This window comes from Cyrtonyx montezumae, unplaced genomic scaffold (assembly GCF_038088225.1).
Source record: "Cyrtonyx montezumae isolate F1298 unplaced genomic scaffold, pur_monq_1.0 scaffold_14, whole genome shotgun sequence".
Lineage (NCBI taxonomy): Eukaryota > Metazoa > Chordata > Aves > Galliformes > Odontophoridae > Cyrtonyx > Cyrtonyx montezumae.
This window is the reverse complement of record NW_027071870.1, coordinates 1,732,939-1,797,710: the sequence shown is the minus strand read 5'-3', so window position 1 is coordinate 1,797,710 and position 64,772 is coordinate 1,732,939. Positions and strand designations below refer to the sequence as shown.

Here is a 64,772-nt window from a genome sequence, read left to right as displayed (position 1 = left end):
GCAAAAGAAGATCCTGGAACTGGTCGTGGAGTCTCCTTCTCTGGAGATGTTCAAGACCCACCTGGATGGTGGCACGGGGGTCGGACTCGAGGATCTCTGGAGGTCCCTTCCAACCCTACAGCTGTGATTCTCTGATTCTGTGATCCTGTAACCTGAGCACAGCAACATCCCAAAGGCTGGTGGGTGAGTCCAAAGGCTGCTCTGGGCAATGGAAGGAGGAATAAGGGCTAACTGTTTCTAAAGGGAATCCTCTATTCTCACAAGCAATTAATTGATTAATGGAAAAAAGGCATATAGGAAAAAACAGCCTGGCCTGCAGCTGCTGTGTGCTCTCTTCGCTCACCTTCTGATTTCTCCTGAGCTCTCTCTGATCTGTTTCATGGCATTTCCTTCCAGATGAAGAACGCTTCCATTCTACTTCTACCAGCCCTTTAGTAATACCCTTGGTCTGTGTCTTTGCACCTTTGTCACCAAAGTGGGCTCATTTAGAAATCAAACCAGAAGAAAAAAAAGCAGAAAAACTGGAGCCCAGAGCCCCCACCTTACAATGGGTATTAGCATCTGGGCAATACTCAGTTTGGGGTTTTGAACTTAACCAGAAATTACTGCACAGCAAGCATTTTTGTTGTGCTATGCACAGTGTTGCAGAGCTTCTTCCTTTTCCAAGGACTGTAGCTGAAAATAAGTGAGGTGAGCTGCACACAGTGCAGGGAGTCTGCAGTATGATACTGGCTCATTTCAGGAGTAGAAAATGTTGAATAAATTTTTGCTCGAGTTCGCTTACTTGTCTTTGGAAGTCATCTGCAGATTGCCTCTGGAGAATTTAATAACAAGTAGGTGTGCACCAGCACTAACACAACTGGACCATTAGCACAGATGAGCTAAAACTGCAGTGTTAAAGCCACTGCTGAACCCAGGGCCGGGCTGTGGTACAACTGTAAATGGCAATGTGGGAGGCCAGTGTTGGCCCCATCTGTTTCCTCCCTGCAATGCTGTGGGAGCAAACACCCACCTGCATGGTCAGGGACAGTTCCACCTAGCAGCTCTTCTCATGCAGCCTTCCCAGGACATGGCAGAGGCCGAGCTGTTCCTGTCAGTAACTTGGCTGAAGCCTGATGTCTCCAATGAAAAGCTACTTCACCGCATCCATGAAGGTTACTAAAAACTTAACAGAAGCCAGGCTCTCTGCAGCACTGCTTTTGTATGAATGTGGCATAAGTAGGTGAAAAATAGAGGTAGGGAGATGGAACGTGGTAAGTTCAACCTGTGCAGAGAGAAAAAAAAACAACAAAAAAAACCCTTTAAAACTTGGGAAGAGGTTATAGAAGGGAAAATTGTAACTGTCCAGTCTTCTTCACTGGGGAGAAAAATCATGACCCACCAAGAGTCACCTTAAAGATCTGTGTTTACCATTTTAAAACATGAACACTTTGCTCTGGGCTATGGATAGGCAAATTTCTTTTAATACAGGTGAATGATGAAACAACATTGATAGAATGGCACCGGTTGCAAGGGACCTTAAAGACCACGCAGTTCCAGTTGACAGATCTGTGTTTCCACGACACAGCTTTAAATTGTACCTTTTGTTGTGATTTCTGTTTGTTTTCTGTTCTGTTGTAGTGCTTGGAGGTTTCAGACAGGCTTTCCTAGAAGATGTTATTTGGAAACCCATTCAATCCAGTTTTACAGCATTAGAATCATGTATACTGCTTCCAAACAATGTGTGAGTAGCACATTCAAATCAAGCAGTTCTCAGGCACGCTATCAGATTATAATTCATCTCCTCACATGCCACCTTTGTTATCAGCTTTATAAAAAAGCATTATTTTTTCTACGTTGTTTCCATGCACGTATCAGTCTGAATGCACTCTGCAATGCATATGGAAATATCTTCCACAGAAATGATAATTGCTATACTCCTGGGCTGGAATCCATAGGTCCCTTCCTGGACATTAAGTGTTTGGGTGCAGGTGTTACATGAACAAAATTTCCTAACCACAATTCCAGGCATACAGTTCATCGTGAAATGATGGCTTTTGTTAACCCAAACTTAAGTATCCAAAGAAATACATTTGCCCATTTTGATAGCAAGATTTTGAAATATATGTAAATCACTACAGTAATTATTTCAGTGTAAAAAACACATCAGAAAGGTATAATTTTCTCTTTTTTTTTTTTTTTGATAAATCATTGTTTCTTTGGGTGAAATGAAACAGGTTTTCCTGAGCGCCATTTCTTAAGGCCGTGAGTGAAGTAGCAGAGCGATTCCACAAGAGCAGTGCACCACCTATTGACATAGGCAGCAATTACAGGCCGTTGAGGAGCGGCAGCATAGCTGTCACCTGCCGTGGCTCCTACCGAAATCTTCTCAGTTGTGAGTGGCCAAGAATATCCCACGGGGTATTTCTGCAAAATATCAGCACCACAACTCTCTCTCCAAATAAACCGGCTTGCCAGAAGAACAGTCATCCAACCCAGGAAAGATCGTGGCAGCAAAATGCAGCCTTGCACAGGGTAGAAAAAAATCAAGGTGAGAATGCTCTTGCCTTCTAGTTTTCAGTGACCATGAAACCAAAGCAGGAGAGGCAAATTCATCTGACTGATAGCTAGCTCCTCAGTGAACTGAATGCTCACTCAGTTCCCACGGGTGGAGTGGAAGTACTGTCAAAGGTAACAAGCCAGACCAAAGATCTCCACTGTTTTCATTTGCTACTCTTTTGCACCTAGATCAAGGCCTCCATTTTTCCCTAGCTGTTGGTTCAACTCTTCACCAGCAAAATAACCCCTTCCTTTTCCTCCCTCCCTCCCTCCTTCCCTCCCTCCCTCTCTTCCCTCCCTCCTTCCTTCCCTCCCTCTCTTCCCTCCCTCTCTTCCCTCCCTCTCTTCCCTCCCTCCCTCCCTCCCTCCCTCCCTCCCTCCCTCCCTCCCTCCCTCCCTCCCTCTCTTCCCTCCCTTCCCTCCCTTCCCTCCCTCCCTCCCTCCCTTCCCTCCCTCCCTCCCTCTCTTCCCTCCCTTCCCTCCCTTCCCTCCCTCCCTCCCTCCCTCCCTTCCCTCCCTTCCTTCCTTCCTTCCCTCCCTCCCTTCCTTCCCTCTCTTCCCTCCCTTCCCTCCCTCCTTCCCTCCCTCCCTCCCTCCCTCCCTCCCTCCCTTCTCTTCCTTCCTTCCCTCCCTCCCTTCAGTTTTTGCTCAGACAGAAGGGCTGAGTTAAGGAGCTGCTGAGGATACAGTCTTCAGTAGATTCAGTGCATCAGAATTTTTGGGGGTTCCAGGCTTTAGGGAAAGTCATATTCTGTTAGCGAAACATTTTGATACAAAAGTTTTCAAAGCATAAGCAAAGACATGGAATGAAAAAAAAGTTAGATCTGTCTATCTCTCATTGGGGCAATTATTGAAGTGCGTCATGCAGAGGACATTTGAAGCTACAAGCAAACAATAACAGCTGCCTTGCAGATTCCAGCTCACTGGGCTTTTATGCATATTTTATAGGAATGGCACAGCTACTCAGCTATCTGTTAATTCCCAGGTGACAAGTCTTTGCTAAGCCTGAGGTGTGCAGATAATCTTTCTGAGTGCATGTTTACATTTCAGCATCACAAAGTTACTTAGACCCACAAGAGCTCACAGCAACACAACAGAGCAGCGTAGAGGCAAAAAGACACAGCAGGACAATGCAAACCCAAAGGGACCACTCTGTAATATTCTGCTTAAATTAAATTATTTCTTTGCAATTTCATCTTTAAGTAACGACTCACGGGAATATTCTAGTCTGTTAATCCATTGCAAATGCTTGAACAGTGTTTTACTGAGCCTGAGGCTGAGATATTTTTTCCACTGTTACAATCATCCTAATAAAAAGCTATTTTCCTTCCTAACATACGATTGCCTTCCTAAAAACATTTATTCCAGTAGTACAGACCCCCTGCATTAGGTTCTATGAAATTATGAATATTGCATGATGAAAATTTTATATAGCATCTCAATCATTTCAGGTTACAATGTAAAAGTGTCAGTGTGAATTCCAACAAAAAAAATAGGATACAAAAGAATTAAGATTGTTCTTACAGGAGAAATCAGACTGGCTGACAGGTTGTTCCTCTTAGTGCTGAGATAAGAGCTCTCTTCCAAAGGCTTGAACCCCCTCTACCAAAATCAAAAGCTGTCATGCATATAATCCCACATGACCTCAGGCAAACATGCTCAGTTCCACCCAATTTCACTCATTTAAAGAAACCTGGGAACGTAGCCATTACTCTAAAGATGTAGAGTTACATCTGGTCCGGAGAGAAATGACTTTCTGGAGATATCCTTATAAAACTGACTCCTTCCGTTTCTAAACAAGAGAAAACACTAGTTTTCTAGAGAAGGCAGGGCTGACAAAACACAAAATAATTTCAAGGGTGTGTTTTTGCACTGGTGTTCAAAACAGACCATCACAATTTTCCATCTGAGGTAACACTTCTAGTACGTAGTTTTCCACCTTGGTCTTTGTCCCACAAGTAGCCCGTAGTCCTCATTTTCACATTTGCATTTAAGGTATAAAATCATGGCTGGATCCACAGTGAAATGTATGCCAGTTTCACAGCCACAGTTTCATTGTCTGAAGTACTGCCAGATAATCAACATCCACTGAGAACATGGAGGGCAGAGTGCTGGAAGAGGACAGCTTGAAAGATGCCCGGTGGACCTGGTACATTCTCCACGGCCATCTGAAGGGACGCTGTGAAACCACTCTCCAGCAATGTTAAACGACCTGGTCAAGGCTGAGCAACATGGGTATATTTAATATTTATCTTTAGAAGAGGTTCTGAAGTGCAGAACTGCACAGAAATAGTCTCAGTCACACAGCAGCGGAAAAGCTTGGTTATCTTCAGGGTCTTCCAAAATTCTTCATTCTTCCAGATTTCTCAGTAGGAGTTGTGGCTTCATTCCTCATTAACACTTCATTAAGTCCTTAATTTTTCTTTGACCAAACATCTTTTGTGACTTTGAAGTTTGCCTCTGTCCACTCTCAGGGACTATAGCTTCTATTTTTTCTTGTCTATCTCAGCATCTCTGGCTTTATTGCAAGCAGTAACAGCTGCTTGGCCTCTCTTTTCTAAAAGAAAAGCTTTGCATTCTAGTTCCAGCTTTTCACCTACGTTCAGTTTTCAGAATGTCATTCCTTCTCTACTGTTTTTGTGCTTGTGAGTATTGCTTCACTGGGAAATCTAGATAACATCATTATCTGAGCCTCTTCATTATGTTCTTTTGATCACTTTCCAGGTTTTTACTGTTTCCCTGTCTATCATACCCTTCTCTTTGATGTGCTTTGCCCTATATCGATTGCTGACCTCATTACAGACTCCAGGCCTCTAAAACTAAAGTGATTCTTTAAGAACGAAGATAATTAGGAGAACTGCTTTATAGAGATTTATCTCAAACTGCTTTATCTTTAACTACCATTCATATCACGTCCAGGACAATTTATTTCTTTCCAGATAACTTTTCCTCACTTTGGGCTATTTCTCAGTTTATTTCTTTCATACCATTTTTTATTACATTACTATATTTTATTATATTACTTTATTTCATTGCTATACTCCTTAGTTAACACATTCTGTAAAGTCCTTCCTGGAGCTGTCCTGCTTCTCAGCTTCACATCAAGGAAATCAGCACATGAAAATCCCCTCTCAGGCCTATAGGCACCTGTCCCTTTATCAGAGTACAGTGATCTAACATCCATGACAGCAGCATCTGCTGTAGTTGGATATATTATGACTGCACACCAAGCATGAGCTGCCAGAAACGGTGTTGAGGAACTTCTGGAACCCAAGGATAAGCTTTTTTTTTTTTTAATGGGCCAATATCACATAGAATAGTAATGTATCATACAGAATGTTAATGGCAATCAATATTAATGATTTTTATTGGAGATTACCCTGATAGAGGTGGAAATTATGTTCTCTGCTCTAAAGAGAACATAATTACAGGATGGCACCTGTATTTTTATCTACCATAAGAAAACGCTCTAATGCTCCTCAGGCATGACACAGCTTGGACAGCAGCTGCACTGGATTCCAAAGACTGCCCCATGGGTATACAGAATTTTCAATTTTAAAGGGGCACATCTGGGACCATAAGGGCAACCAGGAAAAAAACATGGAATATGGACAGAAAGAGAACAGTTTGGCTTGACAGTGAGCTGTCATTTTTTCTTATCTAAGAGTAAAAAATGAGTAAATAAGTAAAAGACAGAAAAACAGAAAAAAAAATGGCATCTACAAGTTAACTACCTACTGATAAAAACTGAAAGTTCTGAACCTGTTACATCGCTGTATGCAATGCTTTGAGGGTAAGAATCTAAGCAGCTGAAAGAAAAATCAATTTGCACTAATGAGCCGTGCAGAGTCCCCATCTGACCTCCAGCCTGCATGGCTGCGTGGTGATTATGTCCCATGGTGTAGAAAGGTGCATTCTCTTAATGGAAGAGAAGGGAGCACTTACACATTTGAAATTTGGCTACTTCCCATCCCTCCAGTCCTTCCAATCCCCTTCTGTTCCATCCCCACAGAAACATGAAACAAAAACAGTTAATCCTCATGTTATAGAACTGTGGATTCATTTGTCTCTTAGTGATAAAGCTAAATATATCCTTTGTTAATGTGATTTTTCAAAACTGCTTTATTTCATATCAGCTTCCTTTTTGTGCAGACTATTGAGGAATATTGTAGCTCCTGCAAAATTAGAGATCTGTCAAAGCAGTAATTGTGATAGAACTTTCCAGATCTCAGGAGCCTGGTGGTGTATCACTTTCAGGAGCTGAGACAATAATTGGGGTGCCCTGCTTGACAGAACAAACCTTGTTGTTTTTGAAACTCTCGCTTCATTAACATAATTAAATATTTGCAGGGAGACATGATGCTTACAGAAGGACTGGTTGCCATTGTGAGGCTGAACACTCAGCAATTGAAATGTTTGATGTTGTTTGGTGACTAGCAGAGCTCCTGAAGGAAAACCTGCACAACATACAGTCTTGTTCTCCCCAGTAATCTGTTAGAAATACTGCTTTGTTTCTGGAATTACAATACCTGGGGAGCAAACTGATAATGATGCACAAATTAAATCAAGATCTGTTACGGTTCGGGGTATGGCAGATCCCACTTACTGATCATTCAGCACTTGATCTATCAAATAACACAGAGGATCATTCAGTCAGTATATGGCAAACAGTTTGTCCCTAGAATACCACAGGAAATGTACATTTTAAATGTATGTTGGAGTTTTTCTTTCAGCTTTGGTGTCTATATTCCTCACTAAATCAATGTATGCAAAATTAATTCCACTCCTAGAAGCGTGTAAAAACTCTGAGGGAAAATTACCACATGGAAAAGCCCTGACTGAGAACACACATATACAACCTCTCAATAACAGATTGTCACTGTCTCTGTCAGGTTCTCGGGCTTGCCCCGCGACTTTGACTGAGGACAGCAGCTCTCTAAAAGCTACACCTGGTTGTAATACTGAAATCAGCAGAATCAGAGAATGAGATCTCCTGGGACCTGAGCTCATCAGCAGACTCATATGTGCATGCCCATTTCAACTTGCAGCACAGCATTCTCCTCCCATTAACAGCAAGCCTAACAAGGAAAACAGGAAGCAGTAAAATAAGGATTATCTCAATTTAATTACATCTGTGTAAATGACATCTGTCCAGTTCAGTTATCTAAATTCAACACAGGACTGCCACACCTAACAGTGAGTGTATCGACTGTATTCTCATCTATGAGTAAGCCTTTCTTCCACCAGTCAGATAATGAATTCAAAATAAATCCACTTCCTGTTGCAAGTGGCTGGAGCTAAGTTCAATGAACCCAATTTCTCCTGACCATTTCATTATTCAGACACACTGGGGAATAAGTGTGGTCGAAAGCCACCGTGAGATCTTCAGCTGTTGTCAGTGACCATACACAGCACCACAGTATCTTCTCAAAATAATGAAGTTAAGCCAGGGCTATCTCCATAGAAAGCAGAAATGGGAAATCTCTCCTGTGGCTGTTGACTCTTCACAGCCATTACCCTTACCATTATGAGGCACTATCACACTTCCTCCAGCCTCAGATCAAATACTTGTTGGTGTGCTGAGTGTTTTCTCCATGACTGCTCCAGGTCTTCCCCTCCCACTGACAGTGCTGGATGCTTCCACCAGCGCAAGCTGATCCCAATGCCAAGCTGAGCATTTGGAAAACAAAAGCTGAGGTATAACTGCAAAAGAGCTAGCATACTTCTGGTTTACTTCCAGCATATTAAATTTATCAGCAGGCAGGAACATAAGTTAGATATTTAATGGAAGTTGCAAAGCTTCTAGATAATTCATGTCTGGTGTCTGTTTCATGGGTGATCTCTAATTACCCTCTTGTATCAGGCCTTTCATGTGTAGTATTGGTGGTGTGAATTATTCAGGTGTAGGCAATGACATCAAATTCCGTTTTCTAGTAACAAGCAAGGGGGTACCCATGAGAAACTGCATGTGTGCAAACCTAGCTCATAGCACTGCAGCCAAGAGCTTCTGAATGCAATGAGGAACATCTCTCGTCAGGCACCTGCACAACCTCTCCAAAGGAGCAATGTAGCAAAAGCAGAAGTTCTGCTTATGTCCACTTCAGTATTAAATATACACAAGTGGCTGGACTTTATAAAGTCTTTAAGTTCCAGAAGCTGTTAAAAAAAGAAAAAAAAATATTAAAGTGCAAAGTGCTTGCATCTACCATGTAAACATCTGCAATATAATGATGATGAACACTAATAGGAATATTTTAACAAATAATAAGGTTTATTCACAGTAAGAAAGCTTTGAAAACGCTTGAATTTTTTAAGGTGGTGTAACTGTGAAAATAACACACGAACAGGAGCTTCATTTGTGGAGCAAAGGAATCCATATGACCAGCAGCTTTTGGTTTGATTGAGTAGAATCTGGAAAACCATAGACTGGATGCTAGCAGGTAGTGCAGGCTTTGTTGGGTGAGTACGTACCAATTAAAAGAACACTTAAAACTCAAATCCTGTACGTTTGCACGGTGCCTGAGGTTCTCCAGGCGAGATCCGAATACAGAATTTGCAGTGTGTAGGCTTCCTGGCTTTGTTTTGCCTATTTCATCTCAGTTTCCATCACGCTCCCTTTTTCATTTCTAACGCGTTCTCAGCTACGAACAGTCAGACGCAACGAGTCGCAGGTCTTTGGGAAGATCACTTTCTTTGGCTCACAGAAAAACGGGAGGGAGCTGAAACGACAAGCACAGCTTTCGGTGTTCCACATTCTGGCGTTTCAAGAAGAGCTCCCAGCCGGGAGCCCTGGGAGGAGGAGAGCAAGGAGGGGGGGAGGAGGAGGAGGAGGAGGAGGAAGAGGAAGAGGGAGGCGGCAGCTCCGCCCCAGCTGCGGGGGGTCGGGCTGCTCTCCGCCGCGCCGGTGTGGACGGTGTGAGCCGGCGGCGGGGGCTGCCTGTGCCGCCCGCGGGGACCCGGTGCCGCCCCGCCGCGCCCGCTCCGCCGCGCACTGTTGTCATGGAGGAGCCAAGATGGCGGGCCTGGCCTACTCTGTGGGCAAGCGGGAGATCAACTACTACTTCAGCGTGAGGAGCGCCAAGGCGCTGGCGCTGGGCGCCGTCCTGCTGCTCGCCGCCTGCCACGCCGCCTCCCGCCGCTACCGAGGTGAGCGGGGCCGCGGGAGGCGGAGCTGAGGGAGAGCGCGGGCGGGCTGGCGGCGGCCCTCGGGCCGGGGAGCAGTGTGTGCCGGGCCGGGGCCGCCCCGGACAGCCGGTGCTGCTCGGGCCGGGACGCTGCGAAGGCCGCGTTCGCTGTCCCAGTGTGCGAGCGGGGTTGGCAGCCGGTACCGGGCGGTCAGCGCCATTACGAGCTGAACTGGCACAAGGTTTGATGGACTTGTCTGGTTTCTTTGGGTTTCTTTGAGCTGCCTTAGGTTGAGGAGGATTTCTCATTGACTAATAATTGTACGAGAGAGGGGAAGTAGGAAATGAGCACCGAGCTGTTCAGCTTGGTCTCCTTTGAGCAGGTAGCATTCAGAGCACGCAAGTGGTCTAGAAAAGGAAGATGGGGAGCATTTGTAGCAGATAACAAAAGTTTTGGGAATAGGCAGAAGCAGACATTGCCGAGAGAGTGTTTCGCAGCTTTCTGTGATCTTCAACATCTGGTGTTCAGCAAACTAAGGAAAAACAGAAGATACTACTGTGATGTGCACAGTTGAAGCTGACTGATGTCTTGCTTGATGCTGGTGACCCCCTCTTGGAAACTGTATGGAAGATCTCGAAAATGTATACAGAAGGGCAACACTATCAGAACAATGAAACAGGGAATGGAATAGAATAAAGAATGGTAGCCTGGACAGAAGATAAGTAACCTGATTATGATTCAGAATATTCTGAATTATAGGGGGAAGGTGAATTTATTCATTGACTTGTTATTGTAACACAAAAAGTACCAATTGAAAAATGAAATGAGAACAATTAAAACCACCAGAAAGGAACGTCTTTTCCTCGCAATACGAAATTATGTTTTGAAGCACGCTGACAAGATCTTCATACCATAAAATCCCCATGGAAAGGTTGTAGGGACAGGGGCATGGATTGGGTGTGGTCTGCATGCCTACTGTCATTGATACAAGTCAGTTTCTTGTGGTCCAAAGCAGCTGGAGGTGAGAAGAATGGGGCGGTGCCAGGAGAGGGAGCCCTCTGTTGTGCCTTTTCAGGCTGTTTTCAGGCAACTGTCATTGGCTGCTGCAAGGAAGAGGGGAGCAGGAAAGGCAAACTTTCATTTGAACGACAAAGTAGCCATTCGTGGATACTGTTTTTCCTCTCTAGACGCCCAGGAGAGCTGCATATAAATAAAAAGTATATAAGTAAAAACACTGTGGAAGGTCGGTGGGTTGTTTTTTACCCCAAGATCTGTCTCTTTCCATTCTCAGTTTCTTCCAGATGTTAAAGCTTTCATTGGTTTATACTTCTGTGCAACAGTGCTGAGCTGCAGTTAGGGTAGGTTAAGTTCATATTTAGGGATCACCTAATTTTCTTGCAAAACTTTGACTGCGTTAAGTTAAACTGTCTCTAGCTTGCATACAGCTTCTTCAAGGATTTAATTGGGCTACATATCTCTATAATATCCAGTCAAACCAGTAAAAAGTAATCAACGCATTTCAGTTATTAACATATGTCAAAGACTCAGTCTTGGAGCTCATTGGAAATAAGTTTCTATTTAATTTTGTTTGCGTTCTTAGAGTAGTGATCAATTTTAGATCTAGATTTTAGTTTGATTAGTAGTAAATGGTTGGATTTCCATTTCTTTGAAGTTCTCATTGCTGATCTCCTTAATGGTTAAGAAGATGCATTTCCAGAGGCACCATCTTGTATGTAACCTCCAGTTTACTGTCTTAGCTTCTGTTTCCATCCATTTTTCGCTCCTCCCTCATCATCCTTCCTCCAAACTTCTACTATTTCTTTAAAGAAAGACTCGGGTGTTTCTAATAATGGATTTTAGGAGCTTTTTGTGTCTCTTATGGAAGTAGTCAGAAAATCAGTAACTGGAGCTAGGAGAGAAAGCATATCTCCATTCCCTAAAGTATTATCTGTGGTTGAAATCAATTCAGTTAATGTTTGGAATGCAGTTTCAATAAATGCCATGTAGGATGGAGGCTTTCATCATTTGTAAGCAATTCTGAGGGAGTGCCATGAAGTGCAGAACTTGAAGGCTGTGGTTGTGAGCTCAAGGCATGGAACGTGCTCTGCTCTGCAGGGGTCGTAAGCAAGGATCATAGATTCATAGATACATTAGGTTGGAAAGGACCTACAAGATCATCTAGTCCAACCATCTTCCTGTCACCGTCCCTACAAAGTCTTGAAAACAAATGTAGACCACTTTCAGTCCTTTATAAAACAGGTTGTGATAAACACAAGTAGGATCTGTGCCTGTACAAGTGTTAGGAAGACTAAATAAAGCTGCTAGGAACTGTATGTGAAGTAAAGGCAGGCAGTTCTCCAAGCAGCAGCTGCCGATGTGGAGGACACATGCAGAAAGGTGCTATGAGGGGTAAAAAATTGAAGAGATTACATGATACAGTGAGAGAGAAATTTGTTGAAAGTTCTGTAAAATATGAAGAAACAATGTCCAGCACAGGAAGTCCCTGAACTTGGGAAAATATTGGGCAGGAGTTGCCTGGTCTGATCACCAGTAACCATCTTGGTCTTCTGCATGTTTCTCAGCATTTAATGTGTTTCAGAAGGAGCGTAGTGGTGCATTTTCCTTTACATACTTCACTCTTCTCTGATGTTTTGTTGTTGTTTTGTTGTTGTTGTTGTTTTTTATCAGTTTCATTTTATAGCAACTTACTAGAAGTGATGTGGTTTAAGTAGAGAATTAAGGAAATTACAGTACTTGAAAGCCAGTGTACAGAAACATTTGACATGATTAAGAAAAACTGAAACTATGGTTGTCTTGAGTTTTTGGTTTCTATTAAAGGTATCTGAGCTGTGCCAACACAGTTAGAAAGTAGGTAAGGATCTAGCTTTGTGTGTCTTCTGCTGTGTTCTGAGCTACTGATGCAGCAGTGGGATGATTAATAGACACTTTGTGATGACACAAGTAGGAGTTTATCACTGTTTGTATGTTTTATTTAAATTTGAAACGCATCTTTTTTCTGTGCATCAGAATCTGTCCAACCCAGAGCTTACCATGAGTGATAGAAGAGTCATGTGTGTTGCTCGTGGAAAAGCAGCCTTAACCAGAGCTGTGACTCAGAGATGTTTATCCAAGCTCTTTTCAGGACTGTTGCCACTCCTCAGGTTGTTCCAGCTTTTATTTTAGTAGTCATGATGCAATAGCAGTGCTAAGTAGTTGACGTTCCAGGAAAGGAAAGAAGCCTGGTTATTAGGACTGCTTTTTGAAGTGAAGGAATGGGGAGCCTAAGCTGCAAATGATAATACTAGATTCTGTTGCTGTTGCTGTTTTTGGTTGAATAAATAAACCAAGGGGTAACAGGTGGGATACAGCCTGTTCTACGTTCCTTTTTCTGATTTTCATGGAAATGAGTAGGAGGAGTTTCTGGGAGGAAGGGAAGGACAGATAATGTCTTCAGCTGCCAGTTCTTCCTTCCCCAAGCTAATTTTATGTTCTGCTCCACGAAACATGAGCTGCATTGTCTGCACATCTGACAATTGTGAATCCTAAGTAAGAGAGAGCCGGAGCTCTGGGGTAAGAGTTAATTCATGGCTTTGGCTGTCAACTGTGCTTTAAACATGTGTTTTATTTTTAGATTTTTAATTATATTTTCCCAGTTTCGTAGATAAAACCTTTATTATTTTCCTGGCTGGACTCTGGAGGAGTGAGCAGCTTGGAATCAGCTCACAAATGATGGTTACCAATGTTAATGGAAGAGTTTTCTGGAGAGATCTGCAGTCCTGGTGCTGCATAGTAGGATATACTGATATGTTTCCATCATCCCTGTGTTCATTAATGCTGATTTGCCCTGTCGTGGTAAGAGATTTATGTTGGCTGGCTATGAAGTACCTTACTGGACACTTAGATTGTAAGAGGGAATTACCTTCTAACTTCACCAACTATGAGATAAAGGACAATAATACTATTGAAGGAAGAATGCTGAGAAGCCAAGCCTGCGGCACTGCCTCCTTCACGTTGGATTTACTCCTGCAGGAGCACTGGGAGTGTCTCCATTGCCATCTTCCACATTTCCATGCTCCTCAGCGCACCTGTGAAGAGAACAGCTCACAAGTCCATGGGCAGTTAGTCCAGCAAAATACATACTAATAATTACTACTAATAACTACGTACATTATTTTCACCAAGAAGCAAGAGTGAGTTTGTGCCTTGTGCAGTACTTCTTGCATGTTGTAGAAAATAATTCAGTTCAAAACTTCAGGGATTGAGATACAGAGCTGTCACTCTGAGGATGGTGTGCTGGAGCAGGGTCAGTAGCACTGCGCCAGTTCCCATTCCAGCTGGCCTCAGACATCACCCTGCTGAGTGCTCTCTGTTGTCCTGCCTGATCCACAGTTTGAGATAAAGCTTTAGATTGCCTCTGAGTAATTGAAATGTAACACCTGCCAGTCTCATTGTGTGTGGCTTCCAGCAGCTCAGAAAGGAAGCTGATAGAAAATGCCCCTTCTCTACAATTAGTGCAGGTTTCTCTGGAGGAGAACAGTAGATCTTGGCTGATTTACTGAACTCCAGGTTTCATAGAAGGCACTAGCTAGGGACTGTGGCACCCTGTTTCTGCACAAGCCAGCGCAGGTACTCACTGTTTCATTCAACATCATTTTCTTGTTTGTTTGCCAACTATGATAAAACTGTTGGCAGGCTGCTCCTCAGCACAGTGTGGAGCTACACTGAGTTTCTGGCAGCAGACCCAGATGTGTTTGCTGGAGGATAAGTCACCGATTTCATATCAGGTATTTTATTTATATTAATTGAAAAAGTGACCCAAAACATCACCACTTGCGAAGTGATTAGTTGTAATTAATGTAAAACTAATGGACTGGAAAATGGTAGGCACAATTCAGAATCATGAGTAGAATCTCAAGTAAACATTTATTGTTCTGCCTATTAACCGAGCGTGTAATGTCAGCTGTTCCAAGGTGACAGCTGCATCCTAAACAGGGCAATTGAATAGTCTTTCTTACAAATCCCATTTTGAGCCTCATGGTCTATACAAGAAGCAGTGTCTGGTAATTCTGTGTAGATTGTTTTATCAAGCTGTTAATTCTTTAGTTTTGTATTAGCTTGTTCTTGGGTAGTAGATAGCACAGCGGATCGATGTCTTTCAGTGGATACAACATTCTAGGTCATAGCTTTACGACAGCAGAAATGATTTTGCTAATGTTTTGTGGACAGAGGAACATTTTGCTGAAAAGTACAGGATAGTAAGATGACAGTTTGGAATCACCTGTGCAGGATGTTTTTGCAGTTAAGTTAAACTTGGTTAATGCTATTGTTTGCTTTGATTCTTTTATGTCTGTGGAGAAGGACCTGGGTGTCCTGGTGGATGACAGGCTGGCCATGAGACAGCAGTGTGTCCTGATGGCCAAGAAGGCCGATGGCATCCTGGGGTGATCCTCCCACTCTACTCTGCCCTGATCAGGCATCAGAAGGGATATTGTATCCAGTTCTGGACTCCCTGGTACAAAAAAGGACAGGGATCTCCTGGACAGAGTCCAGCAGAGGGCTACAAAGGTGATAAAGGGCCTGCAGCTTCTCCCCTATGAGGAAAGGCTGAACAACCTTGGTCTGTTCAGCCTTGAGAAAGGAAGACTCAGAGGGGATCTGACCAATGTTTATAAATATCTAAAGTATGGGAGTCGATGGGACATGGCCAACCTCTTCTCAGCAGTGTGTGGTGACAGGACAAGGGTCAGTAGCCACAAACTGAGGCACAGGAACTTCCACACAAACGTGTGCAGGAACATCTTCACAGTGCAGTGACGGAGCAGTGGCACAGCTGCACAGAGAGGTGGTGGAGTCTCGTTCTGTGGAGACGTTCCAGACCCACCTGGACACCTACCTGTGCAACCTGGGCTAGGGAGCTGCTTTGGCAGGGGGTTGGACTCAGTGATTTCTGGAGGTCCCTTCCAACCCCTACAGTTCTGTGATTCTGTGAAATATTGTCAGATTTTTTTTTAATTTTTCTTTTTAACAGCAGTGGGGCTTTGAAAATAATCTTAATGTGTCTTATTTCTAACCATAATTTTACTATTTTAAAGGCGATGATACGTGTGAGTATCTTCTGTCCAGTGGGAGATTTCTTGGAGAAAAAGTGTGGCAGCCTCATAGCTGTATGATGCACAAGTATAAAAATAGGTAAGGAAACCCTTCTTCTGTGCTGCTGGGAAAGAAGAGTGAAATTACAGTCTCATCAGTTTGTTTTTTTTTTTGCTTTGTGGATGATTTTCCAGGCTTTCAAAAAATCGGTAACATCTTTCAGAAGATTTTTTTTTTTGCTGTACGTTTTCCATGTATCTGTAGTGTCTACCACATTTCTGTCTGTCTATTATAGTACAAGTAAATGTTGGTAGCAGTATTGATGCTTGTCATAAGGAGCTCCCGGGTAGTCTGGAAACTGCTTTCCTTGTAGCATTGTGGAATAGGAAAGCCTACTTTATCATTCCAGTAATCATATTAGCAAAAGAGTTAATTTTCATTTGTATGCAAATTATGCTAAACTTTTAATTATTTCAGCATTTAAAAGATGTAATACTTACAATTATTGCTTTATAGATTTCTCTTAAAATTTTTTTCTAATGTGTTATAAATTTCCTGTAACACAAGTGTTGCTGTTTTGTTTTTCAGTGAAGCAAAAAATTGCCTCATAGACAAACATATTGTGTTTTTAGGAGATTCTAGAATTCGACAGCTGTTCTATTCGTTTATAAAAATCATAAATCCTCAAGTCAAGGAAGAAGGAAATAAGGTGAGATGGTATATTTCAGGGATTTCTGTTTCCTTTTTTTCCAATTTACTTCATTACTCTCCTCTGAACTTTTTTTGCACTGCTTGCTGGCCTAGGAAGATGAAGCACAAAAAGGAAGAGCAAGATTAGACCAAGATAATGAGAGTTTGAGAAATCAACTAAGAAGCTTGAGAGGAAGCTCCCAGCAGTCTGGGAATAAACAGATGAAGCTAACTTCTCCCATAGCTTCTTGGGCTTTGTATTTGGCTTCTTGCTGAGAGAATGATTGTTCCATTCTGTTTTAAATAGTAGCAGTTCCTACTGTGCAGTTTATCTTGTATGTTGGTTAGGTTGCTGACCTAACCTGTTCCTACAAATTGTTGGGCAATGACAGGTTTCCAGGTCTAACTTGAGACTGTAGCTGTAACTAAATCTGGCTTCTGATCTCACCATACTCTTGATTGTAGCAGAGACACTGATTTTTATAAGGTAGAGAATGTAAACTGCAGCCTACTGGGTGGAAGCAGTAGGAGAGAATTTAGCTGTAGACTATTGATTTTCTTTATGGTATCACTCTTCTTGGGTCTGACTCTTCATGGATGCATGTATGTATGTGAGAAAAAAGACACTGCACTTCCAACTGTAAATGAGATTCATCAATATGTAGTTCTGTGGTTTAAATGTGCAAGCTGGCAGCTTGTCCAACAGAAAGGATGCAGTCACTTAGACTTGTCAAAACAAGACATTTAATTGATGGAGCAACTTTCTTTTTTTTTTCCTAGTTGTATCACATTCACTGCCTAAAAGTGAGAGTAAATTGAGCAGCTGTGAGATGACGGAGTGCTATAGCTAATTTTAAGCTGAGAGGTATCTTCTGTCAAGTATTTATAAATCAAGATCTGTTCACGGAAGATAAACATACTTGTTAATAGGATCGAAGCTAACACTTTGTAGTATTTAAGGGATTGTAAATGCTCTGAAGGCTAGCTGACTGCTTCCTTTCTAGTTTCTCACAATCTCACTCAGAAATGCAGTAATACTTTCCAGGCTTTGTTTCTTCCTGAGATGAATTTTTTTCAATTCTTTAATGAAAGCTGTTCCATTTGTTCTATGCAAAGAAGATAGGTGTATGAGCAGGAAGGCTTAGGGAAAGGAAGTGGAAGAAAGGGAGAAAAAAATCTGTTCTCATTTGTGGAGGGAAAATGTAGGAAAAGATTTAATGAGACCTTTCTAACTGAGTGAACAGAAAGCATTTCAAATGTAATTCCACCAGGAAGAATAGCCCTCTGTGAGAGCAGTTTGTTTTATCAAGTAAATGACATAAACATTATGCGTTGGCACACTGACTTGTTTATACAAGAAAACTCCAAGGGTAAACCTTTGGCTAAGGGCAAGTCAGCATATGCATTTTTTTTTCTTCTGAAAGATTATCTTACTTTGCTTTTATTGGTTTGTTTGTTTTGACAGCATGGAAATATCCCTTTTGAAGATAAATCCGCTTCAATTAAAGTGGTAAGTTTTTATCTGACATTAAATTGTAAGACATAATAATTCATATCTGATTTCACAAAGCGTAATCCAAATTTCACTCAGTTTCATTTTTCAAATTTCTGCTTGTGCTGAAAAATGAGAAGTAGTTTCAGAGCATCAACAATCTTTATAAATCTTGAACAATCTTTATAAATCTTTACAAATTACATAAGAGCACATCTTCAACACCATATTTTGTATAAGATACTTTGAGAGATGTCAGCTTTGAGTACTCCCACACACTGTACCCATCAGTGTATTTACGTTACCCAAAGGAACTTCAGAATCTTTAGGTCTGTGGAGGCAAAAGAGATTTCCTTTCTTCCAGGGGTATTTCTGCATTATGAAGTTTCCTTACAGTAATTTCTGCATATGTAATCCTTGCAATTTCATTTTAATGTGTATATGTAGTCCTGATACTTCTGCAGAGTAACTAGGTACCTGAACTTAACTGGGAGATAAAACAGCATTAGCCAACATATAGTTTGTTTTTGTAGCCGGATGCTGGCACTGCTCTTGATGTCTAAAATAAAGAATGTAGTAGGTGGTGGGTTTAATGTCCACGACGTGATTAAACAGGCAGCAGTTTACAAAGTGGTAAAGTAAAATATTGGGATTTCTTCTTGTTTGAAAATTAAAATTCCAAACTTTCAGTCATCGTAGTCTGTGAAGTTTCAGATTAAAAAACAAACAAACAAAACAGTTGTTAAAAATTGGGAACTGAGGAAAAAAATCAAGTCATTTTATGTAGATTACAAGATGTAAGTTTGGTTTTAGCCATGGATGGGAAACCTGAGGATATCCCACTTGACAGAGTCTAAGAAGTTAACTTCTTGATGAAATCTTGACTCTTGAACTACATGTTATTACTACTTTTTTTTAATGGGGACAACTTGTGGCTTGGTTTTGTTTTGTTTTTCCTACCACACTGCAGCGTCAGGCTTATCAGACCTGCTGTAAAGGAAATCTCACTTGGGCTTATGTGGTTTTCTTTTATGCTTGAGCTAATGCTAATTAGTTGGTTTTTCTGATTTTTGTTGTTAGTCTGCTGCTTGTCTTAGTGCTTACAGATTAAATCTGCATTTCCTTTAAAGGATTTCCTGTGGTATCCAGAAGTTAATGGCTCCATGAGGCAGCGTATCAAATCTTGGACTGAGGTGAGTCTTAAACTGTTTATTTTAGAAAACTATTCTAACTTATTCCTTTCATAAATACAGCTATGAGTACAAAAAGGTTAGCAAATGCAGCATACTGCACTATATTCAGTCAGCTCTGTAGCAGAGGTCTGAAATTTGGCATCACAGTAGTGAAGGGGAGTGTGTGCGTGTGTGTATGTGAATATGTATTTATTAGCATCCCCTGCTTCCCAAGGATGCCTTCACTTGGGCCAAAAAAGCCTTTGCCAAACCACAGAAAAAAACAAACAAAAACACCTGCTTTCTAGGAGTGGGTCAGTTCATCCCAGTAGGAGCTGAGAGTATTTTTCATTTGATTTGGCAACTTTAGGTTCTCATTAAAAGCTGAATTGATAGCAGTTGTAAATACTTATCTGCTTTCATTCTTGCAGCTTCCATGACATGAAAATGTTGGTATTTTTGATGTATCTGCAGTCTGTTGTTTTTTCACCACTATAAATGTTGGACGAATTTGAGTAACTTATTTAAAAAGCAAGTCCTAGTTATCTTGATTAGTACATTAAATGATAACTATGATTTCTGAATATTTAAAACTAATTTCTTTCTACTTTGTCTCATAGGGTTCTGTGGCAAAACCTCATATAATTGTAGCAGGAGCTGCCACGGTAAGTTATGCATGCATGGGGGCATGTGAGTAAAGGAAGTTCTAGTAGGGTAATTTTTTTTCTCTCCAATTGGTTACAAGATAAAGCTGTTATTCCCAATTTATAATAAAAATATACTCTCCGTGAAATTCCTGCTTATATCAAGTAGTTACTTCTAAAGCATCAGCTGTGTTGTGTTCTAGCTGTGTGATACACACTACTTGCTTTAAAAGTAGTTTAGTTCAGAGACTTCAGGTGTTCTGTCATTCTAGGAGATCCACATAAATCCACTGGGCTTTAGGAATCTCTTTAAGGCTAGAATCTCTCTGCTCTATCTTTCTGCTGAGTGAAATGTGCTCCTTAAATTGTATGTAAAAATACTGCGGGTATTTTAGCTGTGTAGATTTAGCTACTGGAAGCCATACAGGTTCTGAATCTTTCTATTTAATTCTCCAGTGGTCTATCAAGATTCACAATGGCAGCAACGAAGCCCTCACACAGTATAAAATCAATATCACTTCAATTGCACCTCTTTTGGAAAAATTAGCAAAAAGCAGTGATGTTTACTGGATCTTACAAGGTAAAGTAATGAACAGTAAGTAACAAGAATTCATATTGTCACTGGCAGTTGAATCAGTCTCTCTTAGGTTATGAAGAACTTAGCCCATACTGCTGATTTACAGAGTTCATGTGTTGGCTGAATTGCAGTGCAGCTTTTTGTGCAGCTGTAACTCGCTGGCTCCTAACTAGCTGTTAGTAGCAATGGAGATTTTAATTCTCCCTTAGGAATTTTTCTTTGCCTTCTGAGCTCTTCATTCTGAGTCTCTCTCAGACTGAGGATGCTAGGACTATTTTCTTTGTGGTGTGCTCCATACGTGCTTCTGGAGAACAGGAATACGTAAAACTTCTGTATTCCTGTGTTTGCATTCCACTAAGTTTTCAGATTACATAAATAATAGAAGAAGTTCTACAAATACAGCTTGTGCATATCTAGGATTAACTCTGGAGAATATAGAGAATTTAATTCTTTGAAGACAGACTTGCATCTGTATGCTAAGCTTTGGTGAGTTAAGATCAGGTGCCGGAAATCATGGCTCAAAATGAGCTTGTGAGGTTTTTATCATGGCACCAACCTCCTTTAGCTTTTCTTTGATAAAATTCAGGTATGTCTTTGATGCTGAACAGTGAGCTGATGGGTAGAATGTGTTCTATGAGCCGGGGAATGTTTCAGATGGTTGTCATTTCTGTGAGAAATATAAGCAGGTTTTGAACCCTGAGAGCAATATAGCTGTACCCTTAAAGTCATACACAAGTTCCTGTCAAATATAATTCTAGAGATTAACCAGAATCAACAGGTTCATCTTCTCATGTTACTTTCAAGACCAAATGTGTCTATTACAAGAGCAATTAACTGTCAGACACACTCCAAAATTCTGTTGATAAAGATTCTGTCCATTTAAGTAATCTCTGAGCTCTTCATGGTCATAATGGAACAAACAAGAGCAAAAACTGTACACAGAGTGTGGTATACATATGGTCTGTACACACAAGTTTGTGTGGACTTGGATTATTGTTATTATTAGTCATGAGACAGCTTGAGTAAATATCCTTATAGCTTTTAGTGTGTTTTAACAGCATTATGAACATCAGCAGCTTTTTCATAGTGACTTGGAGATTTTTTGATCTGGAATCCTGTGCAGCTTAGTGTTAAGTTCTAAGTAATCCGTGAAGCCTGCAGACAGCTAAGTACTGTCCAACCTGCTGAAAAAGTGGGATTCAAACATCAGTTAAATTGGAGTCAGCAGGAGCAAGTGGAAAATGCTTATGCAATGTGGCTTAGGGAAGTGAGAAACTAGTTTCATCTGCAGCAACTAGAGTTTTGAGATTATTTTTTTCCTCAGTGTGTCTGTTCTGCCTGTCTTCCATCATCTTGTCTTTGGAACCTTTACTTGGCATTCAGTTACTGAGAGAAGGCGTAAGCAGCTCTATTCCAACACTGTGCTCCTCAGGGAGCACAAAGGCATTTGTGTCTGGCTAAAGCTTTTTAATCTACTAGCACATGTGCATAACTAGGGAACAACATTGAGAATATTCCATTATAAACAAATCTGGTTAGAGTAATGGTCGCTGATTCCTCACTGGTTTTGCTGTATCATTGAACAACTTTGAATACCAAAATGAAAAGAACCTGTGCCAATTTGAGCTAACCAAACGCGTTTGTGATGTATAGGATTCATGTGGCCATTTTTTTTGTCCTTTCAAATTCAGATCCTGTTTATGAAGATATGCTGAGTGAGAGTCGGAAAATGATCACTAATGAGAAAATAGATGCTTATAATGAAGCAGCTGTCCGTATTCTGAACAGCAGCTCCCGGAATTCCAAAGCTAAAGTTAAAGTATTCAGTGTATCAAAACTGATAGCACAAGAAACTATTATGAAGTCCTCTGATGGCTTGCATCTGCCTGAATCAAGCAGGGATACAGTAAGTATTTTTAGTAAGTATTTAAGGACAGTGTTAAAAAGGAACAAAAGAAAAACAAGATTTCAAGTGAATAAACAGCAGACAGTATGAATGTAGCGAGGACCTTCTCTCCTTCAGGAAATTTTGCTCAGAAGATCCTAACAGGTGGAATGGTAGGCAGTTTTGTTTAATTTTGTTTAGCAAAGAGTGTGAAACAGATGAGGAAACGCACAGTAGAGATCTTCATTGCATGGAGTGCCAGTGACTTTAATCCTTGTATTGTCCTTAAGCTGTGAATATATATGCATGTCCTGAGCCTCTCAGTGTGCCCTCTCTGTTGCTGAGCTCTCCTGCTGGGTCAGTGTTAGTTCTGGTCCTTTGTAGGTTTCAGTTGCTTTTGAGCATTGGATGATATCATCTCATCACACGTTTTGATCTCGTTATCATACTGTAAACATTTCCATTACTCTGCCCCTTGAGGATGCTAATTTTGTGAGCTATTTTTTCGTTTTCAGGCTGTGTATTTATTTATAATTTCTCTTAGAGCCAATAGAGAGAACCCTTCTGTTGTAAAAATGAAGTTTAAGTCATTTCCTCAAGAAGCTAAAGATTTTACTCTATGAAAGAGGCATCTTGATTTTCATGCTGAGTGCAACTAGAATTATGGGGGCTTCTATGAAGTTTTACCCACATGATAAGGGAGAAGTGCATAGGTTTTTTGTCAGTGCATCATCTAGTTAAAAAAGATTTTATGTGATGAAAATATTTAGAGATTAATTGAAAACTGTCTGTTTCTTTGACAGAATGCAATGATTCTCATGAATGTCTACTGCAATAAGATAATGAAGCCCATCGACGGCTCCTGCTGCCAGCCTCAGCCTCCTCTCACTCTGATACAGAAATTAGCCTTCTGTTTCTTTACTTTGTCCATTGTTGGATATTTCATTATCAGTTTAATTCATCGGAATAATTATAGAAAGAACAAATCATGCACTGATTTGGAAATCGGAGAGGAGAAGAAACCTACCATCCATACTCCTAATGTTTCTACTTTAGAGATGCTCTTACACTGTTTCTGCAAACTTGGTCTAATCATGACCTATTTTTATCTGTGTGACAGAGCAAATCTTTTCATGAAGGAAAATAAATTTTATACACACTCATCTTTCTTCATACCAATCATCTATATCTTGGTTTTGGGGGTATTTTATACCGAAAATACCAAAGAGGTAATGATCAAGTTGACATATTATTTATAATGTAGTGTAAATTTCAGATTGCTGAATGTTGAAAGTAAACTTTTTAATGTCAGTATATCTCGTCTGCTGAAAATATACTTGCAAGCAATGCAATGTTTGTATGGAATTAGATGTAAAATTCTTTTAAAAGCACGTGGGTATGAGTGTGTTTAGCCTTTGCCACAGTCAGTTTTTAAGGGGGTGTAGCTCAGGCATGCAAGAGTGATGTGTGTTTGCAGGAGGGCTTTCACAGTTTACACTTATGTGCCCATGAAGTGCTTTATTGTTTTGAACTTTTTCTCCTCATTTTGTAGATTTTCATTGTACTTTTTGGAATAGCAACACTCTTGTTTTGTTTTGCATTAGACTAAAGTGTTAAATAGAGAACAGACTGATGAATGGAAGGGCTGGATGCAGCTTGTTATTTTGATTTATCATATCTCTGGAGCAAGCACTGTAAGTGAATTTCTAGGTTTCTTTGGGGGGAATGCAAGTTGGGCAGAATGCACAAATACTTAATAGGATTGAATAGAATGAATAATTAATACAATTGTTCTTGCAGTTTTAAAAATGATGTTTGCACAGTTAGGGTATTCTTCAGCTTCACTGAGAAGAGCATGTTGTGCATTTCTTAACCAAACAAAAAATATACTTGATTTATTGATGCAGAAGACTGTGCTATTTTTAATTGTTAGCAATACTTTACATTCAGAGCTTGAAACTATTGAAGTTAAGCTTTCAAAGATCCCTTCTTAACTCTATCTTAACTGATTAAAGAATATGGAAAGTGTAGAATGATAATAAATAGAATCTAGTGTAGTTCAGAAAAAAACAAGCTAGGAAAACCAAAGGCATTTGTGTGGTCATTTATAAAAGGTACACTGTTTTTCTCAACAGTTTTTGCCTGTGTACATGCACATTCGAGTTCTGGTGGCTGCGTATCTGTTCCAAACAGGTTATGGGCACTTCTCATACTTCTGGATAAAAGGGGACTTTGGTGTGTACAGAGTGTGTCAGGTAAGAATATATTTACTTACTGTTTCCAGAAAGAACTGTTTTCAGATAATAGATTATCTACAACACATCCATACTCCCTGAGTATTGTGATTACTTAAACAAAGTTTTCGGATCCAAAATGGATATTGTTTCTGTGCAATCTGACACATTTTGTGTTTATTTGTAATTATTTTGCATAACGCAATGTTTTCATCAATGAAAAAAATGCTTGTAGGCCTTAAAAGAAAAAAAGTTACTAATATTCTATAGTGTATAGCAATGGTATTTCCATTGTGATGTGTGTGTATATATATGTATGTACATATATAATGACCTAAGCTGGACTTTGATTTTTTTTATGACTTGATAAATATTTGGTGAATTCAAGAGGCAGTTGTGTACAGACATTCTTTATTTCTCTTCCTCTGTGAATAAAGCTAATTGTTGAGTGAGTTATTCAGCACATGGGTTTGCTTGCTCCCAGCACCACAAGTTTTTATGTAGATGAAACAAATGCTGTCTTGTCACTGATTTAAATTAAACTCATTTCAAGTGTTTACATTGTAAAAGCTTTTAATTTTTACATGCATTTTGAATCTTTTCCTTATCGTTAGGGGAATGAAAATATTTGGTCAGCTTGTTGGGACCTTTAATAGTGTCCTGAACCACTTGCAGTATGCTTTTATTTTACTTCAGATGAGTGATATTTTGGATCTGTTGAAAAAAACTTTCTGCATTGCTATTTCATTAAGTGTCCACCTGTTTTGTACTGAAGTAGGTTACTAACACATGAACAAGAGGCATCACTGTAGTTTTTGCTGCCTCTTCCAGAGCGTAGCAAAGAATCCTCATGTGTTCCACGTTAATATTTTGCTCATTACAGACTCTCAACTGAATTTTTCTTCAGTCAGGACAGAGTTCTGCATGACAGCAATGTGTTTAACCACTTGGTGTCTGGAGTATCACATTCCTCTAACATTTTTATTTAGCAATAATGAAAATTTCACCAATATTTTAGGTGTAGCTGCTTCCTTGAGGGAGGAGGGAAGAATCAGTTTATCTTTCATTTTTTAAATGTTTTATTTTCCATAAGCCTTTTCACTTGAGGGTTCAAATTTTCAGATCCAATGGCAAAATGGAGAAAGAGCAAATACTTTCCAAATGGCTATGTTAGTTTACAGGGTTTGTGGGGTTTTTTTTGTTTTTGTTTTTCCTTTCTTTTTTTTTGTAGGGTTGTTTTTTGTTGTTGTTGTTTTCCCTTCAGAGGTGCTGTGTCAGAGATCACAGCAGATGGGATGCTTCCTCAGTCCCCAGGCTGAGAGCAGCTCTGTTGTACCCTATTTTCATTGTTGTTGCTGCTGAGGTAGGCCAGGGTAGACTGGTCCCATGCTACATCATTAGCCTGCAGTCTCATATTGCTCAGGTATTGCTTCTGTGTTTCACCGGAAATATAATCATCAGTTGAGGTGATGTTTTCATGTAATGCTAAAGAAACATGCACCCCTATCTCTGCCAGCTTTGCCTTCCCAGTCTATATACCCTACATGAGAGTGCCTTCTTTCCTGTGGCTCCCTCCAGGTCTTATTTCGCCTCAATTTCTTGGTCGTGGTACTGTGCATAGTGATGGACCGACCGTACCAGTTCTACTACTTCGTGCCACTCGTTACTGTCTGGTTTATGATCATTTATGCCACCTTGGCTCTGTGGCCTCAGATAGTCCAGAAGAAAGCAAATGGTAAGATAACACTAGTTATAGTCACATAGGATTTTTTTAGTAGTTTTGACCGTCAGAAATGTATTCTGTCACGAGCTGTAACACTAATAAATGAAAGCTAAAACCATAGATTGGACTGTGTTAGCTGAAACTACTGCTATAGTGTAATGACTGGTGTAGCATGAGCAATGGGAATCTGCACATTCCCATTCTGGAATGCCGACGTGCTGATTCTTCCACATCCTGCCAAATAAGGGCTTGAGGGTTTATCTTTAGCCCCTTGGATTAGGGGAACTGTATGAAATATTGTGATGTGGTAACTCGAAATAGAAATTGAAATGAAATCCCAGTTTGTCGTGGATTATAGTTCAGAGAAAAGCTGTCACCTTGTGGTAAATGCCTGTTATTTAATTCACCTAAATTAGAACCTACAGCCCAAAGAGTCCTGGATGCTCTTTCCCAGTGTGTGGAGTAAAATTCAAGTCCTGTAGTTTGCAGATAGAAAAATGAAATACATCAAATGTGTGCCAGGAAGGGGTGTTGGAATAGACTTGAGGAGTTGGTATTAGACTTGAGTGGTCTCTAATATTATTTGACAGCTTTGAGGAACAGTTTCACTGTCTTGTTTTAAGAAGACACTCGTCCTTAATGTACTCCAGAGCTCAACTGCCCATCATCTGCTACCCCTGAGTTTGATAATACATGCCCTACTTATTTCACGTAACAAAAGCTGATGGATACTATTTTATTTATTTTTTGTTCACCTAGAGTGAGAGATGATTATGTTTGGGAAAACAGAGGCTTTAGAATACTACATCTGTTTGAAGACATTAAGCATTTTCTGTGTGGATGCTGACTCAGTTTTTAGGTGTGAGGCTTAGTTTAGGATTAGTAGATAGAAAATTGCTGTAATTGTTTCTCTTAGTCACTGAAAGTAAAGTGGAAATGTCTTAGGTAGTGATAGAGTATTGTTCATAATATTTGAATGTTTAAGAATGTTTCTAATAGTAAGTGTAGCTACATAAATAGTTGAAAATTGCAATTAAATGCTTCCATGTATTCTCTAGTGGAAAAATGAATGACCATATACCAATTAATTCCTTTTTCCTCAGGAAACTGCTTATGGCACTTTGGTTTGCTGCTTAAATTGATTTGCTTACTGGCTTGTATATATTTTCTGTCATACTCTCAGGTTGGTACGTTTCTCTTATCCTTGTTGACTAACAATGCTGTTAACTATTTCTACATTTTAGTGCTAAGTGTTCGTTTCTTTATCACATATACAGATCATAAAATGATGTTTCACTTTTGAATTGGTGTGGTTGCTGGAAAAAAAACCCCACAGTTCAGTATCTTATTTCTTTGTAATTCATGGTAAATGTCCATTACACGACAGATGTAATGAGTATGAAGTGCAAGGGGTTTTTCTTCGGTTTAGTGATGGGTTTTTTTGTGTGTGTGTGTGGTTGGCTTTTTTTTAGTTTTTATTGTGCCCAGTTATCACATGCCATGTGGTGTTACAGACACCTGAGTCTCTCAGAGACCTGCTGTTGGCTTTGATACTTTATCAAAAGAGTGATTCTCATGCTGAATGATCATCTTACTGCTTACTACAAGTAGAAATGACACAAATAAGGGGAGCATCTGTCCCTCTAGAAATCACAATGGCTTTTTTAATCTTCTGTTGGTTTTAAGGTTACTGAACTGTAGTCTTCTGTGGAGCATGCATTTGTTATCCCAGTGTATAAGTGGATCTCTGCCTTTGAGCCTCCAGTATAAAATGAAGGAGTGCCAATACCTTTGTGGGGAGGCAGACAAAGGTATATTTATTATCTGAACAAGTATTTTGTACTTCATTTATTTATTAGCTTTGTCAGGAATAGGGAATACTTCAGAGGAAGGTTATTTTAGTAACACCACTTAGCTTCAAAGTCAACTGACAAACTAGTGAAGTTGGAATGACATAAATCAGTTAGCCGTCTCTTGATAGGAAATTTAGTAAATATGGTTGACATCAGTGTTAATGCTTTTGTGATGTTTATTTTTTTTTTGCAGGGTGCATTTGAGAAGGTATTTTCTTTTTGGCCTCTGTCCAAGTGTTTTGAGCTGAATGGGAATGTCTATGAGTGGTGGTTTAGGTGGAAGTTGGATCGCTACGTACGTACCAATTACACACATTTATTCTGTATTTTTCAGTGTACTTTATTATTATTTGGAGGGTGTGGGAGTGTTGTTTCCCCTTCCTCTAGAGAAAGCAGGAGTTTGTCACAGTGAATTGTTCTCTTTAAGACTGAGATGCATCCATCTTAATTCTGCAAATGTCTGCAAAAGCCTTGCTTTAAAGACAGATGTTAGCTTGCTTACTGCTTGATCCTGCTTAGTTGCTTAAAAGATGATCTTTTATCTTCCCTCCAAAATGTTACTGTGAGAATCTACTATCAGTAGCACTTCAGATTATTCTGTTGGCTTTCTTAATATTTTTTTTGGATGTTGTATCTGTTGAGCATGTATTTCTTTTAAAGTGGCCTCTAGCACAGCTTTGTTAAAACTGGGCTCTGATGCCAAAACCAGACTGCTCTGGCACATGTTTTAAATGGTTTTCTCATGTCAAAGTGCTTTCTCATTATTGATCCTGTAACACTGGGGATAAAACAGAGGGACACAGTTATTTTTTTTACCTTTTTGTAAAGGTGAATGGATTGTCTGAGGTGGAAGCTTTTATCTGCTCACCTTACTCTAAGCTGGATCACTTGCGTGCTTCTCCCTCTGGAGCTCTTAAATAACTGTGGAGTTGATGGGGCACAGCATTGCACACACAGAGCTCTGCTGGTTGTGAACAATGCATATTCTGTGATGCTGCTGACAAGGAAGTCCTAAATTAGCACTGAAGACAAGCAACGCATGGGCCTGAAACAGCATCACGTTGCTAGCTAATGAGAAACTGGCATAACTTCATAAAACACTCAGCTGAAGAATTGTGCCTGTGAGAGAGGGAAGCAGTTGTAGTGCTTCTTGAATATTTTCACCTGCCAACTTGGGAGAAGGCCAGGGACTTGTGGCTTTTCCCCAGAGAAAGCCCTTTTCAAGTGCTGGCACAGATTGCAGAGAGGATAGTGGGTAGTTGGAAGCATCTTGAAACTTCATTGTCTTGAAACTTCACATCTTTAACACCCTGGGAAGAATTAGTAAGAATGCTTTATCCATAGTATTTAAGCTGAGTTAAAAAAGGAGCTTATGAGAACCTGGTGTAAGAAGCCTACTTTTGTTAGTTTCAGTAAATCCCTAGGCTTTGGGTTACAAATGGATTATACTGGAGCATTTCTGCTGTAGAAGTTGAGGCATGTAAGCCATGAAATGCTCATTGTGTTATCTTTTACAGGTGGTTTTTCATGGGATGCTGTTTGCTTTCATTTATCTGGCGCTGCAGAAACATCAGATGATCTCAGAAGGAAAGGGGGATCCTCTTTTCTCCAGCAGAGTTTCGAATGTTTTATTATTCATCTCAATTGTATCCTTTTTGGTAAGAACCTCGGCTGATGGTACCTTGTGTTTCATCTGTCTGTGTGAATAGTGATGGTGCTTGTCAGCTGCAAAGAGGAATTTGCAAGAAACACAAACCTAAGCACCGTGCTGTTCTTTCTGTTACTGTCCTACAACCAAATGCTGCTGAAGCTCTTCAGAATGACTTTTCTGTTGTTTCATTTGCAAATGTTATGCACTGCTGTTACTCAAGTGGTATTTGTGTCTTCCAGACCTACTCCATTTGGGCTAGTAGCTGCAAGAACAAAACGGAGTGCAATGAACTGCATCCTTCTGTGTCGGTGGTGCAGGTAATTACCTTCCTTTTTCTTACAGCATTAAGTCTAGACTGGCAATCTTCAGACTGATTTTAATTATAATCATAAAGATATATGTAACAAATATGTATAGATGCACTTGTGCTTTGGTTAAAGTGAATAAAGTTGCATGTGTATGCATCACCTACTTGTCACCCATCTTTATCTTTCTTTCTTTTTTTTCCTTAAGATTTTAGCTTTCATCCTCATCAGGAACATTCCTGGTTATGTCCGCTCTGTGTATAGCTCATTTTTTGCGTGGTTTGGTAAAATTTCTCTGGAGGTAAGTAAGATGATCAGAGCTGCAGTGGTTTTCAGCTTAGAAATATAATGTGTTTTTCTTACATAAATTGCAGCAGTATAAGAAAACAATATGCTTTCTGTATTCATATTTAATGCTGTTGTTTGACCTGTTTTATTGTAGCTTCCATCTGCACTAAAAAAGCACAGCTGCAATAACAGTATCAGAGTAGCAATCTTATTTCTCATGCTGTTTTTTTTATGGGAGACTTGGAGACTGTGAGAGTTGAGGTGTAAGGCTGGGGTAAGCTGTAGTGTCTGCAATTGGAAGACAAAATTTAAGTCATTTGAACAATCAGTGTTAACTCTGCTGGCAGAATAGGCACACTTATCATTCAGATTGCCCTATTAAGCTTTGTTGCATTAATAAAGAAATACAGCTTTGCAAGCAGAGCCCTTCTTTGTACACATTTTCTAGACCCATTGAGTGTATAATTTGAAAGAATTACCTTGCTTCCCATTTTGCTTGCCCTTTATTAGCTGTTTAATTTTACTGTATTATTAAAATACACTTATATTTTTTTAAATCTTTAGAAAGATTAGCTTACAGGAGAAAAAAATAACTGCTAGGAGAAGCTCAGTGTGATACAATGTAGTCTGTGATGAAATTTTCTAAGGATGGTGTTTTCAGCATCCTGATCCCCGGGGAGCTTGAAGGTGCTGATCAGCTCCAGGGGCCACTCCGTGCAGCAGCAGTTACAGTGTTATCTTTAGTTTTCAGGCACATTAGCAGGTCCTGGTAGGTTAGTAAGCAGAGGGATGGTTACTGAGTGCAGGTGTATTCCTGATATGTTCTGATAGAACGCAAATCATGTGTCCAACCCACTAATGTTATGGTTTTGTTGCCATTTTTTTTTATCATTTTAATTAAAAATGTTTTAAAAATAAGAGTTCTGTTACTTACACACATTAACTGTATTATTTTAACATAACTCTATGTTAGTTAACTATATGCAGTCCTCTTCATTCAGTGTGGTCCAGGGAAGCCAAAATGTTGGACACCCATGAAAATGGTGCTCCCATGTGCCTTGTGCTCAGGACTAAGCGAGGCTAATTTGCTGTGTGCTCTCTCAGGCAAATAGCCTCCAAGGTCACATCCTGGGCCTTACCTGAGGGAGCTCATAGCAAAGATGTGTGGAATACACCTTCTCAAAGCACATCATTCAGTCCTAAGTGTCTTACTTGAACAGAAGTACGCTGTGTCACTTGGTGCAATAGCAGTCATACGTAATTTTTCTGTAAGCAAAAATATTTATGGTAAAGACTTTTAAACATTTTTTTCTTCTAGCTCTTCATTTGCCAATACCATATCTGGCTGGCAGCAGACACAAAGGGGATCTTGGTGCTCATTCCTGGCTATCCAATGTTTAACGTTATCGTCAGCACTTTTATATTTGTGTGTGTGGCACATGAGATTTCTCAGATCACTAATGATCTAGCACAGATTGTAGTTCCTAAAGATAACTCAACTCTGCTGAAAAGGTTGCTGTGCATAGCTGGATTTTTTTCTGGACTTCTCCTCTTCTCAGCAGTGCAAGAGCAGTCAAAGGCATTCACTTGAAAAGGTTCTTGAAAACCCTTCAGGTTTGCTTTGTCTCTGCCTGAACAAAAATTCCCAACTTGGAGGTACAAGAAGACATCGACATGAAGTGAGTGGAAAATGTAAATATGGAAAATGTACATATTTTGTGTGAAAAGAAAATAGCCTTCTCAAAGAGACTGAGAAACGAGAATGCACTGTACAGGATTGCATGTGAAAACAAGTCTTTTTCTACTGGATATACGTTTCTGTTTACATATCTGTATAAACGTGGCGAGAAGAAGTGAAGTGGAAGGGGTTAGCAGTGACGTGTGTGCATCGTGGAGCCATCGGTTCCTTGGGTCCGCCAGATGGAGGGCGGGTGCTGCTGTACCACGCGCAGACGAAACGCGCTCCGTAGTTCTTTTGCAGGAATGAGAGGAGAGCAGATTTGCACTCCGTAGGTAATGGTCACCTTGAGCTGATGTGAAACATGAAGTTAGTTCTCTGGTAAGTCAGGGCATTTTTCTAAACACAGTGGTCGTTTGTTGTTTAGGTGAAGATACTACATGTCGTGTCAAACCCTTTATACACAGAAATAACAAGTCGGCACCACTTCAGTGACTTAAGATGACGTACAAGTTTACATAACGTTGTGTGTGTTTCGAAGACATTTCCAAGAAGTATGGTGAATTCCGAGGTGAAATCTTGTTAACTATATAGAGAAAAAATCTTTTTTTTTTTTCTTTTTCCCTGTTTGCTTTATTATAAGTTAGTTATCCACTAACTCATTTACCTACGTGCAGTACTTTCTGTACAGTCCCCATGCTGAAGCTATTGGAGAGATGCTGAGCTATTTGTTCTTTGTGTACGTTATTTCCAATGTTTGGAAAGTTATCCTCCTTAGTGAGAGCAGGAATCACTGAGAGATGTGGTAGAGGTCACTGGTGGACAGGATGCGTCGCCATCTGTGCCAGTATTGGCAGTCATGGAGATCTTTGAGCTTGAGGGGATACTTTTTGTTTAGTTCTTCACAAGCTGAGTATTGTAGATATAATTTTATTTATCTGTTGTACAGATTTGGTTAAAAGATTTATTTTTAATGTTTGAAATATAATGCACTTGTTTACTATTACTGTACGTGGGATAAATATATTTTCTTTTCATGTTACGTAATATGAAGTAATTTAAACATTAAATAAATGTGCTGTGGATGCTTATTTTTGTAATGGGAACAGCATCAATGAAGTAGAAGTTGTTTCTCATTGCCTGACTCTTGCTGGGCTGCAGTTCACTACCAACTCCTGCTGTAAATTACCAATTAGTACTGCAGAATTTCTCTGAAGTGGTATTCTGGACACTGTTGGGGAGTGAGAGAATGCAATCCCCTGTGGGTTAAAAGCCAGAAAGTGTGGCAGATTCCTGCATGAAAGATGAGGAAGTGATGACTTGCCTTCAGTAGCATCAGGAAACCATTCTTACGATTTGTTGGGTTGAGGAATTAACTTTTTAATTCAGCTACTTGAGTGCTGTACAAAGCAGTCAATACCACAGAATCATGTAATTGTAGGGGTTGGAAGGGACCTTTGGAAATCATGGAGTCCAACCCCCTGCCCAAGCAGCTCCCTAGCCCAGGTTGCACAGGTAGGCGTCCAGGTGGGACTGGAACATCTCCAGAGAAGGAGACTCCACCACCTGCATATATCTATATCTACCTATAATCTATAGATAAAATATGAGTAGGGGCTCCTTTCATAAAGGATTCAGAGCGTGCATTCCTCTCTCCCCCAGTATCGGGGGAGGTCTGGGGCTGTTCTCTCGTGCGGACACCTGAATGCAGTGATGCAAATGCTCTCCCATCCTTCTCCCTGTTACCTGTGCAGTTGGCACCACTGCTTCCTTTAATTCTGAAGCACCATCCGTCCTCATAGAACAAACAAACAAACAAAACGTTGTTCAGGCATCATTGTGTAATAAACAGGCACCAACACTGCTACTGAACAGTTGCTTTATTAGATGTTACATTTCGTATATTTACAAAGACACCTGTAAGTGCTTTCTACCTGATTGTAGACAATCTGGTTACAATATCAGTTGTACTGTCACTGTACATTGCTGACAGAGGCTGTAACGTCTCCATTCCATCACTGCATTTAACTAATTCCTCAACCACAGAGTGTCTTCAGCCAGCTTTATATATCTGTGCTTCCATGGTAGCTATTTTAAGAAGTAAAAAATAAATCATGTCTTACTAAACTTACCTCAGCTGCCTGAAGCTTTCAATCAAAAACAATTCAGGAGTGCTCAACAGCCATCAGCTACGTGGTCAGCTTTGCTCAGAGCACGTGCAGCACCCGCTGCCTACACCTGCTTCTTTACGCATGTATGTAACAGCTTAAAAAACATCCTTAAGTAAATTGGCCCTCCTGTGCCTAAATACAAATCAGATGGGAGCAGCTCGATGGGTATTTAAGTGATTGTCACGTCGTCCTAAGGTTATCAGCCATGGCTGTGATCCAACTCAGTGCTATTTACAAAATGTGGTCTTCAGGTGAATAACAAATCATCATTTAAAATCTGTCCCATTCGTTCCTGTTGCGGAGCACTGACCGCTCATGCATTTGAACTTAGCAGCAGAAACCCAAAGGCTGATTTTATTCAACTTCTTCGCTGCGTGGCGAGGAAAGGTACATTTTTAATTTAGCATACGTCTCGGTGTTATGTGGTTTCTAATTGATTTTTTCCTGCTGGGAAGGCAGCGTTCTCGTGGGAGGCCACGATGAAATCTCCCTTGGTACATTCAGAGTGAGGTAGATGTGAGGCGTGCCGCTTGGAAAGTGAGTAGGAATGGCTCTGTGTTCCACCCGTTGCACAAACTGACTTGGTTTTTCAACTTACACCATAGGAACGGTGTCATGAGGAGGGGAAAAAAAAGCCACTCACTACTGTCTTTCTACAACCCGAGTGATGGTTTTGAAGTCCCTTCTTAGGGTTGGCATAAAGGCCCTGAAGTAGGTAGATTTTTTTTCTTGGGAGAGACCTGGAAAATCTCAGCTACAGAAACGTAGTCAAAATAAAGCAATTCTAAAGCAGGTGCAGCTTGTTGCTTACAATGCCGTGTCCCCGTGAACGTACAGCCTCTGGAAGACAAAATGCTGCCGAAAAAAGAAGACAACCAAAGCACAGGTGTCAGTCAGGGCTGGATGGAGGCCCTGCAGTCCGTGTTGCGCTCTGAGGCTTTGGAGAAGCTGTTAAGCGTGTTGTTGCATACACAAATGCATCTCACAGGTTCCAACCTCCCAGGAAATGCCATACCAGTCTGCTCCTTTTAAAACAGCTACACTAGAATCCGCAGCATATGGGATGGCCAATTCTCCCACTGTTCTTTTTGCCCCAAAATTACAAACCGAAACCTTCCAGAGGATATTTTTAAAGGCTTAACTTGGTAACATGCCAAATGGGATGTACCCTCCTTTATCGGATGACACTAATTTTTGCCTGCAGTTGCTTGTAAAAAAGTTTTCTCTAAAATAATCCGATGAATGAATGGACAGATTTTAAATGTTATTGCTTCTGTGTTAAATGCCTGTAAAGCAACATTTTTCAGCACGAGTAGTTAAAGATTTTGGATCATTTTTTTGTGGCTGTTCGTTGTCCCCTCAAAAATAACTTACTTATTACATTCTGACCATCTCTAGGAAAGGAACGCCTCGTAAATCTGGGTGCTATTTCTGAGCCTCACATTGCATCGGTGTTCATGCTCATGCCCCTTTTGGTGTGCAGCCAGAAGGCAAAGATATCATCCCATCGCACAGAGTCTGAAATCCTCTGAACCTTGTGCTTGTTTTCAAGTTCTGATTTCCCCGTTAAAACTTGCAGGAGAGATCATGAGACAGAAAAAAAAACCCTTGGATATTTATTAATACGTATATTTGAAAGATTATTTTCTGAATGTAACAAATATAAAAAGTTATCAGTGTTTACAAATTGTCAAAAATGTCCAAAGTACAAAAGGATACAGTACATTATTACGTGGAAGTGATTGTACTCTGTGGCACTGGAGTCGGCTTAATACTGTGGGCATGCACAATTAGACACCAGGAAAACTCATGCATCAGTGAGGACAAATATGGGAACAGGACAACTGCTGCTTTCTGTGATCACAAATTCCTCGCTTCTGTTAGTTTCCGCTCCTCAGGAATACCATTTACCTGCCAACAGACAAGAATGCACAGAATCCATCAATGGCAGGCGGTGCTTTAACAGTGGGGAATCAACAGGGAGCACAGCACGTAGGTACTGCTTCTTAGTGCTTTATCAACAGCCTTTAAAGCATCAGGGGAAAGAGAAACGGTGTGTGAGTACAACCTGAACAGAAGGCAGCGTGTGCAAGAAAGCTTTGCTCGTTTTCTTTTGGGAAAGGACTGGACAGGGAATAGATGTTTTAACTGGGAATACATCTTTCTACTTCAGACCTCACCATTTCACTGGGAGACTGTGCAGCTCAGCGTGGAAAAGATTGCACAGGCACTATTTAATCTTTGGCATCACAGGAATATCTTTGTTCACCTAACCTTAGGATCACCATCATTGATTTTGCCAATGTGCAATAGAAACAATTATAAAAATAGAACTGAATATACCTTTACACGTTGGAGGTCAGCAGCAGTTTTCAGCAGCGTCGCATACACATTACGTACAATTCCTTCCCAGTAATGCATTAACTTTGTGGAACAGTTGAGCATTACATCAGCTGTGAAGGCTAACGGCCGTATCTTACAAATGGTTAAAAAAGCTTTCTTTGTGGGTTCGAATGGCTCCCGTGGGGGATATCACTGTACACCCTCTGCTCTTCAAATCATGACTGACTACGGTTGGCTGAAGTTTCAAAATCAGAAATATCCTCTTAGTGATGGTGGTGAGCGGTGGCATGTTGGCAGATCTGAGTACAGCACTGGGAATTCTCCATAGGAAGGAAAGGAAATCCAACCGTGCACGTTACGTTCAGTTTCTTTGGCCTTGAGCATTTTGGGTCTCTACGTTTCTTAGTTGAGCAGACCAACAAAATGGGCGGCTGAGTTCGTACCAGTGCTACTCAGAACTTTAGGGGAGCCCAAGTTTTCCATTCAGCCCGACATTGTGAAATCCTGAGCACCTGAAAGCCTGCCTGGGACTTTCCTGTTTAGGAAGAGCAAACTGATTGCAACCAAAAACAATCAGAATAGATATGGGAGGACTTCTAGCACGTCTCATGGCAGCTCTTCAATGCAATTTAAGCAAGTGACTACCCCGTGCCAGCTCACAGCTCAGGCCTTTTGTAAAATCTCTCTGCCTTCAACATACAGCGCTGCCATGAGATTCTGCCTCTTTTTACTGCAAGACTGACTGACTTTCTTACAGCAAAACTGTCGTAATGGAGCAGCTGACGTTCATGACGTCTTATTTCTGCCCTCTAAGTGCTTGCAGTAGTGAGCATTTTGAATTATGCTAAAATTCAGCCCAAACAGTGCTGGGGGATTCAGGTGGGTACTTTCAGGGTCATCCACCATTTCCAGTGTATGTCTAATAAAGCACACAATGGCAAAGCCTGTAGCACAGCATTAAGGTTGGTTTCTTTGGTTTGGTTTATGTTTTTTTTTCTTTTCCTTCTTTGTTTTTATAGATGTTTGTTTTTAACTTTCAGATTAAAAACAACAAAACCAACAAAAACCACAAGTGCAGAAGCAGCTCTTATATACTTGCCTCAAATCTTTGAAATGTTGTCATACGAAACTCTCCTTCAATCCCCGAAAGCAGTAATGAAGAAGAAGGATTGGAATGAAATCAAAGAGCAGCTTATGTAGCCTTAACACAGATCTTTCTCTCGGAGCTGTGGTTCACACACTGTGTTCAGTATATACATATCTACCATTTTGCCCAAACAACTGTTTGAAAACTGAAAAATTCTACTCTCTGGGCTCTACGTTTTCCTTATATCCTCCTTTCCTACAAGGAAGACTGCATCCTTCTCAGCAGTGACACAGTAGCTAAAGCAAGCAGTCAGCCTGAGCCAGCACTTTGACAGGGAGTGCTCAGCCTCAGTCAGTACACATTGTGAGTTGGGAAAATGGTGTAAGAGTGAGGACTAAGATGCTGGAGAGCAGTGGCACAGATAGCATCTCTCATTTTTTAATGAAATATTATTGTTCATTATTTTAATGAAATAATAGGAAATTAGATTCCCTAATATCAAATGTTTAAGCTTAGTAACAGAAATAAAAAGCTCCTTCTTCAACGCTTCACTGCTTTTAGTAGAAAAGAGAAATGCTGAGTTTTTGTACTGAGTTTTAGGGAATCTGAAAATGGTTTGGGAATCTGGCTGTAGTTTGCTGCTGTAATAGAAAATGATTTCTATGAGGTTTCTAACTTAGCTGTACCGAATTCCAGTGTCTCACATGGAGTCCTGATACAGCACTGCTACTTGCTCAACCAGTGCCATCCCAAAATTTTCACTGAGGGATCCAAAAATGCCTGGAATGACAGTGCTGTAATAATCGTATTTGGAAATGTTTTCCACTGTCCTCAGACTGTAGGTGTTGCGATTGCCCACTGATCACTTCACAGTCACAGTACTTTCTTTTAGTACTGACCTGCACTCTGCTGCTGTGGAATCTGAGTCTGATGTGGCAGGTTCCTACAAAACACAATTGAATATCTTTAATGCTTCCGCACCACGTGTGAAGTATGTTATGCATAACACTCCAATAGGTCAATTTGAAAGTTGTGGGTTTTTGCTTATGAAGCACTGATTGATCTTCTGCTTTGCAAATACAGCTGTGAAGAAGTCAAAGTGAAGAGTGAGTGAGGTTTAAGGGGTAGTTTTTACATGGCACGAAGGCTCAGAGGCTCAAACTTGGTGAGAGGCCAAATGTTAACAAGAGGTTTCTGATGTTATGCAACGTTCGGTTTCCAGAAGAGATGAATATGGAAGAGGTGACAGTCTTTGCCAATTAATTACTGGCTGCACAATGAACAGACATTTGCTGCACGGCAGATCAGTTCACTTATCAAGGCAAAGTTAGATTCTGTGCCCTGCTTAAGTGTTTGGGACCAGATATTAAAAGCTGCCTTTGCAGAAAGGAATGAGGGGTTGGAATGCAGATGAAGTGGATCAGAACTGTATGTACAACTGCAGAAAGCCTTTGGCTCCGGCACCCTAGTCAAAAAAGCACTGATCTATCCACAGGGTTGACTGTCTTTGGATTTAATCAGTTGAGTACAGGCAAATACGTACAAAGTTCTACCATGTCATGGTCTAAGTGTATCAAGTAAAGAAGGGAAATACCATCCAGAAATACCATTTAGACCCTGTCTCATTTCTTACACTTATCCGTGTGTTTGGGATACATACATACTTACAGGTCTTTGTTTCTTTTACATTCTGCTGCGGTGAAATAACAGGGTAGAACACTTCACAGTACAAGAGATAAATTATACAGCTGTGCCTTCTGGAGATTTTTGGGGGATACAATTTGGCTTAGGAACAAGGGGAAGAAAATACTTAGTGCATATGTACATTGTGAAGGGATCTCAGGGCAACCAAGTGTGTACTGGGGCCAAGTCCGTGCTGGCACTGGACTGGTATCATGAGGATCATGCCATTCCCTCTCTCACACACACCCATGAGATGAGGAGCTCCCAGCCTGACTTACAGTCTTCCCAGGCATTGGGTAATTATGCCAGTCATCTCCAAGGCCATCATTTCAGCTCCACATACCTCAGCCAAACCTTTACAGAAATGTCTTTTTTCTGCACTACCTACTTGACAGTTGGTAAATGGGCAGAGCACTAGATGACTTTGTCTCAACAGTTTATGTTTTTGATAAATCGAGGAACAGAAGTGAATATTTTTCTGATTTCTATCTTGTCAACCATGAAAATGGCTGAGTATTCTGAACGATTTCATTGTTAAGTCTCTATTTATTATCTACCTAATGGAAAACGCTCTTCTGTTCCATGCTAGCACTTCAAACGCAAACCATGAGTGACTGGCACGTGACTAAATACTCACAAAGCATTTTACAGGGCTGCTGTTATTTCTTATACCAGTACTCCTAAGAGGCAGGGTTCCTAAAACGGAACAGTCTTAATTGATTCCTCTGTCAAAAGTAGCTTTCTTCAAAATACGATGGAATGCGACTGTTCCCCGTGAAGCTTCTTGCCAAGTCTGCAGCCTGAAGACCCACTCATTTAATCACAGAAGGCCTTCGTTTCTGCTTGAACTGCAAGCATCAGGGCAATCTTGAGCTACAGAGCCACGCACCCCCACAATGAACACATTTCAGATGACGAGCACTGCAACAGTTAAATAATGGAGCGCTCTAAGTATTAAAAACAAACAGAAAAAAGGAAACACTTACTGCTGTGTCTGCATCAGTGGCATACTGGTATTGTCGTAGCTGTCCGGGTGAAGCGGTGGCACCATCTCACCAGTAACTGGGTGGAACACCGGCAGCGTTGAGAGGGGCCACGCTATCTCTCTGTTTTTAGACATGTCTCGGAGCTCTTTGGTTGATTTCTGTATCGCGCTGTGGTGGACCAACTGGATGCTACGGTGAAAGGAAACAGAATAGTTACTACGTGCTTTAAGTGCTCTGTCTGAATGGATAGACTTTTACAACTATTATTCCTCTTTAAAAGAAATTGAAGGCTGATGCATGCTGCAGACTCAATAGTGCACCAATAACAAGAAACCTCTACACAGATACTTTAATACAGACTGGGTATATTTAATCTTGAAGGCAGTCATTATGCCACTAGATTGTGCTGTCTGGATGAGTTTTTTGCATAGGATCCAATACTGTGCAATTTGTTTAGTATTCCGTTTATTTGCTGCATTTAAAATAAGTTTTGGTAACTCCTAAGCCTTCTTGTAGATACATAAAAACCCACTGAGAATTAATTTTAAAGCACTCTACACTGTAGCCAATGGACACCTTCCAAGATATTCCTTCTCCTGTCCTCTGCTTGAAACATACAGACTGGGAGGATCAAAAAGGAGAATCTCTTTAAGACCCCCTCCAGCCTAAGCCACTCTATGACTCTGTGAATAAATTATAGTTTAAGATATTTATTCTAACAGAACTAATTTATTTGGATTTCATAGTTGTTAATTTCAAACCCTTTTTATTCTGATTCTTCTATCCTTGCCAAGGCTCTGATTTAAAAGCAGCTTTCACATTAAACCGTGGGTTAGAGAGAATGACAGAAGATTATGACACACATGTATGAAGCATGACAAGCTACTGAGAATGAAAATTAAATGATAAAAGAAAAATAACAGGAAAGAAGACACTTACTCTGGTGTTTGCATGTTTCTCTTTTCCCTAAAAACAAAACAAAATTTATGAATTAAATAATAGCATTGATAGTTGGAACATTAAGTCTATCTGATGATGGAAATAGTACGTGGTACGGAAATGCTGACAACGTCACTGCTAAACGCAACTTGGCAGCATTTGCAGCTGGGGTTATGATGAGGCCTCGGTGAGCGCACGTGTAGGGATGCTCTGATGACAGACACATACGGACACACACACACACGGAGAAATGGAAATGCAAGTTAAAGAACAAGCTTCTGGCTGAAATAAATTCCGTGGCAAAATGAAATTGTAGTTTGTGTAAGGAATGGCAGGAGTTAGCTACTTGCTGCTTTCCGTTTAGGTTTTGCTCTTAGACATCTAAATTCAGTTCACATCCTCAACCATGTGTTTAAAAAATTAGCATTTTAGAAATTACTTAATACTTTCCTGAATCGGTGATCCTTTATTAGTGTTTTATTTGTTTGGGGGAGATGAAGTCTCACGTTTATGTGGAGATTTTTAACCCTTTCAACTCGAACATTTAGAGTCCCTATATGCACTGTCTTAGAAATGACCGTATGCGGTTAGGTAGTTCAGCATTTCAAGACCGATGTCTTCTGGCCTGCTCTAATCTTTTTCTTATTAATGAACTGAATGGAACCCTTCTCATAAATAGTCTTCTGTGCCTTTTAACCTTAGAGAAACCTTACAACTTCTTATTAGTGTGTTAAAGTACTCACACTCCTTCCCGTCGGCAGCACATGATATAGGCAAGCATTAGGAAAAGCACCAGTGCTACCGCCGAGGGCACTGCCAGTGTGATCAGGAAATCTGAGTAATAGTCTCTGCTCTTCAGCGTGTCGGAAGGCGGCCTGTACTCCCCGCCATCAGGCAGTATCCCTTCTCCACGAATCACTTCCTGAAAGGTGGAAACTTGTTTCGTATTGTCAACCTGACAACCAGGGAAAAGAAAAGGAAAAAAAAAGACAATCATATAACAAAGGAAAAGAATATAAAACCAAGAAGGGCTTAATCGACAAAATTAAGAACTTATGTTGCACAACATTTGTCAAGTTCGAGAAAATTTTGACATTTTTTAAGCAGTACAATTTGACAGAAGTTTCTGATAGAGGATTTCAAAATATTATTTTCTTATAATATTACTTTATTTTATTTACAGCAAAACTGATTTCTGTGTGATGAATACATCAATTTCTTACCAATCTTCCTAAATAACAATACTGCCCTCTCTTGTATGAAGGTGGTAGAGAAGAAGAGCACCTCTCCTCTTGGTGTCCCACTGAGCTTCATACAGAAGCTTCATATAGAAGGTTGGAAAAGACCTCCAGGATCATCCAGTCCAACCGCCCACCTATCACCAGTATTTCCCACTATGTCACGTCCCTCAGTACAACATCTAAATGCTTCTTGAAATCCACCCAGGACAGTGACCCCATCACTTCCCTGCGCAGCTCTCTCCAGCCCATTTCTGGACATCTGGTGCCCAGAACTGCAAGAGGCAGTAGCTGAGCTGCTGAGGGTTGAGCAGCTCTATGCCACCCCCTCCCACATGATCCAGGAAGCGTGGGGTGCTCCCGAGATGAGTGTTTTATTTAACAAACCCAGACTCGCCAAGGTTTCCTACCTCCTAACTCAATTAACTTCCAGCAGCCTGCATTCCTTACCACACATTTTTTAACATCTGTATCTAAAGTTCCTAAAAATACAAGCTTTTTGGTTGCATAATTTCATATTGCATTTAATTGACTGCCTCTCCTGTGATCTCTCTATTTTTTGACTCTTATTATCTTCATTTACCCAATTAAAAATAAACTATTTTCCTACCCACTGGACCTTCTGTCTGTTTGCAGTTGATGGGCACGCCTTTATAATTTGCAAGTTAATTCTCAAAAGGACACATTAAAACTTGTGCAGCAGATGAGAAGGCTGTCATGTAACGCTACAAAGGATGTGTTTTTTTAAATGCAAGACTCTCCAGTCATTCATGTTGTGCAGAACATTTTACACTAGGTACACCAGTGCCATGTGGCTGCATAGTAGAGCCTCCAAGACCTAGGCAGTGGCAGAAAAGCCATTCATGCACTTAACTGATGTGAGAGGCAGAAGCCCGCACAGGGAATGAGAGCAAACTATCTGACTGCAGCATTAAGAGGAAGGAAGTCTTCTTGTCCATCTTTTCAGAACTTGGGACCCACTAACTCATTGATGTAGGTGTTAATTGCCCACACCAGTTCATGCAGTGGGAGGAAGAGGATGCAGTGCTTGTACTTTCACTCGCTGGTCGAGGTTATGGTTACAGGAAATGGAGCTCAACTTTCCCAGTCTGCGGATCTTAGGAGGACTTTCTGCCCCTTGTCTTTGCCTCAGGAAGAACAGACTGCGATCAGATGGAGGAAGGCTTGGCTCTATTTCCTCTCTGAGGCACCACGTCGTAGATTGCAGAAACAATGCAACAGTAAACACCCCTAAGAATGTCTAAATTCAGTTATTAGGGTACGCTGCCAAAACAAGTGCCAAGTTTAAGAAGCTTGTGCAATTAACTGCTTTAGAAAATTACGCTTCTCATAGGGAGTCCATTCCTTTTATATATCCAAGGTGACCTCTGCCTTTCTCAAGACAATGTTGCTTCATGATTAGTTTATGAGCCAAACTACCCTCTGCTTCTCCCTTAGAAATAAATCCATTATTGTTTCTAAGGCTATTTCTCCACTGTCTCAAAATCTTCCTGAATTCTACCTTGTCCTTCCAAGCCCATGCAGTTTCTTTCAATTTCATGGGACCTGCAAGCCTAATTTAATACGCATATTCCATCATCCATCATATTAGTGGAGAATGGCAGGGAATTATTAGTAATTCTGCTGCAATTATGTGCAATTCTCCACTAAGTCCATAATAGTTTCATCTAGGCCGTGTTTCCTCAGCTTATTTACAAGATGGTGTAAAAAAATATTATCAAAAAGAAAGGACATCTGCTGCTGCACCTGTGTTCTACTTATGTCTTGTAAAAGGGGATCAAAAACTTGATACAGTTTGTTCCTGATAAAGGCTTGCTTCCTCAGGTGTTGCCAAAGCATTCCTGTGTACACACACCTTTCTCAACAGAAAGCCAATAAGCAGTAAGGAATCTGGATGTCCTTTAGAAAACAAGTATCTTTTTCCAGCTTTCAAACAGCTCTCCTAATTCACAGTGTACAGAAGGAAAGTGTTGGAGGTTATCTGATGGATTTTGTGAGTGAATAACATTTCTCATCCTCACTGTTTTATGTTGTACACAGTCCTTCCACATCTCCCTAACACTTTCCTCTTCAGCAACATCTGAATGTCGCTCAACAATTATCCAGTTTTATTTTATGTGCCTTCACCATCTTTGTTCAAACTTATCTGCAAAGTCATCTTTGGATACTGTACCAGTTCTTGATTTTCCTTACCAAAATTGAGCAAAAATGACAATAAGACCTCTTTGTGGATTACATCCCTTGAGTAGAAAACAAACCAGTTTTCAGCCACTGTTCTTGTATTCAACTGACCTCAAGATGGGTGCTCCCTTTTGTTGTGATTTCATTATTCAAGACTTTTCTATTTAAGCTTACGTTGTGTTTAAGATTTGAAACAATTTGGAAAGATATTTTGACAGCACATAAATACTATTTAACTACTCAGTGCCACAGACTCAAAGCCAACAAAACAAAAACCAGCAATATATATTTTTATATTATATATATTTATATTTATATATTTTTTTATATTATTATATATTTTTATATTATATACAATTCATAGGAAAGCAAGTGTAACTAGCAGTATTAGCACACTGAATTAATGAACTGTCTAAATGACTCTCATTCATAGATTCATAGATACATTAGGTTGGAAAGGACCTACAAGATCATCTAGTCCAACCATCCTCCTATCACCATCCCTACCCAATGAACTACTAAATCAAATCCCTTAGCACCTCATCTAAACGCTTCTTGAACAGCGCTAGGGATGGTGCCTCACCCACCTCCCTAGGCATTACTTTTTATTACTTTCATTACTTTTAGCTCTGTAAGTCTACAGTTCTTTGACCATTTCTATAAATCACCATTAGCAAAAAGGAATATGGTTGTTTCATTGTTGCTGTATTCTTACAGAATTCTGCCCACAGAGCAGAACATTCTCACAACATTAAGTGAGACTGCTAAGCGGAGAAAGGCATCAGCCACAGTTAAGTGGAATTCAGCATGGTGTTCTGGCCAGGCTGTTTAAGTTCTTGCCTAAATGATGTCTAGAGTGAAATGCTGTAATTCAACAAATATAATTTTAAGCAAAACAACTCACCAGAGAGATTTTACACCAATCAATATGGAATTGAGTACGAAACTTTTTGTCGCACGTTATCGAAGGCTCCATTTCTTGACTGCATCTCAGTTGATTCTGTGGGTTTTCCACTTCCCGTAAGCAGGATGAGAACGGGACATCTGCACCAACCATAACATACACACTGCAAAAAAAGATGAGTGACAGTGAGGATGGCTCTCGACAAACAATGCAAAGCAAGGACTCTGAAACCACAATCCTGTCTGCATGTAACTTGGATTTGGATGTACCAATCCTTTCTTCTATATTATTTGACCAAAATATCTTCTAATAAATAACAATATATGTCAAAAGAAACCTTTAATTTTGCCAGGGAAAAGCACTGCCACAACCAGTATTTTGGAAAGACTGGATTCTTATTATTTTATAAATGAAATATCATATTTCAGAACAGAATGTATGGTTACGAATCATGTCTGGAAACAACGTATTCCTGCAGTTTATAATCAAGTATCTAAACTCCACAGATACCTCCATCTTATGCCTTTCATCTGCCCAATGTTCCTGAAAGCACATAATTAGGGAGGAATTTCAGTAAGAAAGACTATAGCTGCACGTGACACTGTTAAACGGTGCCCATGGAATGGCTCAGGTTGGAAGGGACGTTAAAGACCACCTAGTTCCAACATCCTGTCATGGCTAGGGTTGCCAGCCAGAAAACTGGGCTGTGCAGGGTCCCATCCAACCTGGCCCTGAGTGCCTTCAAGAATGAGGCAACCACAACCTCTCTGAGCAGCCCGTTCCAGTGCCTCACCACTTCTAAGTAAGAAGTTTCTTCCTAACATCTAACCTAAATCTACCCTCTCTTAGTTAAAAGCTACTTCCCTTTGTCCTATCAGAAATTTCAGTGACTCTGTATCCTATACTCTATACCATTGTGTATCAAACATTTTAATTTTAATTTTGTAAATTCGGAACTATTAAAAACTCAAAAACCATATTAAACAATTTCTCAAGATTGGAACTTCACAATCATTCTATTTACTACTATTTTGTAACTAATGGAATTTATTTTTATTTATAGTATTTGTTGGACTGTAAAAATCGATGCATAGTGACTGTGATATGTAAAGAGCACAATAAATCCATGGTGGTATACAATGGGGCATGGAACATCAGAAAGCTCTTCATATCTAACACCTGCCTGGATTTGCAAAATATAAAACAGCAATTTCAAAGTTTCTGGAGTACGTGAATAAAATACTAAGCCTTTCAGTAAGAAAAGAAGAGCAAAGCAGATCTACCAGACTGTCACGTGCGCTTACCCCTCCTTCATGTCATTAATAGGAAGCGGAACTCTCCCTCCCCTGTCTAGTGCTGAAGTAATGTTTATAGCATTCAAACGTTCTGGCTGCCATACATTTTTCACTGCTCCAAGAAAGTCTCCAAGAACTTCACTTGCTAACATCTCTTCTACGTTCATATTCCTTATGAAGAATTCCGCTTGATATGGTAACGGAAAATCTAGTTGTAATGAACAAGAAAGAGTTTGGCCTTAAACAATGACCTCATAACAAATAATTTAAAGCAATGATTAATGCAATTCCCCTTAAAGATTGATAAGCCTTTCCAAAAATCTTGTATTTAAAGTAGCCCACTTTGAATTTGAAATGATTGCATGCGTTTAAGTAACAATTGGTACCATTAGTTAATACTGGAGCTGAAAATCATGACTAATTTAAGAAGTTACAGTGAGGTAGAAGAGGAAAAGATTCTCAGCTCCTGAAACTTCACTAAACAAAGTTACGTTCATGATAACACTGGGATCAGAACTATTACCTTGCTATCAGAAAATCTGAACACAACATTTTAACTCCAGGATTGCTGCTCTGCTGAAATATTTTATGTTAGGAAATTCGTTCATTCAAAGAACATAAAATACTTAAAAATACCTTCACGCAGTTTTACCTGACAGAAATAGTTTAGATAGAAATAAAAATTGAATCAAAAGGGGAAAAAGTGTCCTATGTCTCCTTCATGGCCCCACATTTGGTTTGATTACCAGACAACTATACACTGCTATTTATCTTAAAAGAACAGGGGTCCAAAAGATTTTTTTCTTTGATTATTCAATTCAAAACTCAACAAGCTACTTTCTGTACATACCTTCTGCTGACATTATATTAATGATCAAATTATGTCTTGCTGTCTCAAAAGTACGCCTGTTATATGCAGTGATCTAAAACAAAAAAGAAATGATTATAAAATGACACTGGAAATACAAAGGAAACAGTGAAAATCAATAACTTAAAAATACTTATCTTCTACATGCTTTTTTCCTGTTTGGTACAGAACTACATTCAAGTCAGGACTCCAGAATTTTCTCTAACAGTCTCTAGACAAATACAGTTATCTATGGGACACATTTCAATGTAATATACTTTGGTCCAAATATAAGTTTTCAGCCATATACGTGTTCTTTTCCATTACGTTTGATGTAGAAAGAACCATAAACAAAGATGAGTTTCTTCATTTCCCCTTCCACCCCACTCCCCCAGTACTGAGATTGTAAACTCATTGATAGCTCTTAAGGAACTTAACTAACTAGAGATACATGAATAAAAGATCATCGGAAGCCAAGCAATCGCAGCCTTTGGGAATGGGATTTAGTTTTAGCTCTAGTCCCAGTGAGGTTTTAGTGCATGAATGGATTCATAAGCACTCAAACACAAGCTGTTTTGAACAAATATTGGAATTTGTTACTGCAGAGGAACTGAAAAGTAGTAGATAGATGCAACTCTCATACCTCATACTTTTAGAAACTTAGGTACTCGTTATCTAATTACACTGCATTTTAAATATATGGGGTGTCTGAAATGTTCAAATGACAAATGGAGTCCTCAGTGGTTACTGCATGACTACTCAGAAACTGAACTACAAACGTGTGCTCATTCATAACAAATACAGAATGAGGTTGGATACAGCCACTACTATTTTCTCTACTTTTTTATTTCTTGAAAGGTGATAAATCTTTCATAAAATACGTAAAACAAACCTTTCTCTTTAGATTCACAATTCAGCTTGTTTTACTGAGAGATGAGAGGTAGAGCAAATCCCTGGTAGTACAAAATTCACATAGCAACAGGAATATAGCCATTTTCAGACTTCACTTCAGCAATGCCAGTTGCTAGTCTGGATACCCATATGCCTCTGGCTAGTAAAGCAACAATGGTGGATACTGCCACTGTGCTCAGTATCCATTCAAATAAAACTGTCTTTGGACAGCTTTCAAAGGAGCTTAATCTCCTCTGCTATCCATTCTATAGCATCTAAGCATAAGTCAGGACCTTCTAAATAGGAGGTCTTGTCCAGCTCATTTAGCAACCCACGACATCACCTCATGAATTATGTCACGGTGAAAGTTATGATTCAGGCCAAGTATATGCAACCACACCTCTCAGATTCTCAGATGGTAGTAGAAAAGCTTTTCTACTAGAAGGAGAAAAAATGCAACCTGCCCTCATCTCATAGTATGCAATTAATCCAAAAGCCTCATGTAAACATGGGTCCACAGTGAAGTAATATGTATGCTAGGCAAGTTCAAATATAGGCTTGTGCTCATTTGTGCAGTGTAGGTCTTGATTTAGACCCTAGAATGTGAAAGCACGAGCCATTTTAAAAAGGACAATTTTAAATAATGGTTTCCTCTGCAGAAAGCTAACTGGAGTCTGCAAGTACTTTTGCACATGATTAATTTTGCTGATGTGATCAGTCATGCTGAAATCAAAAGCGAATTAAACACTAGTAAAATTATCTGTCATATAACTTAACTTCTAGAGTTGTCATTCTTGAGGATGACAACTATATCAAACACAATTTAGGGGAAGAAAACTCGTCAAAGGCTTAAGACAAAAGTGCTGTTGAAGAAGCAAAATGGCTGAAGCATGTTAATTTGCAAATTTTCCTTGACACCGTGAACTGCATGGCGTCTCACTCATTCTGCTATGACATACACGATGAAGTATAGCCCTTTTTCCCTTTCAATTGCTGCTCAGAGAATAATGGATGCTTTTAAACATTTGGATAGTTAACTGTCAAAAATAAAGTAGGGGGTTCTGTCATCGTCACAGCGATAAGAAGCGACTTAGGTACATGAAACTGCTAATTAAAATAAAATCTGTCAATAAACATGAATAATGAACCGGAGAATTTTTGATGAAAAATAATTTAATTTTCAAAAATTAAAGTCTATTTACTGATTGAATGCATTATTTCCTAGTCTGGTCCATATTTAGGATAGAATGCTACGAAGTTCAGAATTCAAATATCTGAAGGAGTGCAGTCATTTACAAGCCATTTTTGTTTTGTTTTCAAAAACTAAGAGGCAATACCTGTTGACAAACAAGAAAATACCTCAATGACAGTTGGTTTGCCCACGTTTTCTACAGTTGGCGAACCATACAGCACTCCATCGCTGTATGGTGTCCTTTGTATGTAACGGAGCCATCCAGGTCGGTCAGGGTAACCCATTAAGTTGGTATTAAATGTTATAGGATCATTGCTTATTTCACCTAGATAGGAAAAGCAATATTAGAATATTTATAGCATAATATTATATGCATTGATTTTGATATTTCCATCAGAAAAATCTTATTCTGACTTCCAGCTATATCTTCCAAACACGCTCAAAGAGAGAAAAAATATTGCTAATCTTTAATACATCAGAAATACTTGGTTTCTTGCTCAAAACTTGTAAGCATTAAGAAATGCGCATCTAGAAAATATAACCAGCTACAAAGATGAATGTTCTTGTACTTCCTAGACTTTTAGCTAGCTCAGAGGGCTGGCTTGCAAGCACACTCTACTGGTTCTGAGTTTTGAGTTCCACCTAGGATCAAATCATCAAATCATCTCCCTGCTGACGAAAGCACAAGGTCCTCAGTCCTCTAGTTCCCCAAAATTTCTGTCTGTACTCAGCACTGGTTACGACACACCCTGAGTACTGTGTTCAGCTGTGGGCCACTGTCTACAAGGAAAACATTGAGGACCTGGAGTGTGTCCAGAGAAGGGCAGCAAAGCTGCGAGGTGTCTGGAGCATAAGACTTATGGGGAGCGGCTGAGGGAGCTGGGCTTGTTCTGTCTGGAGAAGGGGAGGCTCAGGGGTGACCTTATCGCTCTCTACAACTGCCCAAAGGGGGCTGTGGTGAGGTGAGAGTCAGCCTCGTCTCCCATATAACTAGCAGTAGCACTACAGGGAATGGCCTCAAGTCATGCCAGGGGAGATTCAGGTTGGACATTAGGAAAAAACAGCTTCTCCAAAAGAGTGGGCAAGGGTTGCAAGAGGCTGCCCAAGGAGGTGGTGGAGTCACCATCCCTGAAGGCGTCCAAAAAACATTCAGATGTTTTACTGAGGGACATGGTTTAGTGGGAAATAATTGGTGACAGGTTGACAGTTGGATGGGATGATCTTAGAGTTTTTTTCCAACCTTGGTGATTCTATAATTCTATGAAAAAGGTTTCTTAGTTACTTTTTATTATTTATTTCATTTTAACGACGACTCTAGGGACACAATGTGCCTGGAAGGGCTTAGCATGAACCAGCGCTGTAGGAAGGCCACACTACCCCAACACCAAATTGCATTGTGACTTTCCTCTCCACTACTTCAGGATGTCACAGTCATCTATTGCCAGAGTAGTAAAAGTTCCAGCATCACAAATGAATTGGAGAAAAATATCTTAGAAGCACTGGTGATACGTTCTTGTTTGCCCTTCTTTAAGGTATGTCATATCAGTGGCAAAGCACAGCTTTTCAAGTGGCAGATAGAGATACAGGGACCATGCAGTCAGTAGGCTTTGGTCCTACAGTCCGTTTCTGATACGATCACAGCCAGTCTGCCAGCCAGAAATTTCAGACTATCTGAAATCAAACTAATGCTGCAGGAGAATGACACAGGCTGTGGGGATTTGCAAAACAACCCACAGCCAAAAAATGTTCAGGTTCCTTCCATCTACATGGCAAAAATGGAAAAAAAGCTGGGACCATATCAAGCTTGGCTGTATTGCTGGCAGTAGCTGTGCTGGCTGCTGTTCCACAAAACAGTACAAGGGTAAGTTAAAACACTCATTTTCATAAGGACGGAGAAGTTTAAAAAAGCTGGGTTTGTTCATACAAAACTTAATCTACACCAACAGAAGCTTACTTTTTCTTTCAAGTGAGTTTTGAAAATGATGCCCTCAAATTAAAAAGCTTATTAATGAAAGTAGCTTTTGACTACATGCAAACTATACATTTTTTCCCTATTTTTATAGGAAAAGAGCAGTGTTTGTATTACATTAAAAATGCACCTATTTATATATTTATTCCCTTTCACTGTTGTAGGACAAGATGTTCTGTCTTTCTCTTTTCCCCTCCTAAGCTTGTTTACTCATATTCTGCCCTGCCATTGACCAATCCTTGGGCTTTAACTTAGATGTCTGTCAAAACAACATACATAAGAAATAACAGCTCTCACTCTAACTGTCTAATAACATTAAACCCTAAACATAGAACTAAGTTTGAATTAAAAAAATAAAAAAAGCTTTTGTTTCCAATGAAAAAAAAAACCATCATTGCATAGTCTCATATTTATTTTCTTCTTCTGTCTCTAGATCACTGTATACTTGAAAATGCTCCTTCATACTACTTTTGGAAGACTGATCAATAAAAGGCATTTTCATCAAATTATTACACTTCTACCAATTTGTATTTCATGGGAAAGCAAGGAAAATGCATACTTCTTAATCTCTGATATACACTGTATGTTATTATGCCTCCTCAAATTAAGTGCATTTTTCAGAACATGGGTACATGCATCATTTCACAACTGATGATAACAAAACAGAAAACATTTGAAGATATTTCAACAGAAACACTATCCTTTGCATATTACACTGCAACACATCAAATATGTTTGAATTTTTAAAACATTTCTTTCAAAAATTTTACATAAAATGGAAGATCTTAGCATCCCGTACCAGGCTTTGGGTAAGGAGGAAATTCCCCCTTAAAGTACTCTCTCTCCAAAACATGAACAAAAAGAACTCCAGCAGAAGGGTATACATTCCGATCAGAGTGCACCTTAGACAGAATCGTGTACACTGAAAAGCAGAAGGAAAGATAAGAGACAGAAAAAAGCAAAAATGAGACATGCTGTAGGTCATACCGCATGCATTTCAATAGCAACGTGGGCATCTGGGAAAAGGAAAGTAACAAATATTAGATACCTGTTAATAAGTTTTTTTAAAAGGTTGCATGGATTTAAGAACAGAATGCAGAGCAAACTCTCTCTCTCCCCCACAAGATCCCTTCTGAAGTTGCAATAAGCAAAACTCGGCTGCATTAGAACTTTGAAAGTAGTAGAACCTATTCATTTTTTCACCACAATGAAAAAACAAAACAAAACAGAGGGAGTCCACTGTAGTTTTTATAGTTGGTTTATTTGCAATGATACACAAATAAAAGCACGTTAAACATGCGATACAATCATATTTCCTTAATGTTTTACAACACAAGTAAGGAATACAAGGAATTCAGAGGATTCTTACCAATATATGGTACTGATTCCTCACTAAACAAAAATGGCAGATTTTCAGTTCTGGAGCAGAAAAGAGCAAAGCAATTCACTTCAGCTAAAGATTTATACAAGTCCTTATAGCTAGATTCTCTTGTCAGGGTCAAATAGCCTACATATAAACATTTTTTTAGGGGGCTCATTCCTGAAGATGTTACGCTTGTACTGAAAGTGGATAAAACAGAAGGACATCAGTAGTTACAGGTCAGTCAGGTGACACCGACTGCAAATAAACTAACAAAAACCACCACAGTTACATCTTACAGGATTTAAAACTGAAAAAAAACCTGAAGAAAATTGTTATTTTAGAACAATATGTCATTGTTGTGCAATTACAAACTGGGATGATGGAAGCATACCTTACTCAGGTATATTTTAATGAACTAGAAACAACACATTAAATGCACTTGATTGGCAAGTTTGAATTTCAAGTATAGATGGAGAATACCAATGTAACAGATGTCTCACAGGATATTAACAGGACTGATTCTAGGTTATATTACCAGTCCACATTATTATTCAAGTCACTGACCTGTAAGAATCAATCACTGTGAAAAATGTTGTACATTAAATGAGGATTACACGAACAGTCAATAAAGATAAGCCACAGACACAATGATGCACTGTGCCTGCTTTGCTTGCTAACTGAAAGAAACTGTAGGAGAAGTTACATATGAAGGCCACACGGCATGACAGTACTGTACTATGGAAGAGGATCCTCAAAGAGATTTTGGAGTTGTAACAAACTCATAGTTCCTAGTAGATGAAAGAGCTAATTTCAACGCTTGCATTAATGAGCAAGAAATACCAGAAGTTTGTATCAAGCTCAATTTTCTAAACCTGCTAAAGTTTCCTCAGACTCATATTCATACTGATCCTCTCATTTGAGATCCACTTAAAAGAAACACTACTAATTAGTGTTACTAATCACAGACATTCCACCTCCCGTACCACGTACTCCTTGTGGAATCTATCTCACCTAATTTTAGATGCCTATAGAAACAACATCCACCACTGAGTCAGCCAGGCTCCTTTTATAGTCAGCAAAGAGAAACAGACGCTTCTAGGGGTTGATTAATTTGATTTCTCCAGTAAAATGAGATGAATCATGTCCTAGATTCCTGGCTGCTCTCTCTAGATCTCCACTCACTACAGCTGAGAGGAGAGCAAACATTTGCACTGCAGACCTCTATGTTGTGTACATCCCAATCTCTCAGACTGATATGCAGAATTTAATAGTCTCAACCTCTCCATACACTATTGATCAAATTCCGCAGCCAGAAAATTTCCATTAAACATCACTGCCTCAGTAAGACACCATAAATAATGAATTCTCTTCTAAGGATTGATGACAGGATCTTCTTACAGTTAAGAAGTGTTAGATGCCTAGCTTGAAGTAAGAACCAGCTATTTTCCTACTAATTTATACAAAACTATATATACAAAACCAGAAAATTGTCAGTCGTACTCACAATCCCTTGTTTGTGTAATAATCTGCTTATTGGAGTTGTTCTTTCTCAGTTTTAGAAGTTCCTTTTGACACAGTACTGAACAGAATTGCTGGTAAGATTTTATCTTAAAGAAAATAATTCAATTAGACCTTAGAGTTTAAATATAGTTCATTACAATTTTTTGGTTCATAAACCAGTTATTGTAATTATAATTATGAAGACTTAAGCATAGAAACGCGTGTATTTGATTTGCAAATTTAAAGTAAGTTAATGGCCCCAAACACTTCTGCATTCACTTCTGTGAATAGGCCACAAATAGAACAAGAACACTTAAAATTCCTTCAGAATTCTTTCAAGAAAAGCTGGAAGGGTGCCTATGACATTAATGAGATTCTTCACAAATCAGAAGAGCTGAGAAAAATACAGTGGCTGGATGAAAATGTGGCAAATATCTGTTTTTCCAATTCTGGTCTTTGGACTCTACGGTGAAGATCAATTTCAAACAGGAAGAACAGAAAAAAAAGATGTGTATTTTCTCCATAAGTCATAGTTAGAGAAAGGAAGAAACTTAATAGAACCAGAAGTTGACAACTGAAACAATATACTTCTTACATCTGATAATAAACCTATTGCCACCACTGAACACTTGCACATCCCTAGCCATGAGACTTCCTCTCTTGTTAAAAACATAAGGATTTTCACTAAGATCACTTATATAGGCACAAAGGCCAAAAGTGCTTTGAAGGGAAAAAAAATACATCTTAGAATGACAGATTCATTCTAGTGAATCCTCATCTGGAGGTTAAGAATTGCAAAGTTCTTGCCCTCCTTGTCTGCCAGAAAAGCTCTCCTCTTTTTCCCCAGCAAACTTCCTTCAGAATCAGAAGGGACCTGATATGTCTTCAGCTTACTAAAGTAATAACAGCTTTCCAATACTGAAACATGAAATGCTATTTTCTTCAGAGGCTTTTAAAACCCACAATTAATTACATTGTATGAGATCACAACAGATCCTTAATAGGAAAAAAACAAACAAACTAAAAAAATAAAAGGCAGTCCCAGCTTCCTCAACAGCATTGTTACTGTTTTTCTTTCCTGTTTCTGAATCCCTTAGAGGACTTCCCAAGATCTATGCCAGAAAGGCTAGAAAATCAGAAACAGAAGTTTGGAAAACAGACATCACTTCCTTTGAACCACGTAGACAGCCCCAGCTGCCTTGTAGAGATCTCGAGCACGGACACAGCCAGGAATTCAGCTAGGATTGTATCAGCCTCCAGACCAGGAGCTGTTAACAGCCACACATCAGAGCTTGTACATCAGATACAGGTGACTCTAGCCCGCAGAAATTTCTGAAGATTCACCATGTTTAATCTTAGAGTTGGTATGTTGATGATTTTCAGGAAAAAAAAACAAACAAAAAACACACACCTGGACACTTCCTCTAGAAAATTCAGTTCTTCACCTGTTGCCTTTAGCAGAAACCCCCAAAATAACTTGATTTGTGGGCCAATTCAGATTGCCTACCTATAATGCAATGACAATAGATAGGTCTTTCTCAGCTAGCGTACCATAGCTACAATAATCCTAGGTATACTTTCACAAGTGACAATAAAATAGACTTCTTAGGTACACATACACAAGTATTCTTTTTAATTGTTTCAGAAAAGTTACTGTATTAAGCAAACTGCAGAGGTGTTTCCAGGCAAAAAGCAGCAATATGAGAATATGCAATATTAGGTGTACACACAGCCATTATTTCAAGCAAAGCTGTAGCTGCAACAGGAAAAGTTGGGGAGAACTCACATAGACACACAGGTCTGTGAATGCTTAGAAGGCTGAAGAAATGCAAAATCTTCAAATTACTTACCTCAGAATAGCACCTTACTCCTAAAACAAGGACATGACTGAAAAAGCAAGAGTAATATTAAAAGCATATTTGACTGAACCAACACGGGGTTTAAATTTATGACCTAAACTCACCATTCTTCTCAACAGCCTTTATTCTGCTGATAATATAACTGTTGGCTTGCTTAGTCTTCCAGTTAACTGTTCCATTACTGCCATCAGCAGAGCTTAACAAAAAGGCTTTTCAGAATAAAACAAATGCAGAAAAAGAGAAAAAAAAATTAGTCAGATCAACAGACTTCCGGAAATTAAATATCCAATGGGATCAGACGCCTTCTAAACCTGGTTTTGTATTTAGTCAGACCTTAGGAATCTCAGGTAAGAAAACGATGGTGTTTGACATGAGTATTTATCAGCATATAATATTCCTTTATGATCATATTTTGACATTCATCCTCCAAGTATGTGCAGTAAGCGTGTACTAAACGCTGGAATATCTGTAGACACTTCCGCAGACATGATTATATTGGTAGGAAATGAGAAATGCAACGAGGCACATGCTGTGATCAGTACACTTGCACTGGTAAAATCTCATATACAAAGACATACTTAAATTTACTTTCACTAGCATAACGTATTGTAACCAAAATAGGGAAAGTAACATAACGAGGAGCACAGCTTTGTTTATATGAAGATGCCAGCACGTGGGGCTGAACATCTTGTCTTGCAGCATAACCAGTAATCAACACTGAGAAAAGAGCCAGTCAAAGAGTAGCTATCTTCATCCCTTACAGCCAGAGAAAGGCCTGAAACGTTCCAGCTAGAACAGCTGAAGGCACAAGGTTTAAATGGGTGAGGAGCAAAGCATAAAGGAGAGTGAAAGCAGCTGTTGGGCTGACAAAAAGGCTCTGCTTCAGCTGTAGCAGAACCACCTGAGGAAACTCCTTCTTCACCTCCAGCTTTTTGTTCTTTTGTTCCCCTTCCTCTGTGCAGATAAAGGGAATTGCAAGTGAGATGCTACGAAGGGGAGAACGGACATAATAAATAGTATTTCTTTTGACATACTTGGGAAATACAGAACAGACTAACATCTAAACTTGCATATAAAAATAGCTGTGTCAGAAACAAGTAGCAGTACTTTGTCTCAGATACGTCTTTGTTGACGAACGTGCATTCCAAATATGCAACTATCATTAATGCTAGAAGCTTAAACATTTGTGGAAGCTTCTGCTGGCATAGCTACGCTGGCCAGCTGTTACTTTGCTGACACTGCATCTTCTGGAAAGGATTTAGGAGGTACAACAGACCTTTAAGCAGCAATAAAGATACACAAACACTGAATCTATGCACACAGCTGAGACATTTATTAATGATAATTTACCCCGCATACCTAAATTTAATTGAGGTTAAAGTGCAACAAAGCCCCCTATGTAATGAAATAATCATACCAGTGCAGTAATGTTTCTAAATTGTGAATTCGTTGCTACACGGAGCGTCTTAAGATAACAGTCCTATGGATTGTCCCACTCGGTGCTGTGCAGGACTTTAAGTGCAGGACTTTTAGTGATGCTAAGAATGCTCAAGAAATTCCAAAAGAAAAGTTGTTCCAGTAGGAAAAATAAGGTTGTTCCAGTATTCCAAATGGATGACTGCGGAAATCAGAGTGTTTTCAGCTACGCACCAATCCCAAACAAGACAATGAGCACCAGATTTGATTAATGAAGAGTCAAATGGAGAAGAATACCAATCACAATCAACAATGCACCTTTTCAAAATGATTCTTTTGATGAGCCCAAAATTTGTCTGATAAAGACAGCAATACCAACGTGTTACCCCTGGACACGTTGCACAACACCCAGTGCTTTAAGAAACCAAATGCAAAACCAATCAAGCACCTTTAAGCATAATTAAGAGTTAAAAAATACAAGTTCCAAGATACATTTCTAACCATAAGTGTTCACTGTCATTGACTTGTCCACAAGTTTGCTAGGTTTAGCTGTGGGTATCCTACGCTTCAGTCCACATGGGAGCTGGAAAAGCACAAAGTGTGTCTGTCAGTCAGATGCCACAGTTTACAGTGTAATGTTTTAATATAAATATATATATCACCGTCTATTTGATTTTAAATGGCAGGTGTGAAATGGGACAGTTCAGGACATACTGCCCATTCAACAGCTTTCAGCACAAGAAGCAGCAATCTCAAGCAAGAGAACAGGTCTGATGGATAATTCATTTGTTATATCAGATTTCTGTTATGTCTCACAAGCCTCTGGCACTGGTCTTATGCTATTGGAATGTATATATATATATATATATATATATATATATATATATATAAATGTATATATATATGACCTGAAAATATATGTATGTTTGTGTGTGTGTGTGTGTGTGTGTACTGCTACAATTGGCAGGTAAAAGCAAAGGCTGGGAGTTTTGTAAGTACTGGAAATGACAAGCCACTACACAGGAGATGTTTGGGAGGCTTAAGGTGATTGTAGATGTGCTCTTCAATAGAATAAAAAGCAAATGCATACCCAGGAACAAAGAATGCATGCCATACAGAGCATGCAATTCAAGGATCTTGTACTCTGATGACAGAAACTAGGGAGATGTGGCAGGTAATGACAGAAAGTGATTGAACAGAAGCTTTCAGTAGAACACTGCTTAGAACAGCTAATACATAAACAACTGCATCAAGGAGCAGTAGGGAGATTTTTTGGTTGTGTTTGACACAGATACGATCACTGTTCAAATGCTGTGTCTGGTATTTACACAGAGCCTTCAAGCATCATAGTGACAGTGTAAAGAAAGCTCAGGGAAGATCTGTGAATGTGATTAAAGGACAACAAAAGAGGCCTTATACTAAAAAGTGCAGGGGTTCATAGTGATTTTTATCAAAGAGAAATTCTAGAGATAATGTGATCAGCACTGTACTCACAGTGAGAAGAAAATTAATGGTGTCAGGCTCTTCAGTTTGCTAAATGTTACCAACTGCCAAGGCACACAGAGGAGCAACTCGTAACTCTTGACCTATGGGGCCCTTTTTCTTTAAGTATATTTGCACAGGTCTTATGTAAAGGTTATAAATATTAATATTTAACAGAGAGAAATGTTAAGCAGAGAAGATATCCCCAACAAGTTCTGCCCACATCGCAATCCAAAGAGGGCCTGACCACCACAGACCAATTCACCTTCCCCGCTGCTGTGTTACTCTCTAACATCCACCCATCATTCTGCACTCCAGCCCATCCTCCTTCCTGCTTCCTTAATAAGGATCTCTCCTCAGTCTCTCCCACTACTGATGCAGGACAGAGTCACCTCTGAAAACTCTGCATTTCCCCTATCTCCCATAGCTCCACCCACACAAATGTTCCTGTAATTATCTGTGTTTAATAGGTAATTGTTACATGTTTCTGTTCCATCCATTCACGACTGTAACATCTGCTGAGATTCCTGCCTCACTGCATGGGTCTAACTTCCCATCTTCATGGCTTGGACAACCACTAAAAATAATCTACAGTAAAAAGACCTTTTGATTGTGTTGCAATTATAACAACATTTAGGCAAATGTAGCTACAATTGTGAACTGATGGACATGGAAAGTTGCCTTATTTTCACCAACATTATTATTAGGTATTACAATTAAACAGTTACCAGACCTGAGTTCCCTCTCCACTACTAAGAAGGAAAGGTCATAGAATATTGGTTATTCAGTGATGAAATCATGTTCATCCCAAGACATTCTGTTAATGTATCCATATCTACTCCAGAAGAGTCCAAAAGTTGTACCACACTATAAATTCTTATCTACTTTGGAAATTTGTTCTTCTCAGTTTGATTGTTAACAACTCCTCTTCTAAGGAGAGGGCTTTATCTTGGTGGCTAACATCTGAAGCTCTGTAAGGAACTTTTAACCAAGTATAAATACATCATGATCAAAAACTGAACTTTCTTTACATACTAAAATTTACATCTCGAAGACAAATTCCTAACTGCCTGCAGTCTGGCTTTGGGATCTCTAAGACACCTCCTAAACTCTACTACCCATAAATAATGACCTTCTGTAATGAAAAGCGTGCTAATGGAATGGCTCTTCCCTTCTGTAATGATTTATCCAAGCAAGTACTTCCTGAAAAAAGATTTGATTTATTGATCTGCTCCAGATCAGTACAAAGACTTAACAGGCAGCATCTTTACCAGCTGATACTCAAAGCCCAATACAAGGAATAAGAGCCCAATACAAGGAAGAAATCTTCCTTTGTCGTTATGGTGCAGGGATGTACTCCCAGATCCTTGTACCAATAGCCTGTGATTTCACAGTTCTTTTAAACTAGCATTCCCCAACAGCCCTGCTGAAGGAGGGGAATCCCAGCTCAACCTCATCCACATAGCACACACACCAGTGCAAACAACCCCATAATGATCCTGGACAGTGAACAGATTAGAGAACAATTTTAGCTAGTGTGTGGACTAGTTCTCAGCCAGATGACCCAGTTCAGTGGCACTATACAAGTAATTTAGTGCCCACTAGGGAAGTACTGAAAAACACTAACCATGGAAGAACAGGAGAGTATTTTCTGACAGCTTCATGACAAATGAATGTGACCATATAATCACATGAGAACTAATCACCTCCTTCTTTATTCTGACCACCTTCATAGGAAAGGAGCAACATAACTCACTTGCTCTACTGACCCCCATTACTACCTCAAAACAGAGATTCCACTATCATCAGGGGCACCAACAACCAATCTTTCACTCAAGAAACACAAGGTAACTGCAAAATAACCACCCTCATTCAACTATATTTTTGATGGCCAGTCATTCTTTACAAGCAGAGCATGGGAACAACTTACTGGCCTGTCAAATGTGACACTTCTAGCTTACTCACATAATCTTTGCCACATCTGGTATTGTGACAATAAAGAACAACTGGCATCTAATTTGATTTAGAAAAGTTCAACTGTCACTTCCAACAATGCCAAGTCCCATTTTTCCTAGCACTGGTGATGATCAGCAACTACTGATTGAGAGACAGTTCCTTCAATCTGAGTGCAATACTGCCCCTTGGGATCAAGTGTGAGACTCTGAAATTGCTCTTCAAACTCTTAAAAAGTCTCTTGAAATACCTGAATTTTGAGTCAATGTTCTATGGAGGAGGGAAGAAATCAAGACAAAGTGAGCAACAATCTGGACTTCTGTTAGAAAACCTGCTCCTTCCAAAAGCCTCCAAGTATGCACTTCATAGATCTTTGACAAGTGCACAAAACATAAGCCATGTTCCTTCTGTAGTCAAGTGCTACAAGAGGAACAGGAAAACCTGATCTCTAGTAGTAAAAGAGCTCAAATCTAATCACAGGTCTTGTGGTTTTTCCCATGTTCTGTTTTTGTCTGTAAGTCCTATTTTTGCCCCTAAGCAGTGCTGCAGTACTACACCATCTATTTAAGAACAGAACTGAAGAGGAAGGATTTTTATGCAGTGTTGTGGCTTTCCTCGGGGCCAACAATCCTGGTTGGACATTCTCCCACATTGTCATAGCTGAGAAGTCAGGTTCTGAGAGAGCAGGGAGATGGGCTCAGCTCTAGAGCTGACACTGGAGAGCTATGATGAATACAATGCTACATTTTTGCTTAAGGGGAAGAAAACAAAACAAGCTAGCACTTGGGACAGTATCATTCGAACCATATGAGTTCGTGTAGTACTTGAATTCAGATCCAAGACATACTGCAAAATTCTATTCTGAAGGAAATAAAAACTTATATAGGTATCACTGACAAGAACTTAATACTGTTCGCTTTTCCTTTTTATATCACTCTCAAACAATCTATTCTGCTGCTTGAACTAAAGAAGGTCTGAACTGGAAAAGTTAACCCTAAAGAAGTCCTCAAAACTTCTTCCTTTCCTGGGGAGCCTGGGTTAAGTTCACAGCTCAGCTCCCAGAAGCTCATCTCAGTAGAGCATTTTTAGACTTTGTATCTTAGCTGACAAAAGTTCACTTCAGGACTGCCATAGTTTTCCCCTGGTTGCTACGCCACAGCTGGGCTCTGTAGTGGGAGACAGGACGAATTTCCACATTAGGAGAAAGCAGTATCTTGTACACAACAGATTCAGTTTTATCCTTAACGCTTAGATGCTAATTGCATCTGTAATATCTCCAGTGCCTCGTGACACATCTGCCATCAGTACCCTACGGCAAGTACAGTCACACACGTAAGGTATTTCATGTTTATTCAAATGTTACTCAAGAAGATACTGAGCAAACTTGTTTTCCAGATGATCCCCCACATCACAGAACAACACAGAGAGATAAACCGAAATCCAGCAGCAGATTTTGCTGCCCTCGGGGTGAAGCAGAGCCCTGCCGACACCGCCGGCAGCGGGTGAGCAGGAGCAGCTGGAGGCCTTTCACTCAGCAGAACCCTGCGGGTGCGAGACCGGAGCATTATGCGACAGCCGCTATTTACAGGCCGTGCGGAGCGAAAGGAAGAGCTGCGCAGCCCCGGCCCTGCCAACAGCTGTACTAAGGATGGCAGATAGCTCCAACGGGCGGGGCGGGACGTGAAAAAGGCCTCTCTGTACGGTCCCGTCCCAGCCCGAGGAGGCAGCGGCCCCGCTCCCGGCACGGAGCCACGCGACCGCGCAGCGCCGCCGAGCTTCCCCCGGCCCCGGCAGCGGCGGGGCGGGCAGGCCGCCCTCGGGGCGAACCGTAACCGAACCGAGCCTCGGAGGAAGGAGACCGATGGAGCCGGGCCCGCACCCGCAATCCGAGCCGAGCCGCCGCCGTGACCGACCTGTAAACAGCAGCGTGGTCAGCGCGCCCCCGCCGCGCGGCCCGGGCCCCGCGCAGCACCGCATCGCCGCCCGCTCCTCCGCCCGATGCTGATGCCGCCGCCGCATCCTCCGCCCGCCGCCGCCTCGCCCCGAGGCCGCAGCATCCTCCCGCCCCGCCCCGCCCGTCTCCAGGCAGCGCGGCGGCCCCGTGGGGCATGCCGGGAGGAGGCGCTCGCCACCCCGGGCCCGCCGCCATCTTGGGGTGAATAGTCCTTGCGACTAAGTTCCTATCGCAATTTTGTGTGCGAGCGCAGCCCGTCTCTTTTTTTTTTTTCTTAAAACGTTCTGTTGTTTTCTTAAAACGTCCGCTGTTTGTGTTGCAGCCCGAAAGTGATGACAGTACTTGCACCTTTGTGGAGGCGAATATTTGTTCCTGTGTAGCAGCTACACGCTTCAGCTTCCTATATTGTATACGCAGTGTAGTTCCTGCATACAGAAGTGTCTGGGTTTATGTATTATTTAGTAAGCTTGATTAACTTACTTAGGGCAATTAGACACAGGAGGGTAGGGTTTTTTTTTTTTTTTTTGACATACCAAATGTTTTATAAACTTCTTACTGCATATGTTAGCATGAGAGCCCTTTTAAACAGAGACAAGATGGTTAGTCTTCTATCATCTATGTGACTAGCACTGCTTTGTTGTGCACAGATAATTCGGTTTCATGGAATTCTGTAAGTATTTGAAGCCTTGAGAGCCAAATGTCTTTGCAATAATGACAGTATGCTCTTGAGGTTTGGTAAGGAGAGAGAAAATCTGGCTTACTCAAAATACATTTGGACCTACTGAGCACTTTAGAAACAGAGGAATAAAAGACAAGTGTGGAAGACTTCACCCTGTCTGGTTTTAATCTTGTTACAGCTCCATATTTCCTACAATTGTCATGAAGGGGAGCCCTATATAGTAAGAGGCTCTTCTATATAGAAATTCTGCCTGAGATATGGGTTCAAAATGCTCTGGTGTCCTAGTCAGCCAGCTCATTGTCCCAAATAACAGTTTTTTAATTCTTTTTCCAACAAAACTTTCTTTCAGAATGCTTTTCCATTTTTTATTTGACTGCGCAGATATTTATGAGCAGAAACTCTTTCATTTACACTGGCTAAAAGTACTCCTCTGTTTCATGGCACTTGATATTCAAGTAGGCCTACTTCTGCTCACCTGTTAATGTAATGTTTTGTTCATTTCCCCATGGCATTGTACAAAGCCACACAGGTGCAGCTGTGCTATAACCACATCAGATAGCTAGCTTATCCAACGATCATTTTGATGCTAGTAAAAGTTCTGATTTTTGTGAGCACTTTTTTGTACTGTCGCCAGCTTACCCTTAACCATTTTCCTTACAAGTCATATAACAACGAGGCATTTTTCCTACAGATGCTATAAAACTGTCACCATCAAGGTTTTTCATGCAGTAGCAGCAGTTCATTGCTCTGCCAGTCTGCACAGAAAGAAGACTGCATTTATCTGAAATATGTTTGTGGGGTACACTGCCCAAGGAGAAATGGTTACGTGCCATCAATCTGTAAGGAAGTAAGCCAGAGCCTGCCTTGTTCCATT

At 40.1% G+C, this 64,772-nt stretch overlaps 2 protein-coding genes across 6 annotated transcripts; one reads left to right on the top strand and one right to left on the bottom strand.

Annotated features, from left to right (window-relative positions):
- The first annotated feature begins 9,388 nt into the window (after window positions 1–9,388).
- Window positions 9,389–32,112, top strand: CASD1 (CAS1 domain containing 1). Of its 2 annotated transcripts, XM_065731261.1 has the most exons (18): window positions 9,389–9,684; window positions 15,756–15,852; window positions 16,342–16,462; window positions 17,909–17,953; window positions 19,066–19,128; window positions 19,728–19,772; window positions 20,208–20,331; window positions 22,020–22,234; window positions 23,017–23,442; window positions 23,818–23,907; window positions 24,349–24,468; window positions 26,026–26,182; window positions 27,274–27,353; window positions 28,217–28,318; window positions 29,541–29,681; window positions 29,914–29,991; window positions 30,188–30,280; window positions 31,586–32,112. In XM_065731261.1, exons 1-18 carry the CDS (start codon window positions 9,552–9,554, stop codon window positions 31,856–31,858), a joined length of 2,403 nt encoding a protein of 800 aa, XP_065587333.1. In that variant the 5' UTR covers window positions 9,389–9,551; the 3' UTR covers window positions 31,859–32,112. The 2 variants fall into 2 exon arrangements, with proteins under 2 accessions (XP_065587333.1, XP_065587334.1); XM_065731262.1 differs by lacking the exon at window positions 23,818–23,907.
- A 3,655-nt stretch (window positions 32,113–35,767) lies between these two features.
- On the bottom strand, window positions 35,768–63,304 carry SGCE (sarcoglycan epsilon). 4 transcript variants are annotated; one of them, XM_065731277.1, is made up of 12 exons: window positions 63,179–63,304; window positions 56,519–56,623; window positions 52,492–52,614; window positions 49,891–50,048; window positions 47,644–47,716; window positions 46,803–47,001; window positions 45,499–45,661; window positions 41,898–42,109; window positions 41,155–41,181; window positions 40,216–40,404; window positions 38,446–38,489; window positions 35,768–36,027 (listed from the first exon to the last, which is right to left on the bottom strand). In XM_065731277.1, the coding sequence occupies exons 1-12, from the start codon at window positions 63,282–63,284 to the stop codon at window positions 36,011–36,013; spliced, it is 1,416 nt and encodes a 471-aa protein (XP_065587349.1). In that variant the 5' UTR covers window positions 63,285–63,304; the 3' UTR covers window positions 35,768–36,010. The 4 variants fall into 4 exon arrangements, with proteins under 4 accessions (XP_065587349.1, XP_065587345.1, XP_065587347.1 ...); XM_065731273.1 differs by lacking the exon at window positions 56,519–56,623; XM_065731275.1 differs by lacking the exon at window positions 52,492–52,614 and having other exon boundaries at window positions 63,179–63,295.
- Window positions 63,305–64,772: the final 1,468 nt, after the last annotated feature.

What these genes read in the sequence shown, in the direction of transcription:
- CASD1 (XM_065731261.1), top strand. Translation starts at nt 9,552, where the DNA reads ATGGCGGGCCTGGCCTACTCTGTGGGCAAGCGGGAGATCAACTACTAC. An exon ending in ATACCGAAAATACCAAAGAG is followed by an intron (nt 23,443 to 23,817) that starts GTAATGATCAAG and finishes GTTTTGCATTAG; the next exon opens with ACTAAAGTGTTAAATAGAGA. An exon ending in ATTTTCTGTCATACTCTCAG is followed by an intron (nt 27,354 to 28,216) that starts GTTGGTACGTTT and finishes TTTTTTTTGCAG; the next exon opens with GGTGCATTTGAGAAGGTATT.
- SGCE (XM_065731277.1), bottom strand. Translation starts at nt 63,284, where the DNA reads ATGCGGCGGCGGCATCAGCATCGGGCGGAGGAGCGGGCGGCGATGCGG. An exon ending in GCAAACCAACTGTCATTGAG is followed by an intron (nt 47,717 to 49,890) that starts GTATTTTCTTGT and finishes TTTTTGTTTTAG; the next exon opens with ATCACTGCATATAACAGGCG. An exon ending in CCACTGATGCAGACACAGCA is followed by an intron (nt 38,490 to 40,215) that starts GTAAGTGTTTCC and finishes TGTGTTTTGTAG; the next exon opens with GAACCTGCCACATCAGACTC.